The 72,089-nt window shown below is 41.1% G+C and overlaps 1 protein-coding gene across 1 annotated transcript; it reads left to right on the forward strand.

Moving 5' to 3' along the window:
• Positions 1 to 7,340: 7,340 nt before the first annotated feature.
• LOC137503298 (zinc finger protein ZFP2-like) lies at positions 7,341 to 37,004 on the forward strand. The gene is made up of 3 exons (XM_068230847.1): positions 7,341 to 7,410; positions 7,492 to 8,364; positions 36,820 to 37,004. The coding sequence occupies exons 1-3, from the start codon at positions 7,341 to 7,343 to the stop codon at positions 37,002 to 37,004; spliced, it is 1,128 nt and encodes a 375-aa protein (XP_068086948.1).
• The last annotated feature ends 35,085 nt before the right edge of the window (positions 37,005 to 72,089 follow it).

Genomic DNA, 72,089 nt, shown 5'->3' on the forward strand with positions numbered 1-72,089 from the left:
AATGCAGTAGTGTTTTTGAACTGTAGTTGTGACATTGCTAATTAATTTTTTGCTGTCACACCTTTGTTGGTTACTGTGTGAAATGATCTTTGATAATCCCTGGGAAATGATTCTATAGTCTCGGATTGGTGCTCTTAACCAAGCCCTTGTATCAGCAGGTCATGCGATGGCTAGTCGTAGCCTATGGTTTGACTTCAAACAAGATTTGTGATGGAAACTACGAATTCTGAATGGTTTATTTGATTTTGTGAGTGGTTAGAGTCTTCTCGGCTCTTATGTGATGCACTGACTTGTTCCTACTGTACTTTCACAACTAGTGGCAAGAAATATTCATGTCGGTCCTCAGAACTACCCAGTACCAGCTCACACTCTCTGTTTCTTTGTAATTCATGTGTAACAGGACACAATAGGCTATGTTAGAGAATAATCTTGTATTATGACCACCAGTAAAAATGTTGCTTATGAATCCTTTTCACACACAAAATCATATTTCTATTTTTGATGGAGTCTAAATTAGCTTTCTACTTTCTAAACGTATTTTGTGCAGAGACCAGCAAAGCGACATGCATTTTGTGTGTCTTCTTTTTTCTTGGCATATATGTCAGGGGACAGTCCATTGTCTACGTAGCTTAGTCCATTTTACATCATAGATTTTAGATGCTTCTGAAGGATTCAGTGGACCGGATCTTATCTGCTACTTCCCACTTTGTTTTATATCTCACCTCAGTCGCTATTGTTTCCTCACTCTAATTTCAGCAGTCTACAAATATCGTGCCGCAACTTAAATGACTTCCTTTAAAATGTCTAAACTATTTGCCATGCCAGTTTGGTACTGAATTACATAAGAAATGATTTTAAGGTTCATAAAATTTCCTAATTGTTGACTTGTGGAAATACACGTATTTCTGAGATTACCAATTAGTGATGAGAATACCTTCCATTTCTGGAGAGACACATCGTCCTGAGCTAAATAGTGATGAGGCTTACTTCCGTTTGTGTACAGACACATGGTCCTGAACTAACCACTTAGTTATGTGGCTTCCTTCCGGCTTTAGAGCTGACCACTTTGTGCCACACCTTCATGGTCTTCATATTTATAGGCGTGATCGGAGTAAAAATAACAAACTGATTAATATGATCGTCTGCTGTCTATGACGTATGTAAGCATAAATATGAATTGCAAATTTCTATTCCGGCTAGAATACACTGACGGACTCTCCTCTTGTAGGTACTCATAGAATTTCACCGGATATTCAAACTGTCCTTCCCATTTAACACAGATATACCCATTTTTTATTTTTATTTTAGTTATAAGTTTTTCTTCACAATGCATTTATAGGAGTCTCTTAAACACGAAATCCAGAAGCGTTCAGCCATTCAAACACTATTTTGTGAAAATAAGTTTTTATAGATATCGGACATAGGCTTTAGGGGAGAAAATTTGAACATACAATAAACTAATTTGAATGTTAGGATGTGTAACATATCCTTTGCATTCAATTTTTGTAACAGAATATTCATCAGTCTGCATCTGGTGGCAGGGTCCGGTGTTGTGGTTCATTGACTCCAGTTAGTTCGGTCTCGGGCCATGTCTGCATGTAGTCTTCCAACTTTCAGGCCGTTGTGCACTTTATCAGTCTATGCTGTCTGGTTCGTCCCTAGCGCCTCTTTTCGCCGACATTCTGTGTAATACTCTGACTTTCCCAATGTATCATCCTCTACACGCAACACTTGCCCAAACCAGCGCACACGCCTTTCCCCAATTTTCTTCTGGATCGCTGCAATGCCAAAACGTTTTCTAATAACATCATTTGAAATGTGATCTAGTCTAGTTATGCCAGCCTTCCACCTAAGCAACTTCGTATCCATGATGCTTATTTGGCGTTCTACCTCTAGAGCTGGGCAGCATTCGTTGCCATATAAAACGACAGGATGGATATCGATAGGACAGATATCAGTTTGGTAGAACTTAGTTTAGAGATGGTCCTTCGTTCAAAGTTCGGAAGGGCGCCTGTTGTCATTCTCCACTTCAGTCAGGCTTTGTATATCCTTAAGTTGACTTCATCAGTAAGTCAGCCATAATCATAGATTGTGGAGCCAATATACTTAAATATCTCTACTCGTGCTATATCTTCAACGTCAACATGCATGGTTCCAACTTCTGGACGATGTAATGCAATGTATTCTGTCTTGTTCTTGTTGAGGTGCGGGGCTTATTGCGCTAGTTGATTGTTCCAGTCTTCTGTTTGACGCTGCAGGTCTAGCTTATTCTCTTCAGCCAAATGATATCATTTGCTTAGAGAAGTGTCCATGGTATTGAACTGCGCAGGTTTGTGGTAATTGTGTCCATCACAAGAATGAGCTTGATGGACTCCTACAGTTATGCGGAAGTCATCAGACGCTCCTGCGTTAGCTTGAACACAACTCATTTGTTCTTTGTAGAGCAATTATACCCTCTCAGCAAGGTGCTCTGGAATGCCATGTACTTGTAGGGCTGACTGATTAGGTCATGAATTACCCGATGGAAGGGCTTCTAAGGTTCCAGAAATTTGTCATGAAGCCTCTTATTCTTTTCACAGTGTTTCTCAAGTAACAGTCCGGCAGCATGGGTTTCTCCTATTGCGCCACAATTTTACACAAATCCAGCTTGGCTTCTTGTATGTTTGGCTAAATCGCTAATCCTTTTATCGAAGATTTGTTCTAAGTCTCTCGTTGCGAGGCTCAGAAGTATGTTCGGGCCGTGATTAGAAAAATCGCCAAGGCTTCCCTTATTTCTGAATTGATACTCCGTCGCCAGTCTGTTTTTTTGACCTTCTTTGATGATATGGTTAGCCACACTGCTGCATCCCCCCATTGACAGAAACAAAACCCTGCTGGAAGATAATCGGGACAGATGGCTTTCCCTGATTTCATTTCCTTCAGCATAGTCTGGACTTCAGTGACGTCATTTTCGTACGTTGGACCTTCAACAGCGGAGGTGATTAGGATTGGTAGATACGGAAATTCCATGATTGAAATTTAGTCAAAATAGTTCCGCCAGTGTACTCGCGCTTCCCGCCAGTCCAGTAGCAAATCGTCTTTTTCCTCATTGATGCCGTAAAAACGTTGGACTTCTGACGTTTTGCGTTGGCTCGATTGGACTAGCCGTTAAAAATTCCGCTCGAATTCGCGCATGTCATGTTTCACATATAGACCTGCCTACCGGTTTGATTTTGTTACGGCAAATACCTCCTTCATTTTACGAGTGGCAGCCTCGTAGGCATTCCAACGAGCAAGAAACTTGTGGTACAGCTGCTTCTTCAACCGTACTGCATATTTAACATCTTCATTCCTTAGCCATATGTCATGTTTAATCCTTCGTTGTCGTAGCCCTGACTTAATTGTTTCAGGAATAGAGCGAAAGGCGTCTTTCAGTTTAGTGCGGCTCACTTCAACTATGATGATTTGTGACTCTGTAACTTTTGCAACGACGTTAGTTTCCTTCTTCAGGGGCAACCATTTGATCCCAATTTGTCTATTTTCTGTGAAGTATTGGGCTCTTGGTGACTTTATCCGCAGCTTAGATGACTGGTCTTTGTTGCATCGCAAGGATTTAATAAGGGACAACTGTTATCTCTAGAACATCTTCGAGATTTCACCCTCTCACAAGGATGTAGTCAATGCGAAATGGATGGGAGCCACTGTAGTACTGAGTAGATGAATATCACTCTTTTTGAACCGTGTGTTTGCGATGATCAGTTTCTGCATAATCGCGAATTTGTTGGGCATCGTCGTTCTTTTCTCCATGTCCATGAACGCCATGGACTGTTTGTTCTTCTTTCCTCGGTCCGACACGTCCATTCAGATCAGGGGCAGCGATAAGATAGTCAGCGGTCTTCTTGTCAGGCAGTGCCCAGAACGCATCTTTGGTTTCCAAGCGCACGTCAGTTTGTGGAGCGTTGCTGTGAAAAATTGGAATTTCCTTCTTTCCCCAGTGCGGACGAGTTACATCAAGCGATTGTCAAACTTTTGCACCTCGGAGACTGAACCGTCAAATTTAGCTGATATGACAATGTCAACACCACGAGCTGTCCTTCGGTTTCTGTTGTACACCAGTTAGTAACCACACCTCTTTTCACATGACTTTTCTCCATTCCATCTTTTTTCCCGCACCTCTCAGATGCCTACAAGCCTTCTCTCAAGTGCAGTGGCTTATTCGCTACTTCATCCAGGCATAATTCAATGATGGGATACAAAATGGGGGTACTAGCATGGTTAGCCGTCACAGCCCGTGCGACGGTAACCCTAGCATACTTTTCATGCTGACTGGGCCCTGTCAATGCGCGTCCCTTCCAGGGGCTGCACTAACCTTGGCTCCGATACCATGAGAACTATTTCTGTAATGATGTAACGGTATTATTTTACGGCCGGCTTGTCTTGAAGCATTTTAGAGCTCATGACAGAAGGGAGTAACGCAGCTTCGGACATGGAGAACAGATGCCTTTTGCAGCCACTCCTCTAGAGGATAAACGCTACCCTCTTTTCTGCATTAACTTCCAGAAATTTAGTGTACATCTTCCGCCACCTGGTCCCTACTGGACGTCTCCATCTCCGCCAAAGTTGCCATTAAGACTTTGTACATGTTTGGTACGCGAGAGCTTTTATATTTTGCTCAAGTTCATCAGCAGGCCAGCGGGGAACCCGTATCCGTCACCTGGGACGCGCCACGTGTTACAGCTGGTTCGTGTAGAATATTTAACAATGCAAAATGAAACATTATTTTACTGAAAACTATTTGTGAACCTGATAAATTACTTGTCACAAGAATCACGTATTCACGTAAAGAAGAAGGGTTAGAGACGTTTGCACCTTACCTTGGCGTGATATGCCACAGAACGCATGACATACAATCCAGTGTCGTATTTTCTGCCCCCTGTTGTCTAGTGGTGTTAACATCAATATCTTGTTTGATGATCAAGAGGTTTAGTCTGTCATATATGGAATCAATGTCCCCCATTCATTTGTCCACTTATTTTCTCCAAAGAGTGCAGTAACAATACATGGTCGAGCCTCCCATTACTTTGCTTGTGAGCCAGTCATGCATTCGACTGGGCCTTGTGAATTCATTTCATACAGCATGAATTGGAAAGTACCAGTTCATGTTACGATATATTTTAGCTTGCGTGATCGATTTTCCCATGTGGCAGTTGTAAGCTTATCTCACCTTTAACCGTTCTTTCGTAGAATATGTAGAACTACTCTGTGGTGGGGAGACAGGCACAGAATTTGATGCTATACAACTATGTTATCAATCCACTAAAAATAATCGCGTTGCCCGTGACCTTTTGAAATAAATAGAATAACATTCCTTCCTTTACATAGCAGCAATATCCACTACGGTGCAATTCAACGTCTTGTCATCTCGAATTTTGGCTCAAGCCTTAAGTTTCATGCTCCTTCTATCCGTATTGTTAAAGTAATACTTGTAAGAATATTCAAGGGCACGATAGGTTGTGTTTGGTTTCAAAATCAGGATATTAGAACATTGTAATAAAACGCTGCCAACAAAGCCATATTCTGTGTTGCCTTCATAATGTCTATAACAGCAGTGTCTTGAGGAGAAAAGACAGTATCAATGCTAGGGAGAGAGTCGTCGTATACTTGTTACATTTCAGCTTTTCCACGATTTCATCAGGATTATTGGTTTCCGTATTAAATACAGCAATTAAGACGTAGATTGATGTAGTACATGGTAGTAAGTATGAACGTCCTTGTATAAACCTACCGTCCTATATATAGGTTGGCTATGTTTGATTGCACATCAAAGATACATATTTCGGAAAAGCGACACAGTGACATAATAAAATGCTATAGTGATATGATAACAATGTACAAATGCAATATGTATATTTGTGTGACAAAATAACATTCATAAAAGATTAGCCATGTTGCAACAGATCTTGCTGAATGTCGGCAAACGTTCTCAACTTTATTAATATCTACAACACAGACATTCTCTCAAACAACCTCAAGATCAAGGTCCTTTACAAAAATTATTACTTGCCTGCGACAAAGCGCAGAGTGGTTCAACAAGATCAAAACTCCAAAGCATATGCCGTTTTTTTATGTAGGAGAACAGACTACGGATTTCGGTAGAATAATATGTGCTGGATTAAAGAGCTTGTATGAATATTTACCCTTTTAGGCTGGACCACTTCTCATGCTTTCTTCAAATGAGGTCTATTAACTCGTACATTTCTAAACCGTGACAAGTTTCTTGCGCGTGATATCGTGATTAAGAAAAGACGCAACGCATTCTCGTTACAAGTGAGAGCTTTTGAAATTTAACCTCAGATGATGTTTACTGTCAGGAATGTAATGTTTATGAGTAACGAGCTCTCTGCACTGGATATCAGTGATTGGAATGTCCATTAGCAAATCCCCTGTGTGAGAGTTGTATTGGAGTTGGCTGTTGAAATATTGGTCACCTGGTTTTAATTTGTCACTGTAGATCGAGACCCGAGGTGAGCTATAGAGATCATCAACCTCCGGACAGCGGATCAGCTAGTTTTAGGTGTAGTGTGCGCAGTGACGTACTGGCTGGGAAGTTGGACCTCTTGCGACAACTGAAGAGACACAAGGAAGATCGACCCTTCAAGTGCGATCACTGCGGAAAGGTGTTAGGTAGCCGAAGCAGCTTGTCGGAACACCTCAGGATCCACCCGCTCCAAGTGTGCGTATTTTCCGATAAATTCTTTACACAGATGAAAAAGCTGACAGGGGACAGGCGATTGCATACAGGTGCGATTATAAACGAATGCTCAGTATCTCATAAAATTTTTAGGAAAAGGCCGGACGTTATGCGGTCTCACACGGGTGAGAAGCGATACTGCTGCAACGTCTGTGGAAAATCCTTCAGCCGGAAAAAACTAGCAGGTCACATGGGTATTCACACAGGCGGGAAGCCGTACCGTTGCAATGTCTGTAGCAAAACATTCATTCAGAAAGGCAATCTAACCAAACATATGCGGACCCATACAAGGGAGAAGCCATACAATTGCGGTGTCTGTGGTAAAACATTCATTAGGAGAGGCAATCTAAGCGAACATATCTGGACCCATACAGGCGAGAAGCTATGCAGCTGCAATGTCTGTGGCAAATCATTCATAAGGAGAGGCAAACTAGCCGAACATATGCGGACCCATAGAGGTGACAAGCCGTACAGCTGCGGTGTCTGTGGCAAATCATTCATAAAGATAGGCAAACTAACCGTTCATATGCGGACCCATACAGGCGAGAGGCCATACTGTTGCAATGTCTGTAGCAATTCCTTCATACAAAAAGGCAATCTAACCGAACATATGCGAATCCATACAGGCGAGAAACCATTCAGTTGTAATGTCTGTGGCAAATCATTCAGATTGAAAGGCAGTCTGACCGTACATTTGCGGACCCATACAGGCGGGAAGCCATACAGGTGCAATGTCTGTAGCAAATTATTCATACAGAAAGGCAGTTTGACCAAACATATGCGGACCCATACAGGTGAGAAGCCATACAGCTGCAATATCTGTAGCAAGTCATTCATACAGAAAAGCAGTCTGACTGATCATTTGCGGACCCATACAGGTGAGAAGCCTTACAGCTGCAATGTCTGTAGCAAATCATTCAGAAAGAAACGCAGTCTGACCGAACATATGCGGACCCATACAGGTGAGAAGCCATACAGCTGCAATGTCTGTAGCAAATCATTCATACAGAAAAGCAGTCTGACTGATCATATGCGGACCCATACAGGTGAGAAGCCATTCAGCTGCAATGTCTGTAGCAAATCATTCATACAGAAAGGCAGTCTGACCAAACATATGCGGACCCATACAGGTGAGAAGCCATACAGTTGCAATGTTTGTAGCAATTCATTCATACAGAAAGGCAATCTAACCAAACATATGCGGATCCATAGAGGCGAGAAAGCATACAGTTGTAATGTCTGTGGGAAATCATTCAGAAAGAAAGGCAGTCTGACCGAACATATGCGGACCCATACAGGTGAGAAGCCATACAGCTGCAATGTCTGTAGCAAATCATTCATACAGAAAAGCAGTCTGACTGATCATATGCGGACCCATACAGGTGAGAAGCCATTCAGCTGCAATGTCTGTAGCAAATCATTCATACAGAAAGGCAGTCTGACCAAACATATGCGGACCCATACAGGTGAGAAGCCATACAGTTGCAATGTTTGTAGCAATTCATTCACACAGAAAGGCAATCTAACCAAACATATGCGGATCCATAGCGGCGAGAAAGCATACAGTTGTAATGTCTGTGGGAAATCATTCAGAAAGAAAGGCAGTCTGACCGATCATATGCGGACCCATACAGGTGAGAAGCCATACAGGTGCAATGTTTGTGGCAAATCATTCATAAGGAGAAGCAAACTAATCGATCATATGCGGTCTCATACAAGCGTTAAGCCATACAGGTGCAATGTCTGTGGCAAATCATTCGTAAAGAGAGGCAGTCTGACCGATCATATGCGGACCCATACAGGCGAAAAGCCATAGACCTGCAATATCTGTGGCAAATCATTCATAAAGAAAGGCAGTCTGACGATCATATGCAGACCCATATAGGCGATAAGGCAAACGGCTGCAATGTTTGTGGCAAATCATTCATCCTGAACAGCACACTAACTGTTCATATGCAGTCACACACAGACGGGAAGTCATACTGTTGCAACGTCTGTGGCAAATCATTCAGCCGGAAAGACACTCTATCTCATCATATGTGGATCCATACAGACGAGAAGCGTTACGGGTCTAATTTCTGTGGCGAATCCTTCAGCAGGGATGACAACCATGCTATTCACATGCTTTCTCACTTGCTTTGTCTGTGGCAAGTTATTCGGCAGTAAATCCGTCCATGCTATTCACGTGCGGACATACACAGATGAGAAGCAATAATGCTGCAATGTCTGTGGCAAGTAATTCAGCAATAAATCCGTCCAAATAAGTCACAGTCGGACACACACAGATGAGAAGGCATACTCCTGCAACGTCTGTGGGATTTCCTTCAGCCAGGAAGTCTATCTATACAGGTCAGATGCGTACCCTCACAGGCGATATACCACACTGCTGCAATGTGTTCGGCAAATCATTCATCCAGAAACGCGAGTTAGGAGATCACATGCGGACACACTTAGGCGAGAAGCCATATTGCTGCAATATCTGTGGCATATTCTTCGGCATCAAATTCAGCCTAGTAGTTCATATGCTGACTGGCACAGGCAACAAGCCATTCTCATGCAATGTTTGAATCAGGGAATTCAGCAGGAGATCCCACCTAGCACGTCGTATGCGGACTCACAGGGGTGTAAGGCGCACTGCCGCAATAGCTGTTGCAAATCCCTCATCCAGAAAAGCGACCTACCAGTTCACACAGGCCAGGAGCTATACTGGTGTTATGCCTGTGACAAATATACAGCCAAGAAGGTCCCTTTAACATTTCAGATCAGAACACACACGAGTGCTCTGTTGTGCGATAAAACGTTAAGAGAATCATGTAAGTTAACCACGCACATGTAAACCACACTGGAGAGATGCCGCACTCCACCGTGTTTCTTGGCAAATCGTTCGCACGCAGCACCACGCTGTCGGTTCACACGGGCGATACGGCGCACGAGCGTTACATCACGTCGTGATTAAGCCGCACGTGATTTAATAATAATGTTATTTTGCATAACGTCCCACTAACTACTACACAAGTGTCCGGAGTTCCACAAGACCTCCAATTCCGGAGATGTAGCAAGGCACATGCGATCGCACACAGCAGAGAAGTAGTAAGCTCTTCAGCTAGAACGGCACCTTTTCTGTAGACCTCATAACATCCTTTTGTGCCATTTTCTCTGAGAGAAAATCTTCAGGTAACATAATGCTAGGTCCGTGTACGAAATGAGCAAAGGTCATTTCATGAATTATCTCCTTATCAACCACAGACATATACAACCGCTTGTTCTCAACCAAGGACGACCCTTTTTATGTTTTCGGACCAAAGTAGAAGTGTGCTCATCAACAATCGTTTGAGAGCCGTCCAGTGCGAGGATGAGAATTAATTCGGATGAACACAGAAGAATCCTATGACAAAGAAAACTGGTAAAAGACTAGAAGCGAAGGAAAGAAGTATTCAGACTTTTGAATAAAAATTCAAGGGAATTAGCAGGTGCCGAATCAAGTCATAATACGACGCAATTGAAGAAATTGTTGCTGAAACCTGAGCACATCTGTGCTCCCGTTTCCTGCATGTCGTGTATTCTTTTAATTATGAGTAGACCAGTAGCTCAAAACTGTACATGCTCCCTCGGCACTTGTACGATAATATTGTGTCTGTTAGCCGGTTCTGAATGCAAATTGAAAGTTCTACTTCAGTGCCCATAGCTATTCATGAATGTCACGTAATTCTCGAGGGGCGTCTTTAAGTAGGGACTCGTATGTTGACAGCTGCAGTATACTTTTCTCCATTTTAGTTTACCTGGGGGCAGTTAATTGGCCTCTCTCTTTTCTCTAACGGGGCCACAAGGAAGTTACTAAATATCTCTTATATCTCAACGTTGCAAGTGTTGAAGAGACATAATGAGTAATGAACCCTTTTCGTCCTGTCAAACTGGTGTTTGCCTGTTCCAGGTCTTCAGCATGAATTGTTAACTCTTGTGTCTCAGGGGGTGTTAATGGCTCTTCGTCACTTCCAGACATGACTATTGGGGTATCAAGGAAGGCCTACATAAAATAAAAGCCTTCATCATCTAACTATTTTATTCAGTAAAAGACAATGAAATATGATGGCGGGTGTGTATACAAATATGGCCATAAACAGTGTTCTGCGGTCAGTGATATTAATATAACGCTGCGGCTGCACGATTTCGAGTTGAAATTAATATCCACCACAAAAAAGTCTGAAGGGCTATTCACAGAAAACCAGTTTATGGTTAACTAGAAAACAACATGACATTCAATCTGCTCAGCTCCATAAACAACTGTGCGTTATGCATCCGATTTCTCGATCGTCTAAATATCAGGAAGTGTTTTCGATACCTTTTTAATTTAGGCCACCCACTGACTGTCCATCAGCATAGGACGAGACACCTGGACCCTCAATGGAATCTGAGAAACGTCGAAATGTACATCACTGAGCTATAATGTTCACCCACTATATTAATGTTTAAGGTTGAGGACCAAAGTGACCTCTCGTTGAAGTTAATTGAATGTGCGTGATGACCACAGTGACCCTCCAAAACAAGTGGACTTCAAGTGCCAGTGAATAATAGCGTAAAATTATACAACATAAAATAGTGTTATTTGTATTAACTGCATGATGTTTCATGAACCGAAACAACAGGTTGAAGTCAGTGATTGGAATAAATTCATGAAAACCTGTGAAAAGAAATTCTGTTAACATTTAGTTATAACCTTCAGTCAAACCCCAAAATAAACTCGACTCATGTGTAACCCTTACATATTTTAGCTCACGGAGTTCAACTGCATCGACGTATAGTCCTGCTAAAATATAAACACACAAAAAATTACACCTCCTTTATGAACAACATGGCAAAAAATCATGGGTATCGCATGGACTAATGGCATGGTGCTACTACATCCTATGGAATACTATGTGGTACTGACTCTTTGTGTCAAACAAGAATACTCACCTGTCATCTAGGAGCAGTTGGCTAGCTACGTAATTTCACGATCCTAGCATGGGCGAGCAATCCCAAGAATCCCTTCCATGCACTTCAACCGCCATTCTGCTTTCCACTGAAGGAGACGCGATCGGCAGTCCTTAACACCTAGCTGCACTATGAATATATCAAGAAAAGGAAATCTTAATATCTAAGGACAACCTTCTGACACCAAAGTAATTATTTAAACGCTCAGTGGCAATACGAACTATGACTGTGTTATGGAAACATCGAAACTAGAATACATAGTCAAGTGTTCGGGAATGTTACTGAGAATCCACTCTTGTCATTTGCCTATGCAGTAGAATTGAAATTCAAATTACTCCCCATTTATTGTAACATCAATAATGTTGTAACACGGGCCTCTATTTCCTAAGAGGTTCCGCCTCATATAAATGTGAACACCTGTTATCTCGTCAAACAGGTTTATACCTGCCGCTCTCCACTGGCTTACACAAGTGAGCAAACAGATCTCGCCACGGATGGCCTTTTACTACAGCACAAATCTTCGTCCAAATCCTTGTATTATCACAATATATCGGTCAACATTATTGCCATTACGAATTATTTCAAGTCTAATGGGATCTGTAGAATTTGATATGCATTTCACTGGTACTAATGGAGTAATTGGATGAACAAAGAATCCCGCTGGATATACGAACCTGTTCTGTGTTCAAACCATGGACCTTACCATATTTCAAAACACTCTGTCCTGATTTTTTCCCTCGAGCATTTTTACAAAGAAAACTCGGCATTATCTACACCATTACCTCTGGAGTATCTACTAGGAGCATGTCTCACAAACTGAGTCGCATGGTTTCATAACTACATGGACAAATAGAACTTATCTACCACCGACAGTTATTGACAGTTACTAAGTTTCTCACTTCACTTGAAAATACAATAGTCCAGACGCATATGACACTGACTTCAACATAGACCCCAAACCTCAATACACCGAACCCCGAGCTATCACCTCCTGACAAATTTATCGCAGACTGACACTTCACAAAAAAGCATACCACATGGATGGTCACTATTACTCATTCCATTACTTATTATTATTATTATTATTATTATTATTATTATTATTATTATTATTATTATTATTATTATTATTATTATTATTTCAAAATATTTTGCCCCACTAAGGAGCGCGATTGTACTTATTTTGCAGATGGTTGTGCTTTCTTCTCCTGCCAGAGTTTCTTCCCTCTTTGTTCTTTATCATCTGTTCTTCTTTCTGTGTAACTGTGTACTCATCTTGGGTTCTCAGCAAAATGATGTTTGTTCACCAACGTTCTAAAGCTAGGCGTGTCCCATATAATTTCATCTGGTATGTTGATTTCTTGAAGGTCCTTTTCAATTACGATTATCCAGTTATTCCGACTTTTAGCGAGGAGGCATTATTAAATTTTTAGTGAGTCTTTCATCACCTATTCTTTCAATATGGCAATCAAACTTCAATCACCTTTTCCAAAGATTGTATCTGATATTTTCTCAATATATTGATATAATTCCGGAGACCTCCTATTCATCCACACTCCTATGCATACTGGGCCATGGTTTCCCTGAGGACTTCCCAATCTTGTTTTTCGATCATTTTAGATAATGATCTTTCTCGACTGATCAAGGTTTCTGACGTGTGTAATGTTTGAGGCCTAATTACGGTGTTATAATGCTTTAATATAGCGTTGCTTGATACTGATATTTTGTCGTACTTTTCCATGTGATGCTATGGCCTACTTGTAATACAGAAATCTCTCTCTGTTTTCCTCATGATTGAATGCAGATTGTTGGATGATTTCCCCGAGTATTTGAAATTATTTACCTGAGTAATTTTGCGAAACTGAGTTACCAGATTTTGTTTGTGTAATTATCGAGTAGATCCTCCCATGTATTGGGTTTTCTTATATGAGTTTTAGATTCGTTTTAGATGCAATGGCACGAAGTTTTCCATGGACTGAATTCGTTCCTGCCTATTGTTGGATAAAATAATGAGACCTTTTGTGAAGGCCGAACATTTGATATGAATTCTATGATTAACTAGCTTCACGGAAAGTGTCTTGAGGCAACCTCAGATGCTAAATATCTTAGTTATACCGCTGAGATAGATTAAAATCGAACTCTCCCCTGCCTTCAACTTATTAGCGTTATGAAGTCAATTATTGTTATTAGAATGAGATAATATTCGTAAATATTATTTGTTTTAGTGATGTAGCCACACGCCAAATAAATAAATAAATAAATAAATATTGTAATTACTGACATGTACAAATTAGAAGTTGACCAGAACTTTCCAATTTGCATACACAACTGATTCTACGTCTGTGGACATAAAATCTCACAAATTAACATACTTAAAATTCCTCTCAATTTCACTGCTATACTGCAAACATGTTTCTCATTACGTCTGAACAAATTTTATGAGAAATGCACTCAATCTAACGTCCCATCCTTAATAAATATGAATAAATGTCGGTTATAACACAGTGACACTTCTACCATACGCAAGCATCGTAAATTTCTACTTGTATCTTTTCAGCACAAAAATTAATAGCTGAAACTGTGATAAACTTCCACTAAAATATTACAAGGTCAAATCAGACCTACACATAGCAAAATACACCATGCTACGGTGTAGAAGTTACTACAAAAATAATTTCGTGTGGCTATTTCTAGCCGAGTGCAGCCCTTGTAAGGCAGACCCTCCGATGAGTGTGGGCGGCATCTGCCACGTGTAGGGAACTGCGTGTTATTGTGTTATGGGTGGTGTGTGAGATGCAGGGATATTTGGGACAGCACAGACACCCAGACCCCGGGCCATTGGAATTAACCAATGAAGGTTAAAATCCCCGACCCGGCCGGGAATCGAACCCGGGGCCCTCTGAACCGAAGGCCAGTACGCTGACCATTCAGCCAACGAGTCGGACTGTAGAATTTACTGAAATACCCAGACTATATTTAACTCTTATCAGCTCCCATTTTCTGCTCAACTTCGTCCTCTGTATGTACAGGTTTACTGGTTTATGTTACGCAAGTTTTCATAATAATATTTTGCACTTTGATTATTTTATTTCTATTATTCACTTAATTTTAAGAATCTGAAAGACAACGCAAAATATATAGCCTTGCAATTTACTGGACACTCTAATAATATGCATTCAGGAAAGTCGCCGAGACTAGAATCTTCGCCGTCCAAAAATCAAGGTCATGCGTTTAGTGGTTGAACACCCTCAGTGCTATCCAACATCCAGATCATCTCCCGTGATGACATTCAGACTCTCACAGTAGAGCTCAATCAATAAGCCACCAGGTACTGTATTTAGATTTGTGGAGCCTTCCAGCATCAACATGTGAATTTTGTGGTTGGTGACATCAAGAGTCATAATACAACATAGAGCTATCCAGGTACCGAAGAAAGAGGAGAAGCTGGCGTAGAATGGACAAATTCGTGCGATCTATTTCTACAACATGATAACAAACTTCCAGTATCATTCAACACTGCGAGATGGAGGATGGATATTATCCAGATATTAAATTACAGTATCTGCGTAAGCAAACACATATCTCGGTTTTCAGCGAAATCAGTGGGGCAAACAATCCCTCATCGTCCTGTTATATGCCAGATATATGCTGCAATCTGACCGCAGACAGTTCCTTTTCATACATACATCTTCATTACAGACTTTTATGCCTTTCATCGTTCAGTCTGCGACTCTCTGTGAATTTACAAAACGCCACCGCAAAATTCTGTTTGCAACTAGTTCTTTGGCCTCGTCTTAGTTCAATACATCTTACCTTTAAATCGTTAGAATCTGAGTGCCTTTTCGAAGATGATGTCATTTTAAGAAGGCTGATTGGGGGAAATGTATTATTTCACTGCACGAGAACATTCTGAATATGGAGCATTTTCCTTAATGTGATGATTATGTAAATATCGTGAAATTTTTCACGTATCTCAATTCGCTGACGGTGAACACTATATACAAAAAGTATTGAAATATTGAGAAACTATCGTGATCTCTTTGACAACGATCATTTGAGATCCGATACCGTCCAAGCTGGGGAAGATTTCTTAAAAGCGATTTCTAATAACAGGAGCGATTGGGGACACTGATCTAAGGAAGGATAGCCAGAAAGGCTGGAGGTTTCTTAAACGTCTGAGTTGTAACCAACCAGTTACAGAGGGTCATGCGAATGTTACAGCTAAACAGATTGCCCACCAGCTCGTGGAAAATGGTAAACCTCACAAACAGACTTCAAAATGTTGCGGTCAGAAGAATTAGAGTCTAGTCATCATATGTGGCTTTTCTGTATGGCAGCCATTGGCAGTTGTAAGAGCGGTAAGGGAGTGGAGATACACGACATCAAGTAACAGCAGATTATCCACGAACCTACTACGCTGCCGTAGCATGGGGAGAGGTGTTACTCCCACGTGCTGCGTCCCAGGTGGCGTGTAGGGGGTTCTTACCTGGCTTTCCAGTCGACGTGAGCGAAATAATATAGCTCTCGCGGACCAAACACACAGATCTCTGTGCGTGGAGGACGAGACCAAGGGATGCTGAATTTTGAACCAAATTACTTGTGCTTAGTTCCACTATCCTTGAGATTAGTACCACAAACTGAGGAATACCATGGGTCTGTTAGAGGATCACTGTGTATTTATAGTACCCATCACTTTGACGGAGGCTAACCCTTTGCCTAGATAAAAAAGCTAACGTCGCTCGGGTGTTTCAGAATCTGGTTGTGGAAACATGGGTGTGCGTTCCGAGGAACACCACGGGATAGTACGAGTCCCAGAGATTTGTACAACTATATGACAAACACCATGGGTTGCGTTCCAAGGAACATCTGAAGTCTAGGATTTATCTGTCATTAGTACCCACTATGTGAGGAAAACAACGGGATGGTACGGGTCCCTCAGATTTGCACAACTATGTGACGAACACCATGGGATTGCGTTCCGAGGAACAGCACGGGTCTGATATTTTCCTGACATTCGGACCCACTATGTGGGGAAGACCACGGGATAGAACGGGTCCCTGAGACTTCTGAAACTATGTGACGAACAGCATGGGTCTGGGATGTACCTGTGATAAGTACGCACTGTCAGGAACACCACAGTATAGTACGGCTCCCTGTGATTAGTTCTCACTCTGTGAGGAACACCATGGGATAGGACGGGTCCCTGACATTTGTACAACTATGTGACGAACACCATGGGCTCGCCTTCTCAGGATCACCACTGGTCTGTGTTTTACTTGTCATTAGTACGCACTATATGAGGAACACCAGTACAGGTCTCTGTGATTAGTACCAATATGTGATGAACACCATGGGATAGTACGGGTCCCTCTGATTAGTAACACAATGTGAGGAATACCATGGGATGGTACGGGTCCCCGTAATTAGTTCGCACTCTGTGATGAACATTACGGGATACTACGGATCCCTGTGAATAGTACAAATGTGTGAGGAGCACCACGGTATAATACGGCTCCCTATTATTATTACCGCTATGTGAGGAACACCAGGGTATAGTACAGGTCCCTGTGATCAGTACCACAATGAGAGTAACACCACGGGATAGTACGGGTCCCTGATATTTGAACAACTATGTGAGGAAGACCATGTGCTTCGTTCCGAGGAGCACCGCTGTATAGTACGTGTCCCTGTGATTAGTACCACTATGTGATGAACACAATGGGTTTGTGTTCCGACTAACACCACGGGTCTGGGGTTTACCTGTCATTCGTAAAACAATCTGAACAACACCACGGATAGTACTGTTCCCTGAGATTTGTACAACTGTGTGAGGAACATTTTGGGTTTGCCTCCGAGGAACACTAGGGGCCTGGGTTTTACTTCTCATTAATGCCCATTATGTGAGGAACACCACGTGTGTGGGTTTTACCTCTCATTAGTACGACTGTGTGAGGAACACCGCGCGGGATAATACGGGTCCTGGTGATTAGTACCAACTAAGTGGGTAAAACCACGGTAGAGTACGGGCCACTGTGATTACTATTCACTATGTCAAGGAATACCGCGGGGTAGAACGGGTCCCTGTGAATAGTACCCACTATGTGGGGAACACCGTGGGTTTTTAGTTGCGTATGGGTTGCGCCCTTTTGTGTGGAACACCGAATGTTTACGTTATTTTTTAGAAATACCGTGGTTCTTCTTTACTAGCGATAGGTACCCTTATGAGGGGCAATTCACCTAGAGTTTCGATCTCTTTAGACAAAAAGCATCATCGATTCAAGGATGTTCTTTGGAAGCAGCTCCTTGGTCAGTATATGCCATTGTTATAAGTTAGCTTCTGGATAAGTGCGCCATTTCGAACCGGTTCCGCTGATTGTTTTAAGTTCATAATAATTGTTCGTCGTCGTGTTTATAATTGTATTCGTAGGATTGATTATTGGAATTCTTCTTAATGTTTAATATTTGAATTGGATCCGCTGATTATCTTGCTTTCGTCCATTCATTATTCACAATCAAGATATGAATTCTGGTCAGAGGTTGAATATTTGGACTTTTAAATTGTTTTTACATTTCGTATCATTAGGGACCAAGGAGCTAGATGCTAGGCCTCTTTAAACAATAATCATCATCACATCACGAAGATATGGAGTATACTTGGCTAATTGTTACTCACGTTGCAGTTCCGTCATGAGGAAGGTAATCACTATACAGCTCAGGAGATTTCTGGGTGTGGCCGTTGTATGTTGAGTGCAGATTGAAGTATGTACACATGGCCGAGTAGAAAACAGTACTCCCTCTGTTATACATAACGGAAAGGCGAGGTAAGCTGAGCCACAGTTTGTAGGAACACGTCATTCCACTCGACGGCCACAAGCGGTACCAGATTCCCACTTTCACGTCAGTTTCATTTTGCTACATCTTCAGAGCTACACCAACAAAGTGTTTTATGTTTCCTTTCAGAGAAATTTCTTGCCGCTTCGGGTTGCTCTTCCATTTACTGGATGCCACACCTTCAGTACACCACTGACCTTCATACTGACCGGATTCCTGGGAATGCCCCTCTCAGTTTCCGGTGGGACATAGGCAATTACTAACGCAATTCGACCACGGCATACAGCCAGGACACCGGCCGTGAAAAGCTGAACCGAGGGTCTCAAAGAGATCAGGAAGCTCTCGAGCCTAAGGAGCAGGCAGTGCTGAAGTGACTGACCGCATCACCAAGGACATCTTAAAATATCTTCCTTCCAACATATTGACACAAAACTCTAAATTCTCTTGGTCTCTTCCTGTAGCTCCACATCTCCCTTGCTAGTGTCCTGGCCAGGCATAGTTCACCATCTTTCGGGTCCCAACGTGTATGCTCTGGATGCGCCTCAACTCGCAATGAGAACGAGACGCCCCGAGAATGCGGAGACTCACAGCAGCGCGGCCCATCTTCCCTCGGTCCGCACGCGGCGGGACCTTCACTTTCATTGCGTCTTTAGGTTTAGTGTCAACCCAATGACTCGCGCACATGTTAGACTCCTTGGTCCGTGTTTCAAGACGGCTTGTGACATTACCCGAAGCTTTTGCGCCGCTGACGGGAGTCTAAAAGATTCTTTTGTCCGAGGCATCCCCAAACCAACAGCTGAGCGGGGCCGGAGCCGGGCCGGAGGTTCGTGGTTCATGCCACGCGCCCTCGCTTGTCAGGGGCCGGACGCCTGCCCCGAAGGGCGGCGAATCAACTCCGCGCAAACATACCGTCGAGCCGTCGGCCGGAACACCGGGGGTCCGATGAACACGCCTTGCGACGCGGACGAACAGGCTACACACCCAGGCCTTAGACCGACACCGAACGGGTCGCGACGTCCAACGAGGGGAGAAGTGCGGCCCACCGACCTCAGTAGTATAATTGGACAGTTCTGCGGCCTCCTCCTCCTCCCACGGGGAATTTGAATTTTGGCGGGAAATTTGAATTATGGCGGGAAATTTGAATTTTGGCGCGAGATTTGAATTTGTAAACAAAGCCACGTGCTTTTTGACAGCTGTCATCGACAACAACGCATCGCAAACCTCACTGCTGCCATCTTGACGGGCCTAAACCTCAGTGGTACCAACTTAACCTAACTAGCGCGAGATTTGAATTGGTAAACAAAGCCACGTGTTTTTGACAGCCACGTGCTTTTTGACAGACAACAACGCATCGCTAACCTCAGTACTGCCATCTTGACGGGCCTAAACCTCAGTGCTACCAACTTAACCTCACAAGCGCGAGATATGAATTGGTAAACAAATCCACGTCCTTTTTGACAGCCACGTGCTTTTTGACAGATAACAACGTATCGCTAACCTCAGTACTGCCATCTTGACGGGACTAAACCTTAGTGGTACCAACTTAACCTCGCTAGCGCGAGATTTGAATCGATAAACAAATCCACGTGCTTTTTGACAGCTGTCATCCGCCATCTTTAAACCACAGAGCACCGTGCTGCCCTCTTTATCGCAGTAGCTGCCAATTCGTCACCTGTCATCCGCAGTGCTGCCACTTTACGGGCCTAAACCTTAGTGCTACCAACTTAACCTTACTAGCGCGAAATTTGAATCGGTAAACAAATCCACGTGCTTTTTTGACAGCTGTCATCCACCATCTTTAATCCATAGAGCACAGTGGTGCCCTCTTTAGCAACTTACCTTTGAAATGTGGTGGCGGATAATTTGAAAAATGCTTTTTGACAGCAGCCATCTTTAATCCAGAGAGCACCGTGCTGCCCTCTTTAGCTAGATACCTTTGAAATGTGGTGGCAGGCAATTCCACGTGACAGCAGCCATCTTTAATCAAGAGAGCACCGTGCTGCCCTCTTTGTGGCGGTGGCAAATTCCACGTACTCTTGTTTGGAAACAAACTCACGTGCTTTTTCTGACAGTTGTCATCCGCCATCTTGCATCACAAACCTCAGTGCTGCACTCTTTAGCTAGATACCTTTGAAATGTGGTGGCAGTAAATTCCACGTGCTCTTGTTTGGAAACAAAGCCACGTGCTTTTTTGACAGCTGTCATCCGCCATCTTTAATCAATAGAGCACTGTGCTGCTATCATGCGGGCAATTTCGTCAGCTGTCATTCGCCATCTTTAATCCACAGAGCACCGTGCTGCCCTCTTTATGACATGTGGTAGCGGGCAATTTGAAAAGTTCACATAGCTGTCATCCGCCATCTTTAATCAAGAGAGCACCGTGCTGCCATCTTTAGCTAGATACTTTGAAATGTGGTGGCGTCAAATTGAAAAATTCTTTATGCTCTTGTTTGGAAACAAGGCCACGTGATTTTTTGACAGCTGTCATTCTCCATCTTTAATCCGTAGAGCACCGTGCTACACTCTTTAGGTACATACCTTTGAAATATGGTGGCGGATAATTTAAAAAGGAAAATTCTACAGCAGCCATCTCTCGACGCTAATTGGACAAGATGGTGGCTATACATGACTCCTTAAAGGTGCTTATGCAAAATGGCCGCTATACATAGGTTCTTATGAGACGCCCTTGGGATGCTTGCGCAAGATGGCGGTTATTCAAGGCTCCTTATGAGACGCCCTAGGGATGCTTGCGGAAGATGGCGGTTGCTCTTATGAGGTGGCTTAAGGGTCCTTGCACAAGATGACTAGAGGCGCCCTAAGGATGCTTGCGCAAGATGGCGGCTATACACGACTCCTTATGAGACGCCTTAAGGGTGCTTGCGCAAGATGGCTGCCGCTCGTAGCTTAGAGGCTAACGTGTCATGCTAGTTCGATTCATTAAATTTGGGGCTTAAAAGCAAAATGCTAAATATCTCGAAAACGGTGCATCGTAGAGCAAAACGGATAAAATTTTTCCACCTGATACCTAGGTTTGCAGTATCAGGAACATGATAGCATCAGAAAAACATAGTCTAATTATGAGATCGACGGTTCGATCCCTACTTAGGCCCTTTGGCATTGGCAGCTATCTAATTCTACAAGTTGGCGGCTATACATAGCTTCTTATGAGGTAGCTTAGGAGCGCTTGCACAAGATGGCTGCTGCTCTTATGAGACTCCCTAGGGGTGCTTGCGCAAGGTAACAGCGACAAGACGGCGACTATACACAGCTTCTTATGATACGGCCTAGAGGTGCTCACACAAGATGGTGACTGCTCTGATGAAGAAAGCTAGCTTTGCATCGTGCAGGTATCTTTACAGCACTAAACCTCATACCTTTGAAATGTGATGGGGAGTAATTTGAAAAATTCTACGTGCTTTTTCTTAACAGCAGCTATCTTTAAACAATAGCGGCTATACATAAGCTGTTAAGGCCTCCTCTTATGTCAAGTATAGCTCTATCGAATAAGTTTAAACCTGCATCGGGATAGCTAGAGTAAGCACGTGCTGCAGTGATGACGTCATTATGCATGTTTAGACTTGCAAATCACTAAAGAAACATATCAAGACTAGAATCGAACACTGCACTCTATGCCGTTAACTTTATCATGTGATCGGAACATTGATTGAAGTGTTTAGAACACTAAATAAGTGATCAAGACTAAAATACAACACTTTACTCGATACAACATGTGTTTAGAACATGCCAGGGGATACCTTTGTTCTAAGAAGATCAGATTACCGCACATTCCTTGTAGGGCTAATAGGCTAAAGGGCTAATGGGCTAAAGGGCTAGGGTGCCTCTCCTCTCTTTATCCGGGCTTGAGACCGGCTCTACAACTAGAGGCGGAGTTAACACCCTAAGGAAGGGAGAATGTTGGGAAATAATCTATACGAATATAGCTACTCGATCGACTATATACTACAGATGGATGACTTAGGTGAGGGTAAGCTCTTACTTAATAATACCTACACGACGTAATTCATGCTCTATTTCAAAAATATCTTCTTTGTACTGTGTGTAACCAGCATCATGATAGGCTCTTAGCAGTTGTAAACGTTTTACCAGTACGTTGGGGTCTTTACAGTAGCTCATATCTACATGGGGTAACAGAGGCTCGTTGTGAACTTTGAGTCTATATGCAAACAGTTGATGTGTAGGGACTTGTTTTGATGTAATACGTGCTTCAGCAGTAGCGTTTCTAGGTACAAACTTAACTTGTTTCAATAGCGATGAAGCGTTGAAATTTCCTTCATCTTTACCTTGCATCTCTTCTTGAAATGTTTGCACTGCGACAGAACGTGTAGTAGGCTTAGGAAATGAAGTAAAATCATCAAGCTGTAATGACAATGAAACATTAAGATTTTCTTCTTCTTCTACTTTCCCTTTACTACTGTTTTGATCAACATCATTATCCTTATTATCATAATCATGATCTTGCCTCTCTTTATCTTGAAGTTTGTGCTTAGTAACAGAACTTGCAGCAGGCCTAGACAACAAGGGAGAATTAAAAATCTCTCGCAGAGGTGTACTTTTTAAACATAAATCAGTGTTCGCTGGAATATGGTTGAGCTCTTTGTATTTTGTTCCCGAAGAAGCTACATTACACGCGGCTTCATGACGTTGAGCGTTGTATGCGTTCTTGAACTCTCTTCTACAATGTTTGCATTGAAAAATTATCCTACATGATATCTCATGACGTCTCCTGTGATAGCTTCGGGAAAATGCTTTTCTACACTCTTCGCAAATATACCTAGAAGTAGGTTTTTCCATGACGGACTTTTAACTTCTGCTAACAGATTCTTTTTTGAATCTACTTGACATTTGTTACACTCTACTTCGATGATGCGAACAGCTTAGCGATTAACAGTAAACTAACACAAAAGCGTATAACCAAGGTAGCAACAGTAAGGTTTAAGCCCATCAAGATGGCAAGAGTGAGGTTAGCGACGTTCTGTTGTTGGATTTTAAATTCCGCGTTATAACATGCATAAGGTGGCAGCCTTGAGGTTTACCGCCGTAAAGATGGCAGCAGTGAGGTTAGCGACGCTCTATTGTCCTTCAATGTGAGGTTAGGGTCCGTCAAGAAGACAGCTGTCAAAAAAGCACGTGGCTTGGTTTACTAAACAAGAGCATGTGGAGTGACGTCACGGTCACGTAATCAATACATAGCTCTATGTCGTTAAGAGCAGCATTAGGATTAGCTATGCTTAAAATCTTGGGCGCATGACTGTACCTCGAAGTGTTTCGTCGTAGATAAGTACAGAAATATTACGGCAATCACCTCACAACACGATGGCAGCTGCTTTAAAATTGGAGCTATATTTCTTTCTCTTCTACTGTTTCTTTTCAAATATTAAATTTCACACTTTGCTAAACAAATAAAGATTCAGGTACAGATCTGGCTTGTTAGCTTGGGTACAATCTTGGAAAAATTAGATAACAATAAATTAACAATATAAGCACGAAGCTCCCTAATTACAATTTTTAAATCAGCGCTACTGATCCTTTCAATCAACTGTCAAGGAGACGGATCTTCCAATTTCTACATCAGGGGAAGAGCTTTTTGTTCTACAAATTCACATATTTGTAGACTATTCTCGAAATTTACAAGTTCCTGGCCTATCCAGGCACAACCAACATTTAACCAAATGAAACAGTACTCCCTGTCCTAACTGCTCAACAGTCTAACTGCCTAGAAATGAAGTGAATGATGTTAACTGTAACAAGGGTAACAAGTACCCATCCTACCTGACCTTTGGTAGAAACAAAAGGTAAAGTTACTGGCCGAAAATCGAAATGGTAAGGAGGCGAACACGTTCACTACTTGATATTTACATGAAATTCTTAAGACGTTTGAGAGGTGACTACATGGAGAAGATATTTAAGTTACAGAAATGCTAGGTGGATTTTAACGGTTACAAAATCATGTGACTCCATGGACACCTTTCATGTTACAATGACAAATTTGATGTACATAGCTTGTTTGTAATTTAAGCATTCTTTGTTTCTTTCATCTCAAAGTGTATTTGTTAGTTCTTTTATGTCTGAAGTTGTCTACCAAGTGATTCAGACTGATCCACACGTTCACCTTATAAGATTTTTTACACAACTCTACGTACTTGTGAATGCAACAGTTAATGCGAGAAAAGCAATTAGCTCTGTAACACGTGACCTAGCTGTGTATCGGCCATCACTTCCTGCAGCTTGTCACACTCTCTCTTCTCCGTATAACTTGGAAGGAGTGATAAGGTAAGTCTGTAAGACTTCGTGGCCTCATTAAATTCCATACCTTTAATGTTTACCTCCTTAGAAACTGAGTCTAACCATCGTCGTCTTAGTCTGCTACTTCACTTACCCCCTATGGCTGAGTCCATTATTCCCCTCGATAACACATCATCCTCCATTCGCCTTACATGATCCCAAAAATACGCACGTTTACACATTTATCGAATTAGTTCATTCATAACTTGACCTTTATCTCCCTTCATTCTGAATAATCTCCTGCCATTGTCCCTACCTCTTTGTACCAGCAATCATTCTCACTTATTTCATGTATGTTATTTAAAACTCATGAATAAGATATCCCACTTCCACCAAATTTACTCCCTTGCAGCAATGTTCCTCTGAAAACAGACCGATGTAGTGATACTGTCTCACAACTGCGAGCTACTTGCAGTAACTTTTCACAAGCAGGGCCGTGACTCACAGTTTTCTCCAGATGTCCACTCCTATTCTGTAGCAACTGGTATCCAGAGTCTCAGTTCCATTTACCAGGTCATTCAGCTGTTGTTCCTGATTCACAAACTGACTACAGTAACCTACACCACGAACTATTATTAAAAATATAAATGTTATACCATTGTAATCGGTTTAAGACTTAGCAGGATAACTGCAAGGACTCTGTAGAAAGTAGGCCTAATTTTCACAAGCCCACAATTCAGTAAAAGTTGTTGTTAACATACTGAGTATCAGTTCCCATTAAAAATATTAAAATCATATGATCATCATGCCAAAATTTATATTAAATTGTTGTGTATTCTCAGAGTAGATTCTGTTTGTTCAGAACGGTTGTTTGAGGAGAAGTATTTTCTTCTCTTGCGTGTATACTTGATTTTATTGATAAACAAATTTTTGAGTGTCTGTAGATAATTCTCGATGCTCGTTCTGAAGGTTTATTTATTTATTTAATCGTATGGTGATTATAACTACAAATTTATAAGTCCAGGTCCAAGTGTTTCAGCCACTCGACAGCACTTTCTGAAAGATGAAACAGGTCGCTGGGGCTTCCGGAGTAGACATGAAGAGGGCAGCGCAGGATGACATGGTCCATGGTCTGCTCCTCTTCATTGCATTCACTAATTGGAGAAACCATCCAACCCCACTTATGGCGTAAGAAATTGCAGCGTCCATGCCCAGTCCTCAGTCTGTTGAGGCGACACCATCGTTTTTTTTTTGGAGGTCGAATCCCTTCATTTTCAGGGTTGGATTTAGGTCATGAGCATTTGTTCCAGATGTTGAAATTGGCCACTCATCCCGCCAGCTCTCGTTTAGATTAAAATTATCCCTCAAGAGTCGGCCAGCGGGTATAATTGCTGGTCTCTTAGATCGAAGTCGTCGTGGCGATGGGTAAAAAAATTTCTGGTGAACTGGTAATGAGGGAGATGACCAGATCTTCTTTGCTTCTCTCAGCAGATCTTCCTTTCTCCTCAGGTGGGGTGGTGGGATATGATTAAGTACGGGTAACCGGTGGCGAGGTGTTGACTTTACAGTACCAGTTATGCAGCGCATGGTATCGTTCAACTTAGTATCCACTTTATGCACATGTGCACTTTCCTGCCATACCGGGGCACAGTATTCCGCTGAAGAGTAGACAAGACTGATGCCCGTTAATCGTAAGCAGTCAGCCGAGGCTCCCCAGGAACTGTCATGTGCACTTTCCAGCCATACTGGGGCACAGTATTCCGCTGCAGAGTAGACAAGACTGATGCCCGTTAACCGTAATCAGTGTCCGGCTCCATGGCTAAATGGTTAGCGTGCTGGCCTTTGGTCACAGGGGTCCCGGGTTCGATTCCCGGCAGGGTCGGGAATTTTAACCATCATTGGTTAATTTCACTGACACTGGGGCTGGGTGTATGTGTCGTCTTCATCATCATTTTATCCTCATCACGACGCGCAGCTCACCTACGGGTGTCAAATCGAAAGCCCTGCACCTGGCGAGCCGAACATTTCCTCGGACACTCCCGGCACTAAAAGCCATACGCCATTTCATTTTTTTCGTAATCAGTCAGCCCAGGCTGCCCAGGAACTGCCACAAAGCTTGTGTAGGATGTTATTCCTTGCAGCGAATTTGTGGGAGAGCTTGGTGAGATGTTCTTTGTAGCTCAGAGTTCTGTCCAATGTGACTCCTAGATATTTCGGGAACGGGTTGTACTTTAGGTTTTCAACAAGGAATAAGACAGATGGCTCATAGTTTGCGAGTCTGTTGCTGAGATGAAAACATGAAACCTCGGTCTCAGAAGCACTTGGGATCAAACGCCAAGACAAAGTTGCCATTTTGACCAAGTCTGCTGAAATAATGCCTTCTCCATCCTCGAAATTTCTGCTTTGAGCTACCAATGCCATATCGTCTGCATAGATGAACTTAGTAGCTGTGGTTCGTGGTAAGTCATGGATGTATAGGTTGAAGAGAACTGCGGCCAATACTGATCCCTGTGGCAGACCGTTATTTAATTTTTTTGGGGGACTTTTAGTATCACCTAGGAATACTACAAACTCTCTCTCACAGAGCATGTTGGAAATTAGGTTTGCAATTTCCAAGCAGGGAATTACTCCCAGCACTTTAAGAATTAGTCCATGTCGCCTGACACTATCATATGCACTTGTCGGATCAATAAAGAGAGCTGTTGATTTTAACTTCTTTTGGAAGCCTGCCTCGATGTGAGTGGTAAGAGACAAAACTTGATCAGTGCAGCTACGATTTCCTCTGAAACCAGCTTGCTCTGGGGGAATTACAGCGTCAATGAGTGGTGCTATCCTAGTGAGGAGGACTCGCTCCAAGAGTTTATAAGTGCAACTGAGAAGTGCTATTGGGCGGTAGTTTTCAGGTTTCTGCTCCGACTTTCCAGGCTTAATAAGGGCGATCACCTTTGACTGTTTGAACTGCTTCGGCAGGTTATTAGTCTGAAGGATGTAAGTAAAAAGAGAAGTGATCCATTTTATGCTATGTGGACCCATATTTCGAAGGAATTCGTTGAAGATATTATCAGAGCCAGCAGCCTTACCGGTTTTCAGCATTTTGATAGCAGCTTCAACTTCCTGAATAGAGAATGGTCTAGACAGTTCCTCATTCTTCTTTGTTCCATGTTGGAGCTCGGTGAGCTTACGTTTCACAGTTTTCGTATGGCATTTATCTCTCTTGGCTCGGGTGACTTCAACCATTCTATTTGCAATGGCATCTGGGCTCAAGTTAATACACTGCTCTTTAGAATAATGTTTTCCAGTAAGTCGATTTAAGACTCTCCAAGCTTTTCTGCTGGATATTGCAAAGTCCATATCTTTCACTGTTGCTTCCCACTTTTCTCTCCTGTCCTTGTCTAATGACCGTAGAAGCTGTGAACCTATTTCATGGCTGCCTGTTGTTAAAAGTCAGAATAATGGAGAAGGTTTCATCCAAGTTAATAGAGCACTGTCAATGATAATGATTCCGCCTGTAAGCAAACTATTAATATGTGGCTAAGGTTGTGTGTAATCTGTTCATGGGTATCAGACTCAATTTAGCATTAGTTTAACAACATCAGACGATTGTTATCCAAACGCAATTTTTGTTTTATCAAAAAAAATAGGTCCACGACTTGTGAATGTTTATGTGTAGTGTACCGTAATTGTGATTTTTTATACTACCGTACCGTATATCTAGATTATTCCAAATTCAGTACAATACAACATGCCTGTTCTTCTAAGTAACCTTGACATGAATGTATAACCCCCTCCGGAGGTTGAATAAGGTTTTGAATAGGGGGAAAAAACAAAGCCTTATACTTTACACAGTTCAGCACTGACAATACAGATCATGAAGTTTATACAGTTTAGTCCAGATTATTTTCAGACTTTTACAGAAGAGACTGAAATAATGTAGTTTACATTAACTTGGTATTTACCTTGATAGTTTAGTAATAGAGAAGGGAACTTCCGCATTTGTACAGAATGAAAGTGACGTTCTTGTATTTCCCTGGGATGTTTCGCAATGCAGTGAAACTACGGTAATCGTTGTCTCAGTAACTGAGTGGAAGAACTGAGAACAATAGTTCGAAGATTTATTTGGCACCAATCCCAGGCTAATGGGTCGAATAGTTCATGAGAAAGAGGGCGTATACTTTGGCGTGTTTCGTCGTCCGTTACTTTGCTGCGCGCACTATGCACTCCCATTTCTTTTGTTAATACGTGCATTCTCTCTTCGCTCAGTTTAGTCTGGTGTAGTACTGATATCGTCTGATTCATTAAACCTCTGTAACTTCCCTTTCATTCAAACTGCTCCGCGCCATCCTTCTGCTCCACGAAATGTCATTTCAAATTGACAGCGGGTCAGTTAATTATGATAATCAGCTCACATTGGCCGTATTGACTTTGTAATTGATTGGGTGGTTTATCTCAATATCCTTTTTCTCAACTAATAAGGATTCAAAGCAGATTTCAAGGCACTGAAAGAATTACGGTATATGAATTCACCAGATGATGTCAACACTCATATCAGTGAAGAGATTGCGATTTCTGCTATCAATCTACATGAGGAAACATCCCGTAATGAAACGTACATCTGCTATATTCGACTTCGTGCTCTCAAGCGGATAGGGATCAGACTATTTCAAACACTTCAGAGAGAAAGACAGAAACACTGATTTGGGATGATTCATACATACAAGGAAGGTAGAGATCTTTACCGTCAAAGGTATACCACTTCCATCTCTACAACATTTATTACTTTAAGAGCAACAACAAAATGATGTTGGGCCTGCAGGTATCAATACCTCGTATGGAGGTCGGCAGCGTGTGTATATGATATATGGATGTCGGCGTCAAAGGGATAATGTGGGGCTGTTGTCAGTTGCCTCAGTGAAGGAGATTAAGATACAGTAATTAAGGTACAAGACTGCAGGAAGTATGACTTACCTTTTGTTCTAATTCATGTAATGAATTGATTACAGTTTTCACTTAATTTACTGTAACTATTAAATATCACCTTTATTGAAGTATCACAAAATATGTAATTAAAACAAGGAAATAGGAATAAATAAATTTACAGTAAATTTTTGTGGCGTACATGGTCAGTTTTTAGAACTCAACTCAATAAACTCGTATAAAATATAAAATAATTCATTATGTTTATTAACTTACTCTTGTCACCTCCTCGTCTGTAAACTCACTGCCACAACCAAGACAAATCACGAAAGTATGTAATATTTATGTTACATCTATCACTCAAATATTCTCCTTGTCTATATCGTACTATTGTTATGTATTATTTACTTGTAATAATAGTTAGTATTTTCAGGGAACATGTACGCGAATTTTTTAAAGAAATCAAAATAAATTTTGCTCTTATAGTATCCCCCAGTCTTTCGTGAATTCAACCATATAAAATAAGTACATATTATTAATTTTAGGACCTTTTACAGCCCTAATCTTAAATATCTGCAGAACTCTGCCACGCCTCATTACATGTCAGATGTATTTAAACTTCATAATATTTCCTGAACAAGTCACTTTGGGCCATTAAAGGTTATATCTATGCAAAAATAGTAAATTTAACTTTGAAAAGTTGGCTAACCTGCACGATGTTCATCTTTCTCCACATCAGTAATAAATAAATGTAGTTTACATTAACTTTGTATTTACCTTGATAGTTTAGTAGCAAATATTTCCATAGATATGCCGAGGACAAGGAAATTTGGTGCTGGCAGGCGCAAGTTCTACGGAAATAGATTTACATCTAAGGAGCAAGAAACACAAATCAATACCAGTAATGGTTCTGGAGAGAGTGAGGTTAAGGTGCAATCAAGCGCTTCAAAAAATAAACTGAAATATTTGGACGATTCATACAGCAGTAACTTTAGTGAAGAAACGATTCCAAACATAAATCCTGGGTCTGTGACAATTGAACTGAGTGTTGTGTGCAGTTTACTGAACAAATGTTAGAATGTAAATATTGTGAAAGTGAAAGTAGGATTGAACTGCTTGAAGATGTAAATAGTCTCAGTGTCTGTGGTCATGGTCTCAGAGGCTCTATAATATGAACTGTATGAGCTGTATAGGCAAAGGGTATAAAGCAACACAAACTTTCTGTGCAATTATGGATCTTCCTCTACCTCCTCACTGCTATTGACAGAATAGTTGCCGAGGCAGAGAGAATGTTCAAGGGGACTTCCAAGGAGGCAAGAACCAGAAAAAGAAATATAAGGAGGAAGAACGAGGATGAAAAACTTCTGAAACAAGATGATTATGGGGCTGTAATGCATTAAACACATCAGGTTACGCCACAACTTTCATGAAAAGCAAAGTTCAAAGTTAAACTTTAAGTCCAATTTCCTGAAAGTTTAGTTTTCTGACATATTTAGTTTAATAGACCAAAAACTACTCAAGCTAGAAGGCTGAAACTTCGTGCATAGAATCAGTACGATAATTGAAGAAAAGTAGACTACAATCATGGACCTATCTTAAAATGTTAGGACTTGACTTCAGCTACACCCAACAGAAAATTGCTGTACATTTATGTACCAAGTTTTAATTAATGCTGCTAATTCAATTCTTTCTGTATGTTCTCCGTAGTAGTCTACTTTACACACACACACATTCTCTGTATACAGTTAAAAATGGAACTGGTGGATTTTATTGATAAGTTTCAGAGATAAAGGTACCTAAAACTGTCTACACTCCCAAAAAGTAAATTACATACAAAGGATAAAGTAGGCTAATTATTAAAATACTTGACTAACTAATTTTTCTTTGTTGGTTTATGGTTCTAAAAGGTTAGTTCCACTTGTACGGTGAATTTCGGGTGTATATGAAGCAAACTACTGGTGATATCTTGTGTGTGATTTGTAGTTAAAATTATGGTCCTTCACAGACATGTACCCTTAAGTTCAGGTTTATGTGCAAACATGACTGGTACCAGTGTTCATCCTTCATAATGATAATTGTAGAGATTTTAATAAGAAATTAGGCTTGTTGTGAAGCGAAGTGAGTCTCCCCAATACCTGGAAATAGTTGCCATATACAAGACAGCTTAATGGGAAAACAGAGGGAGCGCTTTGGATCACAGATATCCATGAGCACTTGTCTCTACATGCCTCAAATTCTCCCGTAGGAATCACATGATTTCATTGGTACAAATTGAAGCTTACAATGCTCAGCCTTTCCCTGGCATGAAGTAGCCGGTCTGAGTGCAATCGCTGTTGCTGTATGAAGATTAACAGAAACACTGAGAAACATAATATTTAGCAAAATGGAGTTGAGATCCTGGCTATGGGAGCTTCCCCGTAAAGACATGTAGAGAATTGTAAAAACGTCCGTAATTGTTCGTTGGATAAATGTCCGATGTCTCCTTCGCTTATTCCGTTTCCTCATATGTTTGCGTGGGCAGTGTGTAATGTGTTCTTTTTGAAGCACTGGCACGAACTGGTATGCACTGTGCAAGTCCGTGAAAAGTGTGGCCTAATGCGTCATGCATAGATCATAATATTCCTGTAGATCGTCGAACATATTTGTGAATACTGGTTGCAACAGACAGTTTTCTCTTTTAATTCATGTACATTTATAGATAGAGTCGTCTTTACTGGAAAACAAATTCTTTCAGTATACCCCATATGTGGCCATCTACGGGTGTGACGTCCGGAGAACTGAACAATCTCCAAAGGACCAAGGTGCATAGATATGTGACGAATTCTGATGTTCATAGCGTGTCTGTAATTTCAGTATTGTTTATTTTACCCCTGACTTGATTTGATATTTCTTTCCCGAACGGTGCAGGCCTTCGTTTCTGGGTAGATGGTGGCTATACGGTAAGGCGTATTAAAACAGATAGCACAATCGCCGTTCAATTTGGAGAGATCTAGAACTTTGGTCCTGTGGTTTATTTTCGTGTCCCAATTGATACGTTAGCGCTGCATTTCTCGATTATTATGAAATCCCTCCAACTCGATTGTGACTGGCATGAGGAAAAGGGGCCTGCCTTTATAATGAAAACTCTCCATCTCTACTGTGAATGGTAGTTGCCAAATGAGCCTGTCATTATAGTAGAAATTACCGAACTCGATTGTGATTGGTGGTAGGAAATGTGGCCTGCCATTATCAAGGAAATTTCCCCAATGCCTACCTCACATCGGAAACAACGTATGGTGTCCTCCCTGTTTTCTTTCTCGGACTCGCTAAGAGACATGCAATTTAATATAATCTTACTAACTGCCTTTGGAGTAATTTACGGAGAAATCCGTATACAATGTTGAATATCATAGCGCAGCACGGGTACATTTGCTTGTCATTATATAAACTTAGCATTTGATGTACTTCCCAGACTTCATCTACGTCATAGCGTTTAGGATACCTCCGCATGCATAACCTTATTACCAGGTGCATGTGTCTTCTCTGTTTTAACCTTCTTTTAATTTATTTTCCCATATTCTTATCATAATAGTACAAGTTTTGCTGGTGTATGCATCCTTTGTTTAATACCGTAACGAGAGCGTCAAATTCAGCTTCCGTTTCAATTTTACCTATCTTCTTCTCATCCATGTTTCACTCTGGTCTTTCCTTTTCTCCTTACAGTTTTCTAGTAGATGAGCCACTTCCATATCTTTATAGCATTTAATGCATCAAATTTCCGGATGTTCTCGTCTTACAGCTTTATCCCTCTCTTCTCCCTTTTCGTTAACATTTCAGTCCTAACTGCCATATTTTTACTAATTATCTTGAGATTATTCAGTACATTTTGTCCTTTCGTTTGTCCTTCAGAGTCCTGGATGGCCGTTGTACACAATCCCATATCTTCCCTTCCTAATTGTGCCCCATTCTTATGTCACCCACTCTTCATATATACTACTAGACAGAGATTTCAGCATGTCCCATATGTAGACATCAACAGGTATGAGATCTGGGGAACTGAACAATCTCCAAAGGACCATTGTGAAGTAAGTATCTGCTGTGTTCTGGTTGTTATGAGTTAGTTTAGGTATCAAATGTTTAATAGACTGTGGTAAGATGACTTTAGCCAGTTGCCTATTATAATAATAATAATACTCACGAACATTAATACAAAAACTAATGACCAACCGACCAAGAGCAATGATAATAGGAATTAACTAGGTTCGTGGAAGCATTTAGGCAACCAGAGGCTTTTGTAGAATAGTAGATAAATATTTCAAACAACTCAACGTATAACATGTACTTACGCCAAGAATTAAATGCACAATTCAGAGGACCAAGTTAAGAGAGCAACACGGTGTAACATTAATTAAACGAATCACTGGCCAAGGTGCAGTGTACCAGCCACATATTACTGGAATGGTCGGAAAGATAACAATAGTAAAATGCACTTTAAAAAATGAATCTTACATCGAATCTCAGATACAAATTCGAATAACAATAACAAGAATTATTGGCGAGCATTAAAAAGAAAGAACCCGATAATGGGAAAAAAGAAAAGGGGAAATCGGGGGTGGTACATAAATCGAAGCAACCGTCCCGCGGAGTTGAAAATGGCATAAGTAAAGGAAAATACGTCACATGGCCACACACAGTTACGTAACCAAAATAATGCAAAAGATCGTTAACCACCTGTAATCACTGTGCTTCCCTGGAAGGTTGATAAATTTCGAGATAGCTTAAAAAACACTCGTAGATGATTCGCTAATGGAGCTGCTGAAATGAATGTAAATGAATTTTGTATTCATCATTTTTTAAAATTCTTTTTCGGCTCTTATTATTTGCCTGTTGATCCCCACCTGCTTTAAGACATCGCTATTTCATGATACGAATTTGTTTTCTTGTTTGAAGCACATCAAATATTTTCTTTGTAAGTCTGTTATTATCCATTCTCTGTACGTGCCCATAGAAAGTTAGTTTGCGTTTCCTGTTCATGTCTGTGAGTCTGTCAGTGTAATGGTACAGCTCTTCGGTAGGTCATTTCATCCAATAATATTATTGTTATATTTTCCTCCACGACATGTTTCACCGAGCTCGATAGCTGCAGTCGCTTAAGTGCGGCCAGTATCCAGTATTCGGGAGATAGTAGGTTCGAACCCCACTGTCGGCAGCCCTGAAAATGGTTTTCCGTGGTTTCCCATTTTCCCACCAGGCAAATGCTGGGGCTGTACCTTAATTAAGGCCGCGGCCGCTTCCTTCCCACTTCTAGCCCTTTCCCGTCCCATCGTCGCCACAAGACCTATCTGTGTCGGTACGACGTAAAGCAACTAGCAAAAAAAAAAATTGTTTCCATTTCACTGACAATGGTGGCGTATAATGGACAAATTCCTCCCTAAATATATAAGATAAGGCCAGTATTTAACCACCTGGTAGGAAAATGTTTGGAAGCTTATACTCCTGATGGCAAAGTATCAGTTGACGAGAACCTCTTGTTATGGAAATGGTGGCCAGGGTAGAAAGTTTACACACCAAGGAAACGATCGTGTTTTGGAATGGAATCATACAAATATTGCGAAGTCGGGATGAACATGATCTGCTTGTGTATCATAATGAACAGCTGTAGAAGACATAACACTGTGAAGGCTGTAAATACTGTAAATATTACCTGTAGTGTATCATAGTCCGTGTATGTCACTTATGAATTGTAGGTAGGGCTTTATACACTGTATCCCTCAAAAGCGCTAACCAACATAGAAAATGCCGTGGGTGTTATAATTTATTCGATTTAAGTACATGTAAACGTTGTGAATCTACTATTTACATATACAGAAAAAAATATTTCCAGGCAGAGATTGTTAGCAAACTGCCTAAAATATTTAGGTATAAGGTACTGAGCTCTGCTATTAGGGAGAAACAAGCTCTGTATCACAGTGTGAAAACTCTTGGAACTCTTTGCGTGAAGGGTTGAAAAATTAAAACAGGATTTTTAAACTATTAAATACACTATATTCAAATAGATATTTATCTTAGGGCCCTTCTATAGTTTGTTTTACTCTAACAAGGGGGCATTCCCTACTCATCACCACCGATTTCGCTCAAATTTATAGAACATGCAGGGCTTGGCTAGAAATGAAAGTGCCCAAAGTAGGAACTCCAGATGGTCAAGCGTATAGAAAATAAAAATAATAATGTTGACGCGGCTCTCGCACCGTATAAGCCACTTACGTTAGAGCGCACTTCGAGCAGTAGTCGGCGTAGCGGTAAGAGCTTGGACTAGTAATTCGCTGGTCGTGGGTTCGACTCCGTTTGTGGAGAATATTTTTTCAATGTTTATATTATTCATTTATTTGAATTTTTTAATTTTTATGCAAAAGGCATATGGGACGTCATTTTTTAATGAGCGCACAATTGTAGAAAATTTGGAGTTGCGAACTTTCTTGACGTGTTCAAACAGAAGTTCTTCTTTTTTCTCCTTTATTGACTATCTCCCCTCTTTGGGTAATGTGCCGTAAACGTGAATAGTCGTTTCGCTGTAAGATTCGTTTTCACCTGACAAGTGAAGGTTGCTCCTGGCGGCTGTACACAAAAAATAGATTCTTGCCACAGGTAGAAAAATGTGTAAAAATTAAATCCCAACTTTTTACCTTTTCTATGCCCCTTCCGTACAAATAAATAAATTATTCACCTCTTTGCTTAATTGGAAAATGAATAATATACAAGTTGACAGAATAAACCTGTCTCCACACGGGGAGTTGAACCCACGACCATCGAATTACCAGTCCGCGCTCTTACCGTTTCGCTAACAACTGCTCGACGTGCGCACGAACTATTTTCTATACGCTTGGCCATCTGGAATTCCTACTTCGGGTACTTTTATTCCTAGCCAAGCCCTGCATGTTCTATAAATTTGAGCGAAATCGGTTGTGACGAGTAGGGAATGCCCCTTGTAAGATGGTTTCTACGCAAGTAATTAAGTATTTTATTCAATGAGGAAATCGCTCCCCACCTGGGAGTGAGCCTATTTTAGTCATTCTGTAGGGAGAACCATGTGAAGCATATTTAATTCCTTATCATTTTAAGATTCAATCTTGTGTGCGCTTGAATTTATTCAGAAGTTTTGGAAAGCTGTGAAGCAGACTACAATTTCAACTCTTGCCTGCCAGTGAAAGTAGGAGGCCTGCTTCCAGAAGTATGGAGAATGTTGCAGTCAAACTGCACTGTTGAGGACTTCTTTTTGGGGGAGGATTCTGTGATAACTGGAGAGGAAAGGAGTGTGGAGGAGTTGGTAGCACAATAACAAGAAGAAGAGCACAGTGAAGTGATGCTTACCAGTACTGACGCAAATCGTAGATATCAACCATCTGTAGAGGGGCCTGAAAATGATTTTCATAACCTTTATGAAGTTGAAAAACAAATAGAGGATGTTAGAGATAAGCTGGATAAACATAAATCTATTCCGGTCTCTTTCGGTAGGAAGCAGTGTTTGTGTAGTTTTCTGTCAGGAATACGTATGTGTTAATGTTATAATTAGTAATTTTCGGCTTCTCAAATTTCACCCTGTATCGGTACTTTATCTCCTTGACGTTATATTATGAAAAAGTCTGCGAATTTCTCCTGAACCCACCCAGACACAAACGAATATTCAAGGCAGTCAGCAACCACTGCACGTGAATTTAACAGAGATTCTGGCACATTACTTCATGCCAGAAGAAAATCCTGAAGACTACGTGACATGTTTCTGCCTGCACAAGAGGCAAACTATGTTGAACACTTTGAGGCACATCTTCCTCTTGCAACTCATCATTACACGGATTCCCATCACTAATAATATCTATTGCTTTAGAAATTGATAAGTTGTCTTTTATGTTACTTGTATGCTACTTTGTGCTACTTTCCTCTAAATCAGAATCCCCGGTTCTGTTGAAAAATTCAATTTTGTTGTTCAGTACAGCTGTCAAAGTGAACTTAAAATATATCTTAAAAAACTGGATAAAATTTGCCATCATGTAGGTTGGACTATTTCTAATATTTACTATTGAACTTACGGGTGTGTTCATTTTATGAACTATGAAAACGGTAGTTTAAATATTCCTTTATGACATTTATGACAGCAAAACCTCGTTAAGACGTTCCTACAGGGGACAACAAAAAAGAACGTGCTAAGCAAGGAAACCTACTTCTCTATATACGAATAAAAACTATCCAACAAGGATACAGAAACAATAAATACGACTTCCGACATGAGGGCACTTTACGTTGTGTAGCCGCGAGTACAGTGTAAACTATACCATATCCAAAGATGAGAGGAAAGTATTATTAAAAGGTGTGAAAAACGCGAGAAAACAAATATGAAAACCTTTTCTGCTGGGGCTCATAAAATACCAAATGCCCTGAGTGGGGAAAATAGGCGGAGCTGGCACACGGGCTACTGCGCAAGATGGCCGCGACGCGCAATCCACCTCTAGCCACGCGTTACGTCCTCTGAAACCTCCAGACAATAGGATGCCGTTATCTTATGGAATACTGTCGAAAGAGGCTACTGAAAAGGGTGCCTGACTTGAGAGAGCATGTGTTAGCGAACTCGGGGTCTTTAGCTGAGTCTAGGCATGATTATTCTAAGTTGTTGTCTATCTAACCTCCCTTGGCCAAATCTTGTAGGACACTTTATTCTGGTGTGGTGGAGATCGAGCAGAGCAAAGCTCCTCCAGGGGCACCCTTGTCCTAGGTAGGAGTCGAGCAACCTGTGCTGTTGATGTGTCTGCATTGTTGAACTAGGGGTCTTTAGCTGAGACTAGACATGTTGTGTGCTAAGATGTTGTCTATCTAACCTCCTTGGCTAACTCTTGTAGGACACTTCATTCCGATATGGTGGGGTTATAGAATAGTAAAGCTCCTCCAGGGGCACCCTTGCCCTAGGTAGGAGTCGAGCAACCTGTGCTGTTGTTTTGTCTGCATTGGCGGAATCGCGGGGGTCTCTAGCTGAGTCTAGGCACGTTGTGTGCTAAGCTGTCGTCTATCTAACCTCCTTGGCTAAGTCTTGTAGGGGGCACTTCAGCCATAGGTGAGCAGAGTAAATACCACTCCCAAGGATTCGAACGTGGAGTCGACATAAACTCAAAAACTAAAGAGCTTAATTGCATTCCAAATATCCTCACCCGTATTGAAATATGTTTACGATGGAGGTATACTGACTACAGTAAATGACTACAGTGTACATGTCAGCGGAAAAAATGACTTTGCGAGCTGAGCTGTATTTTTCCAATCTGGTGTTGTGAAGGAATGCGACAACGTGTTATGACGCAAGACATCTGACTTGAGAGAACCCGCAGTCTTCAGCTACAGGTCAAAGCTTGTTCGGTTACGTCTCAAAACTCACGAGTCTCAGAACTCACGGGCTATAATTACTAACAAATAGTATCAAAACTGACGACTACAAACTGGTAGCTAAAGTAAACATTTTAATGAGTCTCAAAATTCACGAATCCTGACAGCAGGTGCTTGCGATGACTGCAGGAGGGATGAGGTGCGCGGTGACTCACGCCTCCCTTCAAGCCATGTTTTTCCATCGACTTAGGGCAGTCACCCTGGTAGCAGATTGCCTATCAGTTGTTTACCTAGACTTATCTTAAATAATTTAAGAGCCCCTGGGGGCCCTTTTTAGTCGCTTCTTACGACAGGCAGGGGATACTGTGAATGTTATTCTGCCACCCCAGCCCAGGGGGAAAAATAATGGTTAGTGAATGAAAGAGACCGAGGTGTATTAATATAATTATTTTAAAAATATTTTGCTGTTGTCTTAAAGTTAATATAATACATTTCTTACCTTTCACATAAATTTGTAATACTGGCATGTGGCCTCCGGGGAGGTCTGGTGCAGGTCTTTAGAGTTGACACCGGATAGGTGACCTGCACATCTGTGAGGATGAAGCCCTACCTAAGATGAAGTCTAATGCTGAAGACGGCACGAACACCAGTCCCCGAGCCATAGGAATTAACTAATGAAAGTTAAAATCTCCCACCCGACCGGAAACCGAACTCGGGACCCCCTGGACCCCTTGGACCAAAGGCCAGCATGCTAACCATTTATGCATGCAGCTGGACGAGATAAAATTAAAGTAGGTATATTTCCCACTGCTAGTTAAAAGAAACTGTCAGTTGTTAGTACTGGGGCTTAGCTCCATAATGCGCCAGAAGGCGGCATTTATTTGAATAAGGAATTTTATTTAGAGATATTAGATGTCAAGCCAGTTAATTCACTCATTTAGTTTCAACATTTGGAGATTCATTTGGGAAAAGGCGTATTTCTAATTTTCGTAAGCGTTCATCTATTCGCTTACTTCAATCGGTTATCTACCAGGTACATTTAAACCGAAAAAATATCCTTGTCGCATCCCATTATTCCGCGCGATATAAATGAATGATATTTGAAACTCATTCGATTATTTTATTCGATTATTTGAATAATCGGATGGAAGTTATTTGAATATTAAAAGTATTCGATTAACCCATCCCTAATAGGGTGGACATTTAACCATTCAAAGAAGGACTGGCCTTGCTCGTGAGTTTGAGACTGGCCCAGGTAGAGAAACTTACTCTTTCTAATCCTCTTCCAGGAATTCGTGAGTTTTGAGACTGGCGCAGGTAGAGAAACTTACTCTTTCTAATCCTCTTCCTGGAATTCGTGAGTTTTGAGACTGGCGCAGGTAGAGAAACTTGTTGTTACTAATCCTCTTCCAGGAATTCGTGAGTTTTGAGACTGGCCCAGCTAGAGAAACTTGTTCTTACTAATCCTCTTCCAGGAATTCGTGAGTTTTGAGACTGGTGTAGGTGGATAAACTTACTCTTTCTAATCCTCTTCCAGGAATTCGTGAGCTTTGATACTCGTGAGTTTTGAAACTCGTGAGTTTTGAGACGACACGGCTTGTTCGTGGTGTCCTTACTACAACTCTTGCTACTATGGTGACGTCACTCCACCCAGATCCTCATTTTTTTATGAGGTGAGGTGGAGGGGTAGAATTGCGTCAATGGTATACTGCCAGTCGTAAGGGTGACTAAAAGGGAGGGCTAACTCTGGCGAGAGCTGTGCTAGGACACAGTGGTAAATAGGCATAGACAGAGCCTTATAGATGCATTCCCTAATTTCTTCTTCTTCTTCCTCTGCTTCCTTATCTGTTTACGCTCCAGGGTCGGTTTTTCCATCGGACTTAGCGAGGGATCCTACCTCTACCGCCTCAAGGGCAGTGTCCTGGAACTACAGACTAGGGGTCGGACTCTACGGATCACTGGCGTAACATGTGGAGATAAGGTAATTGCAGCTGAAAGAAGATACCAGAGTGGTGGAAGAATTGGAGAGAACTAATGAGGAGACAGGGAACAGCCCGAGTTTATTGGAAGAAGTGCTGAAATACAGTGAGATGGTGATAGAACAGAGGCAGGAGGCATTTGAGAAGAAAGCAATTGATGTGGAGAAAGCACGTAAGGACAGAGAAGAGGAGGTGGAGAGAGCATGAAAGAAGAGAGAGGAGGAAATGGAAAGAGCTTGTAAGGACGGAGAGAAGTTTGTTGAGAAGAGAGAGCTGGCGTGCGGAATGAGAGAGAAACTTCCTCCCCAGAGAGACAGACAAAGTGGCGGAACAAAGAGGAAGGTCCACGGTGGCGGGAACTGCTCGTCGAGTACGAACCAGGTCACGAAATCCTTCAGCAAATTCTACATTGGGCCTCTGATCAGGGATATATCAATTCGGTGAATTTCCTTCTTGCAAGAAATCCCTGTGTGGACTGGATGCGCACCGATTTGAACCATGCTGCAGATAGGGGGCAGCTGCATGTTGTGGATGCTCTGGTAGGAAAGGAGAAAATCGAGGTCGAGTGGACTATCTCTCCTTTGGAAGGAGTGACATTGATGTGAACATTGGTACCCACAGACGAGGAGTGTCTGCACTGACCTTGTCAGCCATAGAGGGCCAAGTGGAGGTGGTGATGTACCTGGTGGAGGAGGGAGGTATTACTGGGGAGTTGCTCAGTGGGGTCACCTCGATATAGTGATGAACCTCACCACACTAGACCCCACTAGTCTCAATGCTAAGGCTAATAGTTGCACATCTCTGTCCCTTGCCAAACGGAGGGGGGAAGCCACCATGAGGTGGTACGCTTCCTAGAACAGTGCTCACTGAACAAGTAAGTTACTTGGACACACAACAGTAATCTAGTGTGTCTCCCTCTATCGTTAGTACGATCCTTACCTGCGCCGTGGAGGTGAGGAGGAGCCCTTCCTCCTCTCAGGAGGTTCAGTGCTACAACAGTAAGGGATCCTACCGGTAACAAAGAACTCTGTGTTGTGTCGTTGCCTAGAAGCGAATGGCATTCTGTGCTAAGGTTTGTACCAATGCAAATAAATTGTTCCAAGGTAATAAAACTGTTAAATGTGAGTTAGTGTTGGCCCCAGAACCATCTTCTTTGTGATTAAATTAGCAGCTCTCCGCAGACCATATGCCGCTCTCTAATTGGGAGTTGAGTAGAGTAATATACTTACACAGTATCGTACAATTGAGTGGTTGAAGCCGCTCTACAGGCTGTTGACAGTGTGGATAGTCAGCACCATCGATCATCCAGGTAAGTGCCCTCGAGAAACGTTTCCGTTGAAGACACCGGCAATGAAATATGTCGCATGATCTCAGATAGGTAGGTGGCCTTCAGATGTGGCACAGATGGGAAACTTGAAATATCGTACGTAAATTTCCCATCACACAGGTGACAAGCACTTCAGTCATCTTATAATTTTCATGTTTTCCATCCTCACCACTACATTTATGCTTTCAGTAGTTCCTGCATTGAGCCCTGCAGAAGTATTTGAATTACCTTTTAAACAAGGGTGAAGGTGAGAGTCGATGCAAGTGGCTGTGTCAGCGGAGAATAAGGCAGACTAATGATTCACTTATCCTAGTGCTTGAAATGCGATTTTACTAGAGTATGAAATCAGGCTTGAAATTAGAAACTACATTCTGAGTTTAATTGTATGGTATTTATCAAAATAATCATTAATGATCTCAATTAACTTACTGTATGACGATAAATATATCTTTTGCAGTAAATATTTGGTTTGAAAAGCCGTTGGCTCAGTAAACTCGCGTCCTCAACCTGAAGTAGAGCAGCTAATTTCAGGTGCACCCCAGTGGAGATGCATATACATTTTTAACCACATACCTGGAATCGAACCCTAGCTGAATGTTATGATGCCGTGGTTTCATTGAAATGGCAGAATGGGTTTGAACATAACACAGGTTGAAAGGAGGGAGCTGACGGCTGTCATACTGAGCCATGTACAGGAGGAGAACGGCCAATGACATAAGAGGCCTGTCGCTACAAAGAAACTATTGATCCCATAGGAACCTTGAGTGCGTCACTAGTTGCACTATGCGATATTATACAATTCAATCTAAACATTTAAACTCTTACTTCCAACAAATCATTTGCGAATCTTCTCACAAGAAATGCCTCATATGATTCCTTGATGCATTTAGGAATAACCGTAGTATTGGAACAGGAGGGTGCAACCTTCAGTCAGTCGCCACTGATCTGCATTTAGGGCAGTCACCAGGTGGCAGGTTCACTACTAGATGTTCACCCAGTATTTTCTCAAACTGATATGGACAGGTCTTACGGTGACAATGAGATAGGGAAGGAAGTTACTCTGGTGTGGAATTTGGAAACCACATAAATCAATATTCAAGTTTGCTGAGGTGGGGTTTGATCCCACTTTCTCCCGACAGTTGTGTGGTCACTAGCTCTGTGGAAACATTTTAGTCATGCTGTAACTAAACTGTGATGGGAAAAGTGCAAAATAAAAGTGACTGGGGTCGTATTAGTTACCCGAGCAAAAATAAATTTCTGAGTGTAATCAGTAAAGTTATAATAATCGTAGAACGCGCGTCTTCAGAGAACCACTGACTTTTTTCACATGGGTATGCCAGGGGGAAATGCATTAGTCTGTTTTGTACCTTTTAGTATGACAGTAAGTGGCTGTCATCGCGGCGTGAGACTAAACAGGCTTTCAAAATGATAGCTACGGAGCAAAATTAGAATGTCACTTTCGAGTTTGCAGGGTAACATTTTCAAAAAGGGGAGTGGAAATGCCTTAATCCGTTCACTGTCACGTCTTTTTTCCGGCTCTTTTCTCCACGACGTGGGGGCGGTATTCCCTGCCTGTAGTACGAGGCGACTTTATGAGATACCCAGGACTGTCAACTTGAGAGTGTCGTTTGGTGACCACGGTTCCGCTAGCTGAGTCTGGTGTGAGGCTCCTGCACGGTTTGAGTGTCCTCCCTCTCTTTTGCAGATACCTTCACTTCTCCATTTTTCCTCTGATTAGTGTTAATAGAGGATGGTTGTCCAGTTGTACTTCCTCTTAGAAAAGTAATCACCACCACCGTCTCACGATTACCTAAATCTCAACAAGCTGTGAGTAAATGAGTGAGTGCTGGGGCTCCAAAGTGACCAAGCTCTCGATGCGACGTATATCGATTACTACAATGTATCAATTACAATTTTATTTTCAGAAGTAAATTACGAGTAAAAGTTACTAAGAAAGTAGCCGTTACAAGTAAATCATTTACTAGCCAACTCTATAAGTGAGATATTCGTGCTCATGACACAAGCTCGTATTACCACGTGTTAACGGTACTGGTGTCGGACCAGAGTACAGTTTACTGTATTGTTACATCCTGATTGTTACAGAGCACATCATAGGCAAGTAATACCTGTTAGCGCTTGTCCTGCAGTGGAACAGGGTCTGGTGTCTCTTGTAAGCCAATATTCACTTGGTTCTCTAAGAGCATCATTTGAAACAAGATGAACATCCCTCATGTCTTCTTGAAGGCGATCAAGCCAGTGTTTCTAGGACCGACCACGTGGCCTGTTTTCAGATGGTGTGATGTGAAGTGCCGTCTGTACCCATTACATGGCCATACCAAGTAGGTTATAAAGATAATAGCTGAAACACTCTCCAAAGTGCAGCCACTACCACTATCTAGCGGCTCGCTGTCGACTGCCCCTTGCGGCTGCTATGACGTAATACCTGAACCAGAGGTCTCGAAATTGTATTGTATTGCATTGTATTGATTTTAAGTTTTAGACGAATTATGGAATAGCTTTTCAAGTACAACATGTGAGAACATTCAATGGGGAATATCATATTACTTGATTCATATTTCTTCACTAGTAAGAGGAAGTTTTCAGGGTCATGGCAATTAAGTTCAAGGGACATCAAAACATATTTACATTCATTGTATGGGATTGCCCAACCAATAACATAATTGTCTGCATTTGCCTCTGTAGTTTGCACATTGCTGTCGATGATCTCATTTTTTCATTACTATTAGGTCTCTTATCACTAATATTTAATCTTTCATTCACAGCATAACTCATTTTAAAATACCGGTAATTGTATTTGTTTAGGAATACTGCAGCATCAGCCTCACAATTGCTATCTTGTGATGGGGATAGTAAGTTATTTATCTAACAGTTCTTAATGCACAGTGAATATTAGATGCATCTGGAGCTGTAATATTGCCCTCTTTACCTCTGACAATGGCAAATGAATTTTCCAGAAAATCTTGTGCTGGTCTTCTGGTGAAGAGAAATTGAAAATTCATTGCTCCATGAATTCTGACCACAAAATCTTCAGAGCAGTGACATTATCTACCCAACATTGAATACATGTTGGGTTGAGTTTACTATTACCACCTCTGTTTAACACAATGATCTGTCTTAGATATTTTCAATTTCTACCAATTTTTCTAAATGATTAGAATTACTGCAAAGGTGTTTTCTATACTTCTTAGGGCCTGGGATACTACATTTTGAGGAATCCAAGATGTCAAATAGTATGTGACATATTTCAATTAAATCAGCTCTAATAGCTGCAGAGGGTGGTTGTGAATGAAATTGAACATGCACCTTTATGCCACAAGCAACAGAATGGCTCACAGTCCGAACAGCTAAACAAACTCCCGTTGGGGAAAATGAGGGAAGTGAAATATATACTTTTTATTCATTTTGGGGCTAGTCTGGGAACAATGGTTGAATCTTTGTTATAAAATTCTTCAGTATGAGACTAGCTAAAAATTTCCCTCCTTCATTTAAATCATACTTCTTTAAATTGTTTTTTGAGTTGATTTAATCAAGTGAGGGGCATCATAGAAAATGTATATTTTTTAATCATTTATTTCTGTTGCGGGGATACCATTGTGGACAGAGAGGAAAGAAGGAGCACGCATGAATGGGTCTATCCACAACAATCAAAAGATTAATTAAAAGCTTAAAAATTATGGTTATATTTATTTTTTGGCTGTTTTTATGCTACGTTTCAACAAAACAAGTCGCTCAGCAACATAACAAGATTTCAGGTACAGAACTAGCTCGGTAGCTTAGATACAAGATAGGAGAAATCAGAAAATCAACCTAAATTGCTAATTAACAATACGAGCTTAAAGCTCCCAATTTTACAAATGTTACTTGAGCACTATTGCTCCATCCACTCAGTGGTCAAGGAGACAGGTCTCCCAATTTCATTTACAGAGTACTCACAACGTAAAATCTGCCGAGAGTACCTCTTGCTCTACAACGTTACCGCCATCCAAAAGGCACCATTCAATATTTACACTAACACCTCTACAAGAATAGAAAGAGCATCTGTGCTCTATGAATATATCTAGGAGGCTGCGCTCCGAACTTTATACCCTTACTGCCTTCTCAAGGCAACCTTCAACTTTTACATTCACAACCAGTGTATCTTTGCTCAATAAAATTAACACTTTCCAGGTCTCTCGAGGCACAACCTACATTTTACAATTCAAACCGTATTCACTGTCTTCAACACTCAACAGTCTAACATCTTAACATACATAATCAATTTTACAGGAGTAGAGAATACCCATTCTACCGGGACTTGGTGGGAGAAGACACACAGATAAAAGTTACTGACCCAATAATCAAAATGATGCGGAGGCGAACACTTGCACTCCTTGAAATTTAGACTAAAAAGGTTAAAACCCTATTTGGGTTTCGGCCCGAAGTTACAGAGGCTGAGCCTATACTACTGAGGTGACTAGATGGAGAAAATGTAAGTTAGGAAAGCTACAGATAGAAAACGGTTACAAAGTCATAGTCACCTCTAAGTCAAGTTGATAGGGAACTCAAGAGGTGTCACTCTCTCTAGTCCCGAATTTTAACTAAGTGCTTTTCGGCTCGTTTAAAATTTACATTAGATGTAGAAATTTACATTTTAGAAGACTGGAAATTTAGTGTTACATCATTAAAGATAGGAAACCTTGCCCTCGAGTTAGCTTTCAGAGGCTATCACATAGTTATTAAAGGGCTACCATTACCTTAATCTGCTGGAATACTCGATGAAGGGTCGAGGCGCCGCCGCTTCCTCTATTAACGCACACTCAGTAGACTGGGTGATCAATAAGGCAAGGTAGCTAGAAAAGGTAACAGATTTTATACCCGAGAGGAAGGTCCTAGAGAGCTCTCGGCTAAGGCCCAACACACCTCCAAATTTTATTGGTTAATCACAAAGGTACAAGACGGATCCTATTGCCTAAAAAGAAAATATACAAAATATTATATTGGTCGATATTTGAAGTTAGAGGACAGAGATAGAAATGTTGCAAACTGTAATACACCAAAAACAAAGCATAATCAACCTAGTTTAGGAAACCTCAAAATAAAAGTTACTTTAGGATTTGAATAGTTCCTCTTCACATTGATAGGGACATCTGTAGAGGAGAGTCCAAACTTCTAGCGCTAGTAGTTGTGACATTCATATATCAGATGGCATTCTTCGAGGCGCTTCATTTGAATGAACAGGGCGGGTGTACCTCGCGGTATAGACCTCCCCTCCCTTAATGTCTCTCCTCAGAGTTAAAGTTTGGCATTTGCATGTTAGAAGAAAAAATATCAAGTTGTTTTTTACAGACATACATTTTCTTGAAAAAGTTCATTTTTAAGAAATTACATTAAAAACAAATCTTGAAGTCTTCTTTCAGCCCTACCACTACAAGATACATAGTTCAAGTTTTGACGGCAAAAGCAGCCGCCGCAGACGGTAACCAGGTGGGGTCACCCGCATCACCCAGGTACCCTCAGATACATCTCTCCCGCTACTTTGAGAGGGGTAGCCATGGTGATGGTCGCCACAGACCAGATATAATGATACTGCTCCAAGATTGGTAGGCGGTTGAGATACAGCACCACAGCCCTCGCCGTAAAGGATGGTAGTAAATAAATGGGATCGTTCGGCCGCCACCTCCACCTCCGGCTCTCAGGGGCCTCTTCCTCCTCCTCCTCCTCCTGGGGGGCTTTTTCAGGGGCCTCTTCCACCGCCACCTTGTGGGGGCCCACCCCAGAGGCCCTCCGTAAACAAAGCTACGTGCTTTTTGACAGCAGTCATCGACAACAACGCATCGCTTACCTCACTGGTGCCATCTTGACAGGCCTAAACCTCAGTGCTGCCACCTTAACCTTACTAGCGCGAGATTTGAATGAGTAAACAAAGCACGTGCTTTTTTGACAGCCACGTGCTTTTTGACAACTATGATCGACAACAATGCATCGCTAACCTCAGTGCTGCCATCTTGAAGGGCCTAAACCTCAGTGTTGCCAACTAAACCTTACTAGCGCGAGATTTGAATGGGTAAACAAAGCCACGTGCTTTTTGGCAGCTGTCATCCGCCATTTTGAATCGCAAACCTCAGTGCTGCACTCTTTAGCTACTTACCTTTGAAATGTGGTGGCGGCAAAATGAAAAATTCCACGTGCTCTTGTTTGGAAACAAACCCACGTGCTTTTCTTGACGGCTGATAGCAGCCATCTTTAACCAACAGAGCACCGTGCTGCTATCTTTGTCGTAGTAGCGGCCAATTCCGTCAGCTGTCATCCGCCATTTTGCATCGCAAACCTTAGTGCTGCTATCTTTAACTACCTACCTTTGAAATGTGGTGGCGGCAATTTGAAAAATTCCACATTCTCATGTTTGGAAACAAAGCCACGTGCCATATTGACAGCTGTCATCCGCCATCTTTCATCACAAACCTCAGTGCTGCCCTCTTTATCTACTTACCTTTGAAATGTGGTGGCGGAAAATTCCACGTGCTCTTGTTTGGAAACAAATCCACGTGCTTTTTTGACAGCTGTCGTCCGCCATCTTTAATCAAGAGAGTACCGTGCTGTTATCTTTATCGTAGTAGCGGGCAATTCCGTCAGCTGTCATCCGCCATCTTTAATCAACAGAGCACCGTGCTGCTATCTTTATCGTAGTAGCGGGCAATTTGAAAAATTCCGTCAGCTGTCATCCGCCATCTTGCATCGCAAACGCAAGTGCTGCTATATTTAGCTACTACCTTTGAAATATGGTGGCGGATAATTTAAGAAATTCTACAGCAGGTATCTCTCGACGCTAATTGCACAAGATGGCGGCTATACATGACTCCTTAAGGGTACTTACGCAAGAAGGTGGTTGCAAGGTGGCTGCTATACATAGGTTCTTATGAGAATTCTTTGGGATGCTTGCGCAAGATGGCGGCTATACATGGCTCCTTATGAGACGCCTTAAGGGTGCTTGCGCAAGATGGCGGCTGTTCTTATGAGACGGCTTAAGGGTGCTTGCACAAGATGGCTTGAGACTCGCTAAGGATGCTTGCGCAAGATGGCGGACACAAGATGGCGGCTATACACGGCCCCTTATGAGACACCTTAAGGGTGCTTGCGCAAGGTGGCTGTTGCTCTTATCAAGAAAGCTAGCTTAGAGTCTAACGTGCCGTGCCGGTTCGATTCATTGAATTTGGGGCTTAAATGCATAATGTTAAATATCTCGAAAACGGTGCGTCGTAGAGCAAAACGGACAAAATATTTCCACCTACAGCGTAGGTTCGCAGTATAAGGAACATGATAGTAAAAGAAAAACATAGTCTAATGATGAGATCAACGGTTCGGTTCCCACTTAGGCCCTTTGACATTTGCTCTGCTTTAGCTTGTATTGAAGCAAGCTTTTGTAATAATATCAGGTCTAGCTATGGTAGAGAGTGTAACGTGCCGTGCCGGTTCGATTCATTAAATTTGGGGCTTAAATGCACAATGTTTATATATATCGAAAACGTTGCATCGTAGAGCAAAATGGGCAAAATATATCAGCCTAATACGTAGGCCCCTGAGAAAGTCCCCAGGAGGAGGAGGAGTAAGAGGCCCCTGGGATGGCCCCCCTGGAGGAGGAGGAGGAAGAGGCCCCTGGGAAAGTCCTCCAGGAGTAGGATGAGGAAGAGGCCCCTGAGAGCCGGAGGTGGACGTGTCGGCTGAGCCATCCACTTTATCTACTGATGGTGTTCCAGTACGCCGTAATGCAGGAGACTGGGCCAGAGCAGAGTGGGCCCTTACCCCACGCCGGCATCCCTCGCCAGATGCTGAGACACGGCCACAGATTAAAGAGAGGGCACGGAAACTGTCATTTATTTGGCGACAAAAATGGTTTGTGTTGAGAAAGAGAGTTGTGTACCCTTCTAAATTGCAGTTTCAGATGAGGCGGGCTGCAGCGAGTATGAGTGGGCTTAGAGGTAGTGAGAGACGGGCAACGGGATGAAATAAACCTAACTAAAGGGGACGGTTGTACGGGATTAAGTATATGCACTAGATACTGCCCTTAGGTGGATATGGGAGGGGCAGAAAGCCTCCCAGTATAACTTAACAAACTGATATTTAAAAGAAAATTGTTACAGAACTGACGCCGAAGAAATATAACTGTTTTCTTACTGCCATAACTTAGTGGCCTATACTGAAAAACAAAAGATAATGCCAGTTTAATCTGCGAAAGTGGGCTCAAAATATCCTCTCAGGTGCTGGGTTCCTGACCAAAAGAGTAACAGGAGAGAAGAAGTCCAAAAAATACATGGCCCATGAAATCTAGGGGCAAGTTTTCCTGTAGGTACGAAATTCTTAACCATGACTTGATCTCCAACATTTTTATTGGTGGGCCCCCGTCCACGATTATATCTCTCTCCAACCTTTTCATGAGAAGCCTTCAGATTACTTTCAGCCTTCTTCCATAAGTCTCTGATATTATCAGGACCTATTGCCTTTGGTAATATGTCATTGATTGACCAAAGATTCGACAGCGGCGTGTTGGGAACAAATTTAAACGTGAGAGTGGGAGGAGTGAACTCGTGGGACTCATGAACAGCAGAATTTAAAGCAAAAGGTAACCAATGCAGAGAATTATCCCACCTGGAATTATCTTCATGATGAAAAGCGATCAACGCAGATCGAAATTTACGATTGATCCGCTGAGCCGGAGATGGTTGAGGGTAATAAGCAGAAGTTGTTACATGGGATATGGAGAGATCGAAACAGAATTTCCGGAATAAGTTAGATGTGACATCCTTTGCATTATCAGAAACTATATATAGACAGGGACCAAATGAAGCAATGCTAGTATTAAGACGAGAAAAGGTAGACTGAGCTGTAGTCAGCTTAGTGGGAAACTACCATGAAAATCTAGTGAAGCCGTCCACACATACAATAATAAATTTAGCCCCGTTCCCCTTTGATTGGGGAAGGATCCAACGTAGACTGTGTATAAATGCTCCAGGGGGGGGGGGGAGATGCTTGTTGCGAAGACAGTAGCCCTACCTTACTAGACAAGATGGGCTTACTAATAAAGCAAGATTTACAAGCTTAACCATTCCTCTCATTTCGCCGTCCATACTCTTCCTAATAAACATCTCTCTGATTATTTCCCTTGTTTCGAAGATGCCTTAATGCCCCCGTAATGGGTCCTCATGTAGTATTTGAAGATCATTGGCACAAGAACGGTTGAAACCACAAGTTTCGTCTTCTCATCATGCCTCGAAGGGCATACATAAGGGACAACATGTTCCGCAGAAGAAAGGTTTTCCGTTATCGGAGCCAGCACGGGATCTTCTCGTTGATATTTCTCAATGTCACGAAGTTGCATAGGGGCATCATTCAAAATAGCATTAACACTAGGAGGTATGGGCATGGAAATAGAAGAACTATCTTCCTGTTCACTGATCTCAACATCACTAGAAAACATGCGGCTTAGTCCATCGGCAACTACATTTTCTGATCCCCAAATATGTCGTACATCAAATTGGAATGCTGAGATCCTGATCGCCGAACGGGAGATACGTCCAGGACGACGAGGCCGAGCTAAAACCCAACTGAAGGCTTGCTTTCTTTTTCTAATTTAAATTTGACATGTTGCAGATAAAGGCGGAACTTCTCCAGGGCAAACAAGACTGCCAAACCCTCTGATTCATAGATAGAACACTTGTTGTCTTCAGCCGATAAGGTCCTAGACGCATAGACGATGGGCCGCCTTCCGAGTTCCTGCAGAAGGACAGCAGCGACAGCAGATGATTAGGCATCAGTTTGGACAATGAATTTCTTAGAAAAATCGTGCATGTCTAATACAGGGGCGTTACAAAGAGCTAATTTAAGGTCTTCATATTTAACACCTTTCCTGCGAAGTAAGTTCAGGGCCGCCGCCCTATTAGCAAAGTAATTCACCATGTTTATAAATCTGGCGATTCCTTTGATGTCTTTACGAGGCTTGAAGTCAAAATTGGCCTGTGTTCTGGAATGGTCAATAGAAACACCATCCGGCGACACAATATGTCCTAAGAACGGCATAGAAGGCGTAGCGAAAGCTACCTTCCACCCTCCAGGTCTCTCGAAGCACAACCTACATTTTAAATGAAAACATTCACTATCTTGAACATTCAACAGTAACCACTTAACATGAATGATTGAATTTTACAGGAGGATCGAATACTCACTTTACCGGGATTTTGTGGAAAAAACACATGTTAAAGTTACTGGCCCAAAAATCAAAATGATGCGGAGGCGGACTCTTGCATTCCTTGAAACTTACACTTAGAAATTTAAAACCCTAGTTGGGTTCAGTGCTCGACGTTATAGATGCTACCCTACACTACTGAGGTGACCAGATGGAGAAAATATAAGTTACAGATTGAAGACGGTTACAGAATCAGTCGCCTCCAAGTCAAGTTGATAGGGAACTCGAGAGGTTGTCACACTCGCTATTCCCGAATTTAAGCTAATTGCTTTTCGGCTTGTTTGAAATTTACATTAGAAATTTACATTTTAGATGATTAAAAATTGAAGGATACATAAATAAAGTTAGAAAACCTTCCCCTCGAGATAGCTTTCAGAGGCTATCACATAGATATTAGTTAGCTGCCATCTCCAGTAAAGCTCGATGAAGGGGAAGACGCCCCCACCTTCTCTATTTGCACACACTCAGTAAACTGGACGATCAATAAAGAAAGGTGGCTCGAAAACGTACCAGCTTTTATACCCGAGAGGAAGGTTCTAGAGTGATCTGGGCTAAGGCTCGACACACCTAATTTTTACTGGATAATGAAATAAACGGGGGATGAACCCTATTGGTGAAAAAGTTCACATACAACATTTCCTATTTGTCAGTTTTGAAGTTGGTGGAAACAGATCGAAGTGTTGACGACTGTGATACACAAGAAAGACAAATCAATTCAGTTTAGGAAACCTTAAAATAACAAATTACTTTGTATTCTTAATCGTTCCTCTTCACACTAGAGGGCTTAACATAAGCTGAAATGATCCCTTTTAATCCCTGCAAGGTGTAGGAAGATGTGTGGTATCTTACAAGACACCAGCACTGTCCATTGCAGTGTGCAGTAGATCACAGTTATAAGTAAACCAACGATACTGAATGTTAAGAAACAACGGGCTGCGTCTTGGAGCAAGAGAAAATAAGGGATTCACGTTGCGTCACGCCTTCCAAGTAAGAATAGAACAGGACTTGACCAATAGAGAGGGACGTTAACGCTTGGAGACTGGAAACATTGCCTGGAACAGCTCGGGGTCCCGTGGTTGCTGTCCTGCTCTAAATGACCGCGACATAATTGTTATACGAAGCTAATCCTTTTTAATGCAGTAAAATAACCTGTAGCGCATTATGTGTGGTTGATACCACCTAACAGTCATGCGACTAAAAGGTGTGCCTAACTTTATGAATCCACCTAGTTACCCGATTAACAGTGTGAGATGTTGAACTCCTTCAGGTTTCGTATACAAGACAGCTGGAGAACAAATCGACCATCTCCGAATCACATTATCTTAAGTAGAAGGAAAGAAGAAGTAAACTCTGCTTGACTCTCAATACAGTGAGCACGGAACTCGTAACTGAGTCTGACACTCTCCCAGTTATTTCTGCCAATCCCTAACCTTTATCGTCCCTGTCCAAACTTCCTTGGTCAACTCTTAATCCTTTCCGGCTCTGGTGGTATTAGGTTTGTGTCTTCCTCTTATTGATAGCTTAACTCTTCTCTGATTGGCGTTAAAAGAGGAAAGTTGTCATCAGTTCTGTAATAATCTGAACTGAATTCTCTCATCTCTGGGGTCAGTTCCTGTGGTACACAGCAAAGTTCTACTGCTAGTAGTTATCAGAACGAGCTGAGTTCTCTCATCTCTGGAGTCAGTTCTTGTGGTACACAGCAAAGTTCTACTGCTAGTAGTTATCAGAACGAGCTGAGTTCTCTCATCTCTGGAGTCAGTTCTTGCGGTACACAGCAAAGTTCTACTGCTAGTAGTTATCAGAACGAGCTGAGTTCTCTCATCTCTGGGGTCAGTTCCTGTGGTACACAGCAAAGTTCTACTGCTAGTAGTTATCAGAACGAGCTGAGTTCTCTCATCTCTGGAGTCAGTTCTTGTGGTACACAGCAAATTTCTACTGCTAGTAGTTATCAGAACGAGCTGAGTTCTGTCAACTCTGGAGTCAGTTCTTGTGGTACACAGCAAAGTTCTACTGCTAGTAGTTATCAGAACGAGCTGAGTTCTCTCATCTCTAGAGTCAGTTCTTGTGGTACACAGCAAATTTCTACTGCTAGTAGTTATCAGAACGAGCTGAGTTCTGTCAACTCTGGGGTCAGTTCCTGTGGTGGACAGCAAAGTTCTACTGCTGGTAGTTATCAGAACGAGCTCAGTTCTCTCATCTCTAGAGTCAGTTCCTGTGGTGCACAGCAAAGTTCTACTGCTAGTAGTTATCAGAACGAGCTGAGTTCTCTCATTTCTGGGGTCAGTTCCTGTGGTGCACAGCAAAGTTCTACTGTTAGTAGTTATCAAAACGAGCTGAGTTCTCTCATCTCTAGAGTCAGTTCCTGTAGTGCACAGCAAAGTTCTACTGGTAGTAGTTACCAAAACGAGCTGAGTTCTCTCATCTCTGGAGTCAGTTCCTGTGGTGCACAGCAAAGTTCTACTGTTAGTAGTTACCAAAACGAGCTGAGTTCTCTCATCTCTGGAGTCAGTTCCTGTGGTGCACAACAAAGTTCTACTGCTAGTAGTTATCAGAACGAACTCAGTTCTCTCACCTCTAGAATCAGTTCCTGTGGTGCACAACAAAGTTCTACTGCTAGTAGTTATCAGAAGTAACTGAGTTCTATCTCTGGAGTCAGTTCCTGTGGTGCACAACAAAGTTCTACTGCTAGTAGTTATCAGAAGTAACTGAGTTCTATCTCTGGAGTCAGTTCCTGTGGTGCACAGCGAAGTTCTACTGCTAGTAGTTACCAAAACGAGCTGAGTTCTCATCTCTGGAGTCAGTTCGTGTGGTACACAGCAAAGTTCTACTGCTAGTAGTTACCAAAACGAGCTGAGTTCTCTCATCTCTGGAGTCAGTTACTGTGGTGGACAGCAAAGTTCTCCTGACGTAAGTCAAGCTGAGCAATTGACACTAGCTGAGTCGGTCATCTGGAAAAGGGGACACGTCCACAAAATTGCATTTAACAGAAGAGACACAAAATTGAATGAACGTTGAAATTATCGAAGTTGCATATAAATAGTAAAAGGCCATTTATTCCAGTCATACGGATTCCGGAATCCATCCCTGAAGGGCAGAAAAATATTTTTTTCTCTAGATGCGTACAATTTTCCAAGTGGACTGAATTTCCTTATGAAAAAGGAAATTTTCATACCTGTCCTTTAATTTTGTGTTTAATTCGACTTTATTATTACAGTGTCTCTTTTCAATCAATCTATGACATTTAGAAATAAGGCACATATTTTAATTTTGACAAAGAAAATCAGTAATCATGTTCATTCCGTCGTATAGGCTATTATATTTTTCAATACGGTTCATGTTCTCTCATCATGAACTGACCTTGTAACAATTGTAATGAATATGTTATAGTTCCTGACCGTAGGTTAAAGATATAAAACAAGAACTGCAAGTAGCTTTTCTGTAAGAGGATCCGAATTCTTCTTCATACAGAGCTTCCTGCTCAGAAATTAGACAGTTGTTGGCAGTCTCATGGTAGAAACTGACATCTTATCACCAATATACCGTATAAGTTTCCTCATATCGTTGACCTTAATATTAATGGGACTTAGTATATACTACGAGAAGAAATGGAGAACATAGTTGAATTATTGTAAGAAAATTAATTTTTGCACTTGACAACTGTTCTGACAACACCAAGTATGTCATACTTTTATAAGAATACAAGTGTATTTTACACTATTACACATTCTGACAGGGCACACTTACATTCATTGAATTCGTCCATATCAGGAAATGTATTTTCAGCTTCCGCAGTGGTCTTCAACTCCGAAAATCTGTGTCAGTCAGCGTTAAAGATCTAAGAGATCCTTGTTCTTTTCCTTGGAAATCGGAAGTGTATTGCTGTAAAAATATTCGCTGTAGTTTATTCGATACAAACAGGTTTTGTCATCATTCACTGTGTATTCTGATTTCATTCGAACTGAAAGGTTCACTTGATGAACAGAAATTTCTCTTTTGATCTCTTGTTCTTCTTCATCCTTGACTAGCTTCAATTTCATTTGTAGATTTCCACACTTGTGACGTGCTTCAAAAATATTCCAAAGAATATAGAGTGCGACCCACATGGAGTACATAGTGTTCTTCTTGTGTGATGAGAACGAAGCTCAGCCACACATCGCATCACCAGATGACTTTACTGTTGAAAACATTTCTTATCTGACAATGTAAAGGTCCCCTCAAAACTATGCAATTTCCTCAATTGTACGGAAGCTGAGGGGCTAACGTGTTATATTGTGAGTACTGGAGAGCTCTGTCAAGCTAAGCAAGCAAATTTCGAAAATCACTTCCAGGCTAAATGCAGTCCCGGATAAACTGTCTAAAATCGCTTGGTTCATTTCTCGTTTTCTGTCTTATTCAAATCCCAGCCAAATTATTCTTTCTCTAACGAATTCCTTGGTTCAATACTCTGAGAGATTTTTTATTTTTTTAAATGCCCGCACCGAAGCCTTAAGTGAAACTCTGCACTGACTCACACTAGCGCTCGTACTGGTATAAAAGACAAACTGCTAATCTAATCGACCTAATAACGATGATAAAACAAAGGATTGCATTTCTTTGGAATAAATATAGAATATATTCTCTTAGTTTATTATATTTTATTTACTTAAAATTCTTACCTCATATCCATAGGATATTTCCAGCATTGAGTTGCTTGTCTGAAGGCCTAAAAATGTGGATATTCCTCTGTTTTCTTCTTGCTTAATGCCAGATGTAGAAGCACTTGTGTTCATTATTGCCAATGTGTTCATAAAATATCCCATCCACACTCTTACTCATACTACATCTGTCTTAAGATATAACACGTATGACACAATTATAAATGTCCCCTCATCAGGATCACCTGTTCAGTACCAACACGTGATGTTTTATCTCTGCTGCCAAGAGACCAAAATAATTTCAATAATCTTTCTCGTACGTCATCACGAAGTTTCTCTTTACACTTTGCTCGACAGTCTCTAAGTGGTTCCATTACTCTGGCTGTAAATTGGTATAAGATTTTCTCTTTCCGTTGTTTTCAACCCGAAAATTGCATTCTTCTCGCGAGATCATGATGAAAAACATTAACATCTTCTCCACTTGAGCTTTCCACATACACAGGCAGAAAATCTGGATCGTTTCCCTGTTGTCATTCACTTCTTCACTTTCATCTCTGGCCATTGCCTGCAACATGACCATTGCTGTACTTCTGAGCACGTAAGCCCATACACTAAGGGTGCAACCTTACTCATTCTCCCCTGCAATGTAAATTTATAGTTATTTTTCTAATTGTTGGGTTTCTATTCAGTGTCGCTAACCATACAGTTTAGAGACCCTACTTGCCAATACGACGTCCGGCACGTTGGCACTACACAGTCATAATTTATCTCGTGAATTGCCAGAATTACGTATTGCCATTGCAGTCACTAGTCTTACATTTGCGAGTATAATTGTAAATCTGCTTGGCTAATACCAGGTGGCATTTGATAACGTAGTTTGTGTGAACGCAGCATTTTATTTTGGTTTTATTTCGTGCAATACATACGCACAGAATTCAATTAGGGTGTCTAAGGAGCACGAAAACTCATCAAGAACTCCTACGAAAAGGAGACCAACGTTACCTCGTTTACAAAAATCAATTCAGACATTGCTACAAGTTATTGATAAAGGAAGGCGATGAGTTATCACTCGTAGTGATGTGTACATTATGACAAGAGTTTCACAATGAATTTGAGTAAGTGTTATTTTTAATTTTGTTTCTGTGATAAGTTTCTGATAATGAGATCAGTTGAAATGGAAACAATATTTCGTTATGAACTTAACCTAACCTAACCATGTCTTGTCTCGACTTTGGTACGGTTGCAGACCTAGCCTTTGTGTATTATTTTTGACTTACAGCATATGTGTATGTAATATGCTTGCTCATGTGTATTATTACAGCGTGATTTCATTTAGATTTCTATCCTGTTTACTAGGTAACATCTGCCACCTGAGCGACTGTTGTAAATGCTTCGAGTAATACACACCATTTCCGGAGGTGAAATCCTCCACACTCTAGTAAATTAACACTTTCAGACTGCAACTAAAGAGCATTCTGTATATTGTCACAGATCCTTACTAGGTCATCAGCATTATATACTCTGCGAATAACTTGTGGGTCTGTGGGGAATCTCGATTCTTCATCTTCAGCAAGTTGCTCCTGAGATCTGGTAGCTAGGAACGCTGCTGCTGCTGTGCCATATGTTACAGTGACAGGGTGGATCCATAGGTAGGGTTGCCATAAGATTCAGGATGAAATTCAGGGCACCAACATCGACAAGTTCCAAACATAGGTGCAAACTCCACTGCAGCACTTGCCCCCATGCACATAGTGGTACGGGGATATAATCATGTTTTTGCTCACGCAAAATTATTTGATATTCATCCTTGCCCCCACGCTCAAGACCAAAAGTTGGCGTCTGTGGTTACAACGAGTGTATTTGGATAATTCCATGAGAACTGGCCTCTCCATTACCAAAAAAACACATTTGTTATTGCACCCGTCCACCTCCCGAGTCCCAGACTAGCATTTATCTCAGGGGTGTCGGTTCATTATTTAAGTCATCTATATATATAAAATAAGTGTTTTGTTTGTACATTGCTCAGAATTTGAAAATAATGGTATTTCTGTACCGGTCACGTCCATAGTAACAAGAAAATGCACTTTTTACTTTTCCGTAATTTCTGTCTGTCTGTCTGTCTGTCTGTCTGTCTGTCTGTCTGTCTGTCTGTCTGTATGTATGTATGTATGTATGTATGTACACGCATCACGAGAAAACGGTTGAAGAGAATTTAATGAAAATCGGTATGTGAAGTCGGGGGATGAGCCTCTACAATCTAGGCTATAAATCATTTTACTCACGCTGAGTGAAATGGTAGTTTAGAGAAGGGACTAAAATTGAATTCTCAACTATTTATGTTATTAGTGGTCGTATTTTAAAGAAAATGGGTATGAAAAGTTGGGGAACAAGTTGCTACAATCTAGGCTATCAATAATTGTATTCACGCTGAGAAAATGGTAGTTTAGGGGAAGGCCTAAAATTTAATTCTCAAATATTGTTGTTATTAGTAGTCCTATCTTGATGAAAATCGGTATGCAAAGTCCGGAAATAAGTCGCCGTAGTCTAGGCTGTAAATTATTTTATTCACGCTGAGTGAAATGGTAGTTTAGGAGAAGGCCTAAAATGTAATTCTCAAATATTTCGTATTAGAGGTGTGATCGATGAATGCTACATAACTAAGCTTATATAGTATTACATTTCCTATTATTAATGTCTTATACATTGTTACCGTACTGGCTATGATCACAAAGATATTCATGAATTTGGATTTTTGTTACTAAGTCATATCAGCTCCGAGTAACGAGAAAATGGGTAAAACGTATTTAATGAAAATCGGTATGTAAAGTCGGAGAATAAGAAACTACAGCTTATGGTATAAAATATTTTACAAATCGCAGAGTCGAAAGAAAACTAAATGTGAAGGTCTACAATATAGAAAGCTCATAACATTGATCAACAATAACATTACATTGACCATTGTTTGTCGTGATGTGCTTTGTGTCTTCTGTTGCCCCTCATCTCCGGTAGATAGGATTACTGCTGCATACAGAGTATTTTTTATTTGATTTGTGTCTTCTGTTGCACCTCATCTCCGGTAGATAGGATTACTGCTGCGTACAGAGTATTTTTATTTGATTTACGTCGCACCGACATAGATAGGTTTAATGGCGACGATGGGATAGGAAAGGGCTAGGAGTGCCTTAGGCCTTAATTAAGGTACAGACCCAGCATTTGACTGGTGTGAAAGTGGGAAACCACGGAATACCATCTTCAGCGCTGCCGATAATGGGGTTCGAATCCACTATCTCTCGGATGGAAGCTCACAGCTGCGCACCGCTAACCACACGGTCAACTCGCCCAGTCGTACACAGTGTAACAGCCTGTCTGAATATTGATGGGAAGTAGCTGAGGAGTTAGATAACTTTCTTCTTTAGCATGCCATTCCCCTGGTTTATAAATTTTCTGATACTACTGGTACGTAACACACTGGATCATCATAGCATTCAAGCTATTCAATCCCTACTCTGAGGCACTGATTGGAATGAACAGTGTGCATATTTAGCGGAATAATGGCAGATGAGTGTTCATGGCAATCTGCGGCCTGGTCATCCCAGCTCTGAAATTTTGGACTATTAGATTGGCACCGCAATCTAACCGCAGCACTGTTCGTTAAAAGTGATAAAACCTGCGGCTTTCCATTTGATCGAGTATTTTATTTGATAGCATTGCTTTTAATCGCTACATTCATACTTACGTTTTTGTAATGACCTATGTTGATTTTAGGTTAGGAAAACCACAAAGTCAGTCTTTCTGAGAATCCCGTAGCGAAACACGGGTACATCAGCTAGTCAAATATAAATATAGCGGCATCAATGAACACGGGAATGAACGGAGCAATTTAAAATTAAAAATGGGGAAGGCTCGATTGTAAACTTGAATTTAAGGACTCCATGATAGGACTAGGAAGTGACTGTTAACTTTAAAAAGGGTCTCATCTAACTACAATAAAAAGATTATGAGAATGGTTTCCTTTGAAATAATTGCCAGAAGGAGCAGTTTATTACGCCACCCGACGTACGAAACTTTGATACATTTGGCAATGATATTTAAATTTCCACACATGTTACATAAACAAATCACTTGCTACACCGCAAGTGGTATCAATATCTTGCTGGGTTGCTTCTGAAAGAAATTACAAGTGGAGTATAACTTACGGATCGATTCCATTTGAATCGAACCGTTGTTCAAGGATATAGCTTCCTTCTATCGGGAGCCTGAGCATAACCCATGTTACGGTCGGCTTCCCGATTTAACTAAGATGATGTACCCCGGCTATATACATTTTTCCGAGACCGGTACTCGGACTGGGTAATGTTTCTCGTGAATTACGAAAAATGGATTACACGGACAGTTCCTATCTTACGATGTCCAGCTGATGCCATACCACAGAATTAGCATTTATATTTTATTTACACATGATTTGAAATGTTACAAAGTAGCCTCAGTAGACTACTGCCACAGATGAGATAACGAGAAGCGGTGGGAAATACCGTGACAATGACCTCCCCTCGCATCGCCAGCGAAGTAAACAAACACACCAAGTATTACTGTAACTCGTCCCGTGCGGAAACCGTATGATAACGAGGTAACAAATGACTATAATATTTAACATTCTTATTATTCAAACATACGAATCGAGGGATGTTGTCACCAATTAATTAATTAACTATCGTCAGAATATTCATTTATCCATGAAATTATCATCCTTGAAATTATTATTATTATTATTATTATTATTATTATTATTATTATTATTATTATTATTATTATTATTATTATTATTATTATTATTATTATTATTATTATTACTCAACGGTTCCTGGCACTGTCACGTTTGATTAATATCGTCATTATTATGCGGGACGCAAACACCAATGGTTATTACTGTTATTATTATTAGAGTATTTTGTATTTGTATTTGTATTTATTAGTGAACAAAACAGGCGTTCAGCCCCTAATACATGTTCACAATAATAATAATAAATAACAAATAAGATTAATAAGAATAGTCCAACCTGAGCCACCCCTCTCCACTATATACTAAATAACATAAAATGAAATAAACAATACCGTCCCGGTTTTATACCAGAACCAACTCCATCTACATCAATTCACAACAGCCTGGTCAATGTTTACATTCTACTGCTGGTGTTACAACTCCATGCTTGTTATCACTCTCACGTACGCAACCTTCTTACTTCAGCATTTTCATCACCTCTATTGTTCCCTGACCTACTCCAGCATAAGCTGCAGCAGCAGCATTACCAGGTTGCATTCCAAACCAGCCATTACATGATTGCATACCAACCCGGCCATCTTATTCCGTCATTGCGTTCCAATCAACCATACCGCAACTTTTACCAATCTGCGTTAACATTGCTTCATTTCATTTCATTCCGTCATAACACTCCATAATAAAATTACCTCTCATCTCCAGAAATTTCGGCAATGAATAACAAATACCAATCACGCCTCCAAAAATTTTGGCCAGCAATACTCCAACACCACATTTTAGCAATACCACACCGACCCTACCTCATATACCACCTCTACTTCTTCTACAAATACACTCACCTTCTGCCATCCACCATCTTATACCACCACTTCTCCAACACCACATTTCAACCCTATAACATATCATAATTTAATACTTCCAACACCACACTTCAGCATACCAGTTCTACTCCTTCCACAAATACACTCACCTTCTGCCCTCCACCATCTTATACCACCACTTCTCCCACACCACATTTCCACCCTATAACATATCATAACTTGCATTTACCATACACTCATACTCATCCTACCCGTCATAATTACCTACTGAAGACTCCATCTTCTACCAAACCAAAATTTACAAATAGCCGAGTTACATTACTACATCTCCATACCTTTCCAACACCACATTTCAACATATACCACCTCTACTTCCAACACCACATTTCAGCCCTAACACGCACTCGTCTGCCATCACTCAGCATTTATACCAGTCACCAATACAATACAAAATGATAATAAACTCACCTGTTTCCAGCTCCAAAAATTAAATAGCCATCAACACCACATTACAACCCTATAACATATCATAACTTGAATACTAAGCCTTCAATACTTCCAACACCACACTTCAGCATACCAGCTCTACTCCTTCCACAAATACACTTACCTTCTGCCATCCACCATCTTATACCACCACTTCTCCAACACCACATTTCAACCCTATAACATATCATAACTACATCTCCATACCTTTCCAACACCACATTTCAACATATACCACCTCTACTTCCAACACCACAATTCAGCCCTAACACACACTCATCTGCCATCACTCGGCATTTATACCAGACACCAATACAATCTCAGTACCACCACCTCTACTTCTTCTACAAATACACTCACCTTCTGCCATCCACCATCTTATACCACCACTTCTCCAACACCACATTTCAACCCTATAACATATCATAATTTGCTCAATTTGCCATACACTCATACTCATCCTAATACCCATCATAATTACCTACCGAAAACTCCATCTTCCCCCAAACCAAAATTTACAAATAGCCAAATTACAACACTTATCCAACACCACATTCACCATCACTCCTCCAGCTCCAAATATCAACAAACTGCCATCCACCATCTTATACCACCACTTCTCCAACACCACATTTCAACCCTATAACATATCATAACTTATATACCACTTCTCCTTCACAACATTTCAGCCTCCACGCCCTTAATTACTTACTTACTCGCTATATTATTGTTTTTTACTTCTTGTAACAAAACCCTCACTACTTTTCATTGCTCTCATCATGTCCGTAAATCTTCTATCTCTCCCTGCGCTCCTACTCAAATTCTGTGCGAGGTACTCACGGGTTAACACTGGCCTTACTTTTATACCCTGATCTTGTCTAACTACACCACTACACTCAGCTCTCTCAGCTTCTTGTTGCTCACTCTCCTTTCCCCTATCACCCCTTTGATCTTCAGCCTCTCTCCTGCCTTGCCCATCCACTGCTCTTTCCTTACCGTTGTTCATACTTCCACTTAGCACCTCGCTCTGTCTCTCTTGACACTTTTCAGTACTACTTACTATAATTACACTTCTACCCTCGTTATCTTTCACTTGCCTATTATCTTCCACTCGTTTGTCATCCCCGTTATTCACTACACTTCTCTTAGCCTCCTCATCTTGTTTCATCCTCCGTTCTAGGTCCATCAGTCTATTCACCGACCATACTCTCCTCCATCTGTTGCCTGTCACCACTAATTCCTGTCCTCTGATGACTGCATTCAACCCTTGCTGCCTAGCTCGTATCATGTGTTTTTTAAGCGTTTTTTCATTCCTCCACTCTTCAGCTCCTATGTCCCTCCTTATCCATATTTTTTCTCCTTGCACGTTACCTGCATTACGCACCACTGTATCAGCCATCAGTGTAGAAAATAATTGCACTTTCATAGGCCTATTACCTCTAAATCTTCCCACTCTTGTCACATCATCAATGTCCACTTCACTGAAATTTATTTTCATTTTACCCTGAATTATGTCCACTACTTTATAAACTATACTCGTCTTATCTTCCTTCTTACCCTCTTGCACTCCATATATAAATAAGCATTTATTTCTGCGACTTCGGGTGTTAACAACTACGTCGGCTTTCAGTTTCGATATCTCCTCTTCCAATCTCCCTATCTCCTCTCTTAATGCTGAAACTTCTTCACCATTTCTTCTCACCTGTGAAGCTGTGTCTTCTATCTTTTCCTGAAACCACCCCTTCATTTTTTCAAACTCCCTCGTTTGTTCCTTGATCATGTTCTTGATTTGTTCGAAGGGACATGTCTCTGCTACCACCTCTGTTACGATTTTTCTGATTGTTTCCATGTCCTCCCAGCTCATATTTCCTCTGGAAGTCGGACCTGGGTTCAGTTCTACTCCCCCAATCCAAAGCAATATCAAAATCACCGCTGCAGAAAGTATAAAGTATCCTATTTTATCCAGTTCTATTCTGCATCTTCTTGTCTTCACTTCTTCTTTCTTCTTCCTTCCCTCCCAACCACCTATGCTCGCCCTGTACTGCTCTGTACCAATCATTGCCTGTAAGCACCTCGCTGACTTCCAACACTCCGCACTTACACTACCTTCTCCCACTCCAGGGACCCTCCACTCCGTACGTCTGCACTCGCCGGTGGCTCTAGGTGTACTGGTTATTATTATTAGTATATCCCTCTTGTGGTTTTTATTATTATTAATGAATAGGTGACTCCTGATATTATTATTATTATTCACGTCACTCAAGAGGTTATTATTATTAATGAACCGGTCTCTTCCGCCAAAATATATACTTTTGAAGTTACGAGAATATCTCATCCATCATCTCTTAAGATGGTATCCCTGAGTCTTCCATCAAATTTTAGCGATTGGTCGGCAAGCGGTCACGTGATTTAAATCTCCACCTGCCCGAACCTAGGCTAGCGAATGTCCTCGCAACCGCTGTAGCTTTCCATGACGTCACGGAATCTCCGTCCTGCCAAAAATATCCCAGCGCATTACTCATGTTGCGAGCTTCCTTTGTGTCACCTATCCCTTTCTCTTTCTGACCAAGACTTATTTGTGGACTTGTATTTCCCTGTTCGCCAACTAATGAGATCCCCTGCTGTGAAGTAGCTAAATGTTGTTGTGTCGAGCTAATCCGTCAGGCTCCAGTCTGTCGTCCTTCCTTCGCTCATATTACGACATTACACAGATGAAATATTTTCAACTACACTTCTGTATTTCAGTAAATGTACCATATATTATTTTATCAATCAAATCATGACTGACTATGGGCCTAAGTCACTCGGGTTCATTATATGATGTTAATGTTAAAAATCAAATAGAAAATTAATAAAAAACATACTTTAAGTGAAATACCTACTTAACAGTCCACTGCAAAATTAAACAATATTGAATGTTGTTTGCATAGATTTTTATGTAAAAGATGGGACATTCCCTTTCAAAAGCATTTGAGCAAAATTTTAAATAATGTGCTCTAATTGTTTTAATTCAGGACATTCAAGAATTTTTAAAAATTCAGTCAGGACGTCGGCACATATGCTCAAATTCAGGACAATCCCACTTTTCAAGGACGTATGGCAAACCTATCCCTAGGTAATTCCCTCCAGATAATCCGCTGAACGTTCCTATCATCTGCATGAACCATGTCTTGCTGATAGATTTAGCAATATCTGTAGTGAAGGCAAATGTATGCATTCCAAATCTTAGAATAATAGTGTAAATATCATCTTGTATTGTCGTTACAACCATTAATAAATCACTTAACGAAATACTGTTAGAAGTTTTAGCAGGTGCATCACATACAACCCTCGTTTTTGAAGATGAGCTACAAAGCTTAAAAACTGGATGATAGGGCAGATAATAGCTTCCACCTTCATTCCCTGACCTTAACCATATGCCCCATGGCCTCATACTCGTGAAGAAGGTTACAGTACTCGTGTTTTAGTGAGGTCTGCCTACTGAAATGCCGTCCTAGTTTCCCAGAACCTCAGGTTTCCGCTTGAGGGGTATCTACATTTAGCATCCCTAGTGGTATTCTCTGTAAAGTGCCTTTCTGTTGCTCTCTCTTCTCTTGATATGAATGGGGACGTAAACTCTTCTATTTCCCAGGACTGCTGTAGCTGGGTGTCTAACCTGTCCTCTGATTTCAAGAAACATGTGATTAGAGTATGACATCTCTCATTCCTCTGATGGTAATGTCCAGCAATAAACCATCCTAGTTCAGTGTCTTGAAGAATGGGATGATCTGGTGATCGAGTTCTGTGACCAAGTGTCAATAATGAAAAGAAATGCTCTGCGCCTATTAACAACTCAATGTCACCTGGCGGGATGAATTTGGGGTCAGCGAGCTTCAAGTCAGTGAGCAAGTTCGAATGTTCACGCTGAATGTAGACCTAACCACTCGACCCCACCAAGTGCCAAAGCCTCTACCCTTCACCCTTCCAATGGCCCTCTTGGCTTGTACAGAGATGATTTTGCTTTCTAAATACTATTACGCATGTTTATTATGTTTGTTTATTCATACTCCCTGCTTTGTAATTCTTGATGTTGTAAATTAATGTAAACTTATTTTTAATAGCATACTTTTGTTGTTGTTGCTGTTGTTACTACATATCCATTTAAATATAAATAAAGTAATATTTAATATAGTAAATTAATCTTATCTCTTTAGATTCATTTATTTCATTGCATAGTGTTATTGCTATGACAACATGACTTCTTTATTATTTAGATCTATACTAATATTATAAAGAGGAAAAATCTGTATATTTGTTTGTAACGGATAGACTAAAAACTACTGAATCGATTTTGAAAATTACTTAACCTATAGGAAACTACATTGCCAGTGAGTAACATGGGCTATATTTTATTTTCAAAACAATTCGATGTGGCGGCACGGGGGGATGTATAAAAATAATAAGCTAATATAGGCAAAATATCGAATTTGTCGTACAAGGACGAGTAAAGCCCAATTTAATCCCCTTGACGCAAATAACACAACTCGGTAAGCCCTAAGGGCCCGAAAATGATAACCCACCGTTATGGGATGTTGGTACCACACTCCCCCTGCTCTAGAAATGGGATAAAATAATGAACTGCCGTAACCATGACAACGTCAGCTCCAGGATTCTACAGCAACGAAATTATCTACAATAAATCACTCAAACCTAGCATGTTACAGACATGAAAATTGGTATTTGGAATCCCTTTTAAAAATAAAAGTAGACACATGTTCGTTTTCAGAAAGTCCACTTAAGGAGTGGGGGTGGGGTGAAAAGAAATGAGAAAGGAGTTAAATTACTTATATGAGTATACATATATCTCAGGAAATGAAGATGTTACAGTTGTCAAAATTGAGGAGGAGAATGTTGGGACAATCACAAACTACTTGTCCCGAACCAGAAGAATTAATCACACGCGATTAAAAACCCCGACCTAGCCCGGAATCGAAGCCGGAACTCTGTAAACCGAAGACTTCAACGCTGACCACTCAGCCAAGGAGTGGGGCTGTTTTTAATGAGTTTTTCTACATTATATATCATAAACGTAACATGTTACAGGCGTGAAAATTGGTATTTGTATTCTGATTTCAAAATAAAGAAACACATATTTTTGTTTTCGGAAAATCAACATAAGCTGGAGGTGGAGAATAAGGGAAGGAGGAGTTGAATTCTCTTTATGAGAATACTTATATCTCAAAACTAAGATGTTTTAGACGTGAAATTTGTTGTTTGGAGTCTCCTTTAGAAATAAAGAAAACTTTCCTTTCGACATAAAAGAGGACTGTTTCTCACACATAGAGTCCCATCTCCCGTGTTCCAGAATTAGCTCTGCCAGTAGCCTGGTCATCTTAGCCCCAAAAGGCAATGCCAAAAACATGGTTTTCAAAGAGGTTCTTGGGTAAAGAAATGCAATTTTTCGGTGAGTTTTTATACTTTAGGGATTTGCAGACAATTTCATAGTGCAGTACCGAGAAACAAATAATATTTATCAAATCACGAAATCCTCGCGAGCGAAGCCGTGTGTAACAGCTAGTACTGTATAAAAGTGTTCCTTCCCAAATAGATTTGTTATACACCCCGTGTGGGTGAGACACGCAGACGAAGAATACACCCACTGTTGTAAGAGGCGACTAAAAGGGGCAACCAAGAGATGATAGTGTTAGAAGCATGAAAGTACTTGTGATTAGTACCATCATGCGGGGAACAACATGGGTCGCCTTTACTTACGAGTAGTACCACTATGTTAGGTACACAATAGGTTTCTGATTAGTAGCAATTTAGCCCCTGGCAAAAAAAGTAGCAATTTAAGGTGAGTCTGTATGGGTTTTCCAGTTCCCGCGATTAGTACCATTGTGAGAAACACCGTGGATCTGCGTTGCCTAAGGGTAGCGCCATAATGTGAGAAATACCATAGGTCTGCGTTACCTGTGCGAAATCCAATACTTGTGAGTACTACCGTAATGGGTGGAACACCGTGAGTCTAACCTATTTTTGATTAGTACCGCAACATGACGAATACTATGATTCTACGTTACTAGCGATAAGTATCAATATGATGGGCCATTGACCAGAATTTTGGACCCCTTTAGACAACAAGCATCCTCGATTCAGGATTGTGCTTTAGAAGCAGTCCCTTGGTTAGTAATACCATTGTTTAAGACAGTTTCTGGGACGGATCCACCGATTGTTTTAAATTCATATCTACCCATTTATTCTTCATCATCATGTTTTTTATTCTGATCAGTGGATGATTTTGAACTTTTAAATTGCCATTTTATTTCGTCTCATTTCATACAATTAGGGGCTGATGACCTAGATGTTAATCCCCTTTAAACAACAAGCATCATCATCATCATCATCAGGTTTATTATACCTACACCAATCAGACTACATACTAGGGAAGTATCTTTTATTACGGTTCATAATTTCTTATATATATGTATAATTGAAGAACTGAAGATCCATCTACAGGTGAGTGAGTCGCCCTATGGTAGAAGTCCATACTATGCAATTTGGGAGAGTCTAAGCCCATGTGGTGTTGTGCGTCACAAGAAACTGAGTGAATTGGCTGTGCAGTTCGATCACACTGCTGTGAGCTCTTATCGGGAGGTGGTGGATTCGAACCCCACAGTTGGCAGATCAGACTTTTTTTCCCCCGTGGTTCCCTCATTTGCATTTTGGCTCATTCTGTGGCTGTGCCTTCTTTCATTTATGTCGTAACCCCCTTTCCTATCCCATTCTTGCCTTGCAACCTGTCTTCTATCAGTGTGATTTAAGCCAATAAATATATAAAATATGGTAATGTTGTTTGACTCATCAGTGCTCCTGTAAATTTTCTGGGTTTTTCTAATGTGGTTAATATATAATTTCGTGTGGCTATTTCAAGCCGGGTGTAGCCCTTGTAAGGCAGACCCTCCGATTAGCTGCTCAGATACGCCAGTCTCATGTCTGTGGATCTACCGATACGTAAAAGAAATCTTGCGGGACGCAATTCTGTCTCCACGGTGTTTATAGAAACCATAGCAGTAGTTATAGAACTGATAACATTATTATTCTTAATTCAGCAGTGAGCTTGCAAGCTGACTTAATTTCCGTTCACATAGCTTATCACATTAGTTCTCCTCTATGTTTCCTGGATAAGCTTGAAGATATAACCAGCCTGAAAACTGAAAATATGCCGACAATCTCTCTTACTGGTAATTTAAGAGAGAAAGGAACTGAATAATCAAACGAAAAGAAGGTTGATTTGTTCTGGGTGATATCCGACAAAAAATAGCGTTACAAAAAAGTTGCAAAGTTTGGGCTGGGAAGACTTGGAGTAAAGGAGACGAGGTGCTCGACAAAGTGGTATGTTCCAAGCTGTCAGTGGAGAGATGGCGCGGAATGACATCAATAGACTAATAAGTTTCATTGGTGTCTTTAAAAGTGGGAAAGATTACAACATGGATATAAAGCTGAAATTCAAGAGGACAAATTGGGGCAAATGTTCGTTTATAGGATGGGGAGTTAGGGAAAGGAATAACTGACCAAGGGAGATGTTCAATAAATTTCCAATTTCTTAATAATCATTTAAGCAAAGAACAAGGATAACAACAGATAGGGAATTTGTCACGTGGGCGACTGCCCTAAATGCAGACCAGTAATGATTGATTGATTGATTGATTGGTTGGTTGGTTGGTTGGTTGGTTGGTTGGTTGGTTGGTTGGTTGGTTGGTTGGTTGGTTGGTTGGTTGGTTGGTTGGTTGGTTGGTTGGTTGGTTGGTTGGTTGGTCGGTCGGTCGGTCGGTCGGTCGGTCGGTCGGTCGGTCGGTCGGTCGGTCGGTCGGTCGGTCGGTCGGTCGGTCGGTCGGTCGGTCGGTTGGTTGGTTGGTTGGTGATCGCGCAAGAGAAAGGAAAGGTACTAAGTAATTTCTGGAAATTTCGAAAATCACACTGCCAAGATGTATTAAATGAAATGCATTGTTTAAGACACCCTTCTTTTCAAGGATATGGTTATAGTAATGTATATATCAAATTAAAGGCAGAAATATGTAACATTAATTTGAGTGAGAGTGAGAAAGTGTGTTTATTTCCTTAATTCCACATTGAGCGTGGGAACCGGCTTAATTATGAAAATCTTGATTTATTTCATCTTAAATTTCATCATTTACTGCTGTAAGAGAGCGTTCATTATGGATGCATTCATTGATATTAGTTTGCTATTGCCATGTCTGGTGATTTTAAACTGTGACTAGTCATGTTAGCAGGAGTGGTGCGCCTTAAGAAAAGAGAATCGAGTGAGGGTACTATGTCACATAAGACTATCTCCGCAGGTCCTAAGGAATGCCTCCAAATTGCCTCCGATACTCCAGGCTTCGTGCACTTCCTCAAAATTCAGATAACACACTGATCATGGGCCTTTTAGATTCAGGAAGTATTGTGTCCATCATTTCGTAGAATATTATTCCAAGCTGAAGTTTTGTTGTAAATATCCTGAATATGTTTCTTCTTCTGTAAAATGTTTTTCGGCTAACTCTTCTCCCCTAGAAACTTTAGGACATATCCATGCCAAAATTCGTATTTCAAAATTTACGTGGAAATCTAAGTTAATTTTTGCTAAATATTTGCCATGCCCTGTGATATTAATAGCAGATTTATTGTCACATTCCACTATCGTGCTCGATCTTCGACGTAAACCCTGCATATTCAAAATTAGGAGTAATTTTCATATACAGTACCTCTTTTGAAATTTAATTCTGTAGCGTCATCTATTATTTCGCCTCCTCAGAGTGAG

The sequence above is a fragment of the Anabrus simplex genome, chromosome X (assembly GCF_040414725.1).
Source record: "Anabrus simplex isolate iqAnaSimp1 chromosome X, ASM4041472v1, whole genome shotgun sequence".
NCBI classification, from domain to species: domain Eukaryota; kingdom Metazoa; phylum Arthropoda; class Insecta; order Orthoptera; family Tettigoniidae; genus Anabrus; species Anabrus simplex.

Coding starts and splice junctions, on each gene's coding strand:
- LOC137503298 (XM_068230847.1), top strand. CDS start 7,341: ATGCGAATCCATACAGGCGAGAAACCATTCAGTTGTAATGTCTGTGGC. Junction 7,411..7,491: donor ATCATTCAGATTGAAAGGCA/GTCTGACCGTAC, acceptor TCATACAGAAAG/GCAGTTTGACCAAACATATG. Junction 8,365..36,819: donor TCATATGCGGACCCATACAG/GTGAGAAGCCAT, acceptor GAATTTATTCAG/AAGTTTTGGAAAGCTGTGAA.